The 72089-nt window shown below is 33.0% G+C and overlaps 1 long non-coding RNA gene across 1 annotated transcript; it reads right to left on the bottom strand.

Moving 5' to 3' along the window:
• Positions 1–14331: 14331 nt before the first annotated feature.
• Positions 14332–50822, bottom strand: LOC140692619 (uncharacterized). The gene is made up of 4 exons (XR_012068175.1): positions 50575–50822; positions 49129–49319; positions 40515–40585; positions 14332–14658 (listed from the first exon to the last, which is right to left on the bottom strand). It is a non-coding gene; the product is annotated as an uncharacterized lncRNA (long non-coding RNA).
• Between the last annotated feature and the right edge of the window lie 21267 nt (positions 50823–72089).

Genomic DNA, 72089 nt, shown 5'->3' with positions numbered 1-72089 from the left:
GAGATCAATATTAAAATAGGGTATTACACTCATTAAATTATATATGGACCCAACACCACAGATCCAAATTATATAAAGACATATTAGTAGACATGAAGGAATTAACTGATTATAAAACAATAATAGTAGATGAATTTAACACCTCTTTATTCTGAAGGCCAGTTCAACCAGAAAGAATATCTGTAAGGAAACAGAGGTCTTAATAGTATATTAGATCATTTGAACCTAACTGGTTTATTGGTCATAGCATCAGAAAATCAGAACACATAAACTTTTCAAGTGTGCACAGGATGTTATCTAAGGAATTAACCACAAATTATGTCATGAAAAGTGCCTCAGGAACTTTAAGCAAATATAGATTACAGCAAGTATTTTTTCATACTCATAATTATGAAAAAATGCATCAACTCTAGAAAGAAGAACAGGAAAAGCACAAACATGAGATTAAACCACACCCTTTAAAAAAATAAAACAACGTCAATTATGAAATCAAAGGGGTAATAAAATCATACCTAGAGACAAATTACAATGAAAACACAGCTTCATAAAATGTATGGGATGCAGCAAAGACAAATCTATCAAGTAAGTTTAGAACAATTAAGGCCTTTTACAAGGAACAAGAAAAACCTGACACAAAGGACCAAGCATAACACCCAAAATTACTTGATATAAAAACAAGCAAAACCCAAAGGCATTAGAATAAGAATTCTTTAATGAGTACTTTGAAAATAAATGAAATAAAAATCAAAAAATAAATTAAATGTCCTAAAATCAAGAGTTTTTTTCTTAAAAATATTAACAACCTGGTAAGCATTTAGCCAGGCTTATCAAGAAATACACAGAATGGACCCAAACAAAATAAGAAATGAAAGAGTAGAAATAACATTTGATATTACAGAAATACAAAAAAAGATTATGAAAGCACTGTGAGAAGTTATGTGACAAAAAACTGGACGACCTTAAAGAAATGGATACATTTCTAGAAACGTGTAGCCTACAAACACTTTATAAAGACAAAAAAGAAAACTTGAAAAGCAGAATCAGTATAAGTTAAATAAAATCTTTAATTTTAAAAACACCCCTTGAACAAAATGCCTGGGTGCCTTCACTGAAACCTCTTTCCCACCAACTCTTTCAAAAAATGCAGGAGGAAGGAAAATTCCCAGATTTATTCTATAAGGCCACCATTACCCTGATAACAAAACCAAAGACACTACCAAAAAAAAAAATGAAAATCCAATATCCTTGATGAATATACATTCAAAAATCCTCAAAAGAACATCAACAAATTAATCCAGCAATACATAGAAAGGATTATACACGATGATCAGTTGGATTCCTTCCAGAATCACAAGGATGGTTCAACAAACACAGGTCAATCAGCATGACACATATCTAACAAAAGAAGGACAAAATTCACAGGACCATGTCAATACACACAGAAAAAGCATTTGACAAAATTCAACATACATTCATGATCAGAACACTCATGGATGTGAGTATAATGGGAACATCTCCCAGCATAATAAAGGCCATTTAAAACAATTTATAATTCTCAGGGGGAAAAGCTGAAAGCCTTCTGGGTAAATTAGGGTAAAATATAAGGGCTCCTACTCTCACCATTTCTGTTCCACAGTAAAACAATAAAGGAAGAGGAAAAGAAAAGGAAGTAAAAGAAATGCAAAATGGAAAGAAAGAGGCAAAACTGTCGCCAGTACTGATGACATAACAATCTGCATAGAGAGTCCTAATGGATCCACACTGCCTATTATGAATAATAAATAATTTCAACAAAGGAGCAGGGTACAAGATTAATGTAAAGAAGTCTCTTGCATTTCTACACATTAATCATGAGATACCCTAAAATGGACGTTGAAAGCAATACTATTTAAAATCCATCCCCTCGAATATCTTGGAATAAATGTAACCACATATGGGAAAGGTCTACACACTGAAAATTATAAAACATTGACAAAGAAATTAAAAATTATTCAAAGAAATGGAAATATGTCTTGTGCTCTTGGATTGAAAGAGTTTGTATTGTTAACATAGTCGTACTACACAAAGAAACCTGCAGATTTAAGCAAATTCCTGTTAGATAGCTATAGTGTTTTCCGTAGAAGTAGAAAAAAATAACTGTTTTACATGAAACCATTAAAAAATTGCCAAAATGATCTTGAGAAAAACAACAAATCTGTAGATATTACCCTCCCAGATACCTTACTATACTACAAACCTACAGGAATAAAAACAGCATGGAATTGGCACAGAGATATAATCAATAAAAACAGTCTAGAAATAATTCAACACACCTATGAGTAATGAATCTATGATAAAAGAGGCAAGAGTACACAATGGATAAAATGTCACGTCAATGGATGGTGTTGGGAAAGCTGGACATCTACATGTAAAACAGTGAAATTAGAGCATTCCCTGACATCATATACAAAAATATACTCCAAGTGTATTAAGGACCTAAATATAAGACCTGATACTATAAAACTGCTAGAAGGGAATATAGGTGATACCCTATTGGATATATATCATAGGAATATTTTCTTATATCAGTCTCCATAGGTAAAAGAAATAAAAGCAAACATAAGCAAGTGGGACCTAAACAAACTTGAAAACTTCTGCACAGCTAAGGACACAATCAATGAAATGAAAACGCTGCCTGTGTAATTGGAGAACATATCGGTAAACAATGCAAATGACCAGGGTTTAATAGATGTAGGTAAATAGATGCAACATACATTTAGGTTACACAACTCAATGTGAAAGGCAAAAACCCAATCAAAAACAAGGGCAGAGTAACTGAGCTAATATTTTTCCAATGAAAACATAAAGATGAGCAACAAGCAAGTGATAAAATTGCTCAACATTACTAATTATTAGGTAATTACAAAACAAAACAACAAAGAGGTATCACTTCACACTTCTCAAATGGCTATTATCTAAAAGTCTACAAATAGAAAGTGTTGGAGACCATGTGGAAGTAAGAATTCTCTTGAATTCTCTTGGTAGGAATGTAAATTTGAACAACTTCTATGGAAAACAATAGTCAGATTTCTTTAAACCTAAAAGACAAATACCATATGAAACATTAATAACTCTCCTCAGAAAAATCTGGGGAAAACACCATAAATTGAGAAGAATCAATGTTCAAAACAGCACTGTTTATTATATGCAAGACAGGGAAGCAATCCAAGAGTCCACAGTAGACTATGGAATTAAGAAGATATGATATTTCTATAAATATGCAATGGTATAAAATGCAGCCATGAAATAGTATAACACATTGCTATTTCAACGTCATGAAAGGACCTAGTAAATAATGTGCTTAGTGAAGTAACTTATACAAAGACAAAACTATATAATATAATTTATGTTTGGAATCTAAAGAATAACAGATATCTATGTAAATCTATCTATAGCTATCTATTGATAGATGGCAGATAAATAGATAGATAGAAGGATAATAAATGATAGAGAGATAGATAGATATATAGATAGATGATAGATAGAAAGATAGATAGATAGATAGATAGATAGATAGATAGATAGATAGATAGATAGACAGATAGACAGACTGATTGATTGATTGAATGATTGATAGAGATATGGTAGAAAGAAAGAGAGATTAGATAGACAAGACTGAAGCAGACTGAAATATATGGGAAAACATTTATCTTTACCAAAGTGGAAGGGAAGTGCAATTTTATGGTATGATATTGAGGGATATAATATAGAATACATAAAGGAGAGAAGCAACAAGATAATCTGTATAGATCAGGGAATTATACACAATAACTTAGAATAATTTAATGTTAAAAATATTGTCATAATTTATAATGCAATATTATCCACAAAGAGGTTGGTATCCCTTAACTGTACATCTGAAACTGCACAATATACTACATCAACTGTACTTCAATTAAAAATAAAACATCTCATGTATAATTTAGCCCTTTTTCCGCTGATAGCAGCTCCTTTAATATTGATTTATTTTTACTCTTTAACTTTTAATATTACTGTCTCAAATTAGTTCATTTATTCTTGTGAAGTTGTTACCAGATTGATGTATATATATTTATTGCCCCTGATTTCCTATTTTTCTTTCTTGAATACATATAGTAGAGAAGCTTTTAAAAACATACCCAAAGAAACAGTTGCAAATTTCTCATGGTGTCTACTTAGCATTTTGTTCAATGTTTTGCATATTTTTGCTCTCTTATTTTTCTTAGTAGAGCTCTTTTCTGCACCCCGTATAAGGTGTCTCAGTTTTGTTTTTTCATCTCATTCAGGTTTTTTTTTTGTCTGGTAAAGACTTTATTTTCACTTTATACCTAAGTGATAACTGTGCAAGGTAGGGTATTCTTGGGTGAGAGGTTTATTATTTCAGGAGTTTGAAAATGTCATTTTATTTACCCTTGGCCAATGTTTTCTGCTGAGAAATCTGCTGAAAGCCTAATGAGGTTCCTTTGTAGATTATTATAATATTTTTTGGCTGCGTTTAAAATTTTCCTCTGTCATTGAGTTGTCAATTTGCATCTGACGTATCTTGAATGTCTCTTTGCCTTAAAGTTATTGGTGTTTTGTTTGCTCACGGACTTGTATATCAGTTCCTTACACAGGTTTGGGAAGTTATCAACTATTACTTCTTTAAATAAACCATCAGCTACATTCTAACTTTCTTCTCCCTCCAGGATGTCACACTAAAGTGCATTTCCTGAAGAAGTCTGATGGCTATTGTAGAATTTCCTCACTTTTTAATATCTTGTATCTCTGCCCTCTTCTATCATTTCTAGTTTTGTATTGGTCAGCTTGGTAAATTCTCTTCCACATAGGCAGTCTGCTTCCAGTGCTTTCTGTTGCATTCTTCGTCTCAGTTTTTGAGTTCATCTCGTCCTCCAATTATGTTTGGTTATTTTATAGTTTCAGTCTCTTTGGTAATGTATTGCTTATCAGCATTTAATTTATTCCAAGCTCACTAAACTTATATCTGAGTTTTGTTTTATGTATTGAGATTCTGTATGACACCTATTTGGAGTCTAAATTATATGGCAATATACCATGACTTTAAGTTTGCTGCAGGGTTGACATTGTGTGTGTGTGTGTGTGTGTGCGCGTGTGTGCTCGTGTGTGACTGTGTCTGTTTTGGTGTCTGTGTCTGTGTATCTGTATGTTACCATGCCCTATAATTTTACTGTGATTGGTCATGGTCTTGGTAATTTACTGCTCTGATGACACTAAATAACAGATTGGGAGTTGAAGACCTTGCTTTTGTTTTCTGGTAGTTTGCAATATTGCACAATTTTTGGTTTTACTTACCTGAGCTACCTCTGATAATATTTCAAAATGGCACTTTCCAGTCGTTACTGTCTGGATAAAAGATGTGCTTTCATTGTCACTTCTTAGAATTCTCCGGTAGTTAATGCCACTCTTGTCACTGGTATGGTGAACACTTCCTTTTATCTGATATGCCTTGAGACTCAGTGTACACATTGAGGAAACATGCAAAGACAGGTGGGTAATTGGAATCAGGCAAGTGCCTTTCCCATGACCAGTTTTGCAAGGTAACTTGTCTCCACCAATATGAATTGGGAGTTAGGACAATGTCATGAATGTCTGAGTGTCTGAAGGATGGAATTCCTGTCTCCATTGTGGCTCCCTCCTAGTTACCTGTGACCATGAGTACTGGTGCAGTTTGAGGCTGAAGCTGTGTGAACCACTGAGACCCTGTTTCTACTGGGTTCTCTGAACCTGTAGGCTCAGATACCCTAGTCAGTGGTCCTTGGTTGCAGGCACCAAATCTTCTCTTCCCTCAGTAGAGCCTCCTTTATGTGTTTTAGCCCACCAAACGTCAGCTGTACATATGCGTTCTGGAGTATTGTTTTGTGTTGTAGTTATTTTTGTTGAGATGTGAACGTTTTACTGACTGTAGATTTAAGGGGAGAGACAGAAATAATTTAAACTTATGTCACTTTTTTCAAAGTATATACTTTTTCATTTAAATGCTTAAATTATAATAAGGACATTATAAGAAGAATAAAGAAATTGAACAAATCACCCCCCTTAATGTCATAGTACTACAAAATATTTTATTTTCCTGGGTTCTTTTCTTCAATATTTTTCCCACATACACGCACATTTTACTAAAATATATGCCTATAATTTCTTTAAAATCATTTAAATTATTAAAATATTTCTGTGCTGTAAATATAGCACTGTTGCTCCTCTAATTTATAACTAGTAGCTTGCATATTTCTGTCTTCCCCATCCTTCTTGTCTGTCCCCAAAGGAAACCACTACTTGGAACAGTACACATATATATGTGATTATGTTACTGTTTCTTTATGATTATTACACTTATATCTTTAATTTTCTCATGTAAGTTATAACTTAAAGTGTTTTTGTCTGTATGATTTATTTTCATATATACAACACTCTCTGGGTCCAGTCACATTGTTCCAATTTGAAGAATTTTATTTTTTGATATGGCAATGACTATTTATTATGTTACCTATATCTCACATCTACTTCAGCCAATCATCTCTTGATGGGCAGTTGATTTGTGCATCTATCCTTGGCTATTATAAATGATGATGTAAAGAACATTGGGAGTAAAATATCCTTTAAAGTTAATGTTTTCATGTTTTTACAGATTTATACCAAAAACTGGAATTGCTGCAACATATAATGCTTCTATTTCTAGTTATTTGTGCACTGTTTATACTTTTATATAAGTGGATGCATCAATTTTTATTTCCACCAACAGTGTACCTGGGCTCCATTTTATCCTTTGATGGTTGTCATTTGAAGACTTTTCTAATAGCCATTTTGGTTGCTGTGAGATTATATTTCATTCTGGTTTTGATTTATGATTCCCTTATGAATAGCAAAATTATGTTTCTTTTTATGTGCATGAAAATCATCCACATGTCTGTTTTTGAAAAGTTTACATGAAGACCCTTAAAGTGTTTTTAAGATGGGGCATGTGTTTTAAAATATTGGGTCTAATATGCTACATATATATTATGGCTATTAACACCATCTTGGTCTCATTGTCTGAAGTTTTTCCTTCTATTCTATGTGTTGTCATATTTCTTGTAGAAGGTTTCCTTTGCTCTGAAAACGGTTTTGCACTTCACACTTATACAAGAATTAGAATCCCTGTATCACGTAGAAAATCTAATTTTTCCTTAGTAAACTTAAAACTATTATTAATTTTCCTTTTTTTAATTAGGAGACATATCAAAAATAAATATTGCTATGATTTATCTCAAAGTCAGTTCTCCTCATGTTCTTGGTCAGAAATTGTATAGTTTCAGGTTTTACATTAAGGAAATTAATCCATTTTTTTTGTATTCTATGGAAGGAAATGCTCATACATCTTCTTTTTACATGTACTGTCCTGTTTTCCCAGAACTACTTGTTGAAGGGATTGCCAATTTTCCATTGTATACTCTTGCCTCCTTCATTGTGGACTAATTGACCATATGTGTGTGGGTTTATTTCTGGACTTTTTATATTGTTCCATTGATCTATGTGTGTCTTTTAGTGATAAATTTTGATGTTTTGAATACTGTAGCTTTGTAATATGTTCTAAAGTCAGGGAGGGTAATACCCACAGCTTTGTTCATTTTTCAAAAATAATTTTAGGAAATTTGTGTCTTCTGATTTTGAATATTATTATTTTTCTCCTTGTTTTGTGAAGAAACATATGGATTCTGGGAGAATAGAAATTTTCTAAAGGAAAAAACAAAAGAAAAATACTAAAATTTATATTATAAATCATACAATATTAAACAACCAATGGATTGCTGTATAAATCAAAGGAAATATATATAAAGAAAATGACAACAAAAACAAAGTCCATGGGGTATAGCAAAAGCAGTATTAATAGGGATGAATATAGCAAAATAATCCCACTTATTCAAATAAGAAATATCTCTCTCTTATAACATAATCGTACAAACAGATGATGTAGCAAAATATGAAACAAACTTGTTAGTAGAAGGAAAGACAGCTGAAAGATCATAAGATACACGAATAAAAAGATTAAAAATAGAACCATTCAATCATACTGAATAATGGCTATTGAAAGATAGATAAAATTGATAAAATTTAACCAGACTCATGAGTAAAACCAGAATACAGATAAATAAGCTCATAAATAAATGGAAGTTACAGTTTATATCAAAGAAATACAAAACATTATAAGAAGATACAACAAATTATATGTCAATAAAATGGAAACCCAAGAAGAAATGGACAATTTCTTAAAAAGACATAATCTCCAGGATGGAATGAGAAAGAGAAAATATGAACAGATTATCACTAATGAATTTGAATAAGTTATTAAACAAAATCTTCCAAGAAACAAAATTCCAGGCCTAGACAGCTTCACAGGTGAATTCTGACAAACAATTAGAGAAGAGCTATCACCTATACTTCTCAGAGAATTCCAAAAATTTGCAGAGGAAGGAAGGCTTCCTACCCCAACTTTCTGTATCACACTACTATTAAAACTGGAACAAATACCTCAAAAAATTACAGGTTATATACTACTGATAAGCATAGGTGTAAAAATCATCACTAAAATGTTAGCAATGAAAAAAATACAGTAAAAGGATTATACAGTATGATTAGTCCATTTTATTCAAGGGATGCAAAAGCGATTCATTACCCACAAATTAATTAATATGATACACCACACTAACAAATTGAAGAAAAAAATAATATGCTCACTTCAAAAGAGTCATAAAATGTTTTGAAATATTCAGTATCTATTTATGAGTAAGTTTCTCCTCAAATTGGGCATGAGGAAACATACCTCAACACAGATAAGATCATATATTACAAGAACTCAGCTAACATGACACTCACTGATTAAAAGCTGAAATCATCTCCTTTATGGACAGGAAAAAGACAAGAATGCACACTCTTTCAACTTTTATTCTGAATAGTATTGGAAATTCTAGCCATAGTTATCCAAAATAAATGTAAATAAAATATGGCTAATTTAGAATAGGAATAAAAGTATCTGATTGCAGATGACATACTTTAAACAGAAATCCTTAAGATGGCACCTCAAAACTACTAGGGCTTATCAATGCATTTGATAAAATTTCATATTGTAAAATTAACATACAGAAATCTTGCATTTCTGCACACTAACAACAAGCTAACAGATAGAGAAAGTGAGGGAACTGTCTCACTTAGAGTTGCATTACAAAAAAAATAAACCTGGAAATATATCCAATCAAGGAGGTGAAAGAACTGTACACAGAAAACTATGAAATATTTATAAAAGAAATTGAAGATAATGCAAACAGATGAAAGTATATATTGTGTTCATTGATGAGGTAATAATATTGTTTCAATGACAGTATTAGCAAAGAAAATACACTAATTAAATTCAGTGCCTATCAAAATACCAAGGGCATTTTCATAATTTACAATAAATAATTCTAAAATTTACATGTAAACACAAAATTGTTGAAATCACTAAAACAAATAACAAAAGAAAAAAACAAACCATAAATACAAATTTATTTTATAAACAACAAAGAGGATGTATCACTTTCCCTGATTTAAAACTATAATACAAAGCTACAGTAATAAAAAGAATTTGGTAGTGGCACAGAACAAAGGGAATAATGGCACACAAAGAATGCCTAAAAATGAAATCAGACAGTTATGGTCATTTAGACCATTACAAAAAATGAATATACAGTGGGGAAAAGGTAACCAACAGGCATATGAAACCGGTCAACATCACTAATCATCAGAAGAATGCAAGTCCAAAACACAATGAGAGTTTATGTCAGCCCTGTCAGAAAGAATATAATCAAAAAGATAACAAATATAAGTGTTGGTGAGTATGTAAGAAAAACAAACCTGATGCACTGCTGGAGTGAATGTAAATTTGTGCTGCCACTGTGGAAAACAGTATGCAGTTTTCTTGAAAAATTAAAAATGAAATATAATCCAACATTTCCATATCTGGATACTTATTCCAAGAAAATAAAAACACTAACCAGAAAAGATAAATTCAAACATATATTCCCTGCAGCATTATATACAATAGACAGGATATAGAAGCAAATTAATTGCTCATCAATAGATGATGGATAAAGATAATGTGTGTTTATAATATATATATCTACACAGCTATATTTTTATCTTTGATTTTATTGATTAATCTATATTTACATGTATATATAAATATATATGTATATATATATGCACACACACAGATAAAATTCCAATGGGTTATTACTCAGCTATAAAAAGAATAATTTTTTCATTTGCAACAAATTTGTAGACCAAAAGGGTAATATGTTAAGTGAAATAATTCAGAAATAGAATGACATATGATATATGATTTTACTCATATTTGTAATTTAAAACAAATGAAAATAACACAGCAGCAAAGGAGATATAGATATACAAAGAAACAGGTTGTTCACAAGAATGGGGGAAATGGGGTGAGGAAAAAGAAATATTTCATGAAAATTAAGAGAGAAAATTTTCCAGTTGCAAATTAAATGAGTCAGGGTCAAGAAATGTGCTGTATGGGGAATAGTAAATAACTACGAAATATCTTTAAATAGCAACATATCATATCTAGATATATTCTGGTTATCAGTTTGAAGTGTACTAAAAGTTGCAAAGAGTTTGATGTTTAAGAGATACTAACACAGTTTATAAATTAATGTTCACTTCGTAAAGAAACATACATTTAGAAAGAAATTAGATTTGTAGTTAACAGGGGCAGGGGTTGGGAAAGGAGAATTTGATTAATGCACTCAAATGCTATAAACCTCCAGCCATAAAATAAACGTGTTCAAGGGATGCCCCGTAGTAATATGAAAATTACAATAAATACTGCTTTATGTTATATATGAATGTTGTTAAGGAAGTAGACAATAAGGTTTTATATCACAACCAAAAGGCAAATCGTATTTCTTTAATATTGAATCTAAATGAGATAATGAATTCTCCCTAATGTTGCTATGATATTTGTTTCAAGATACTTGTTAATCAAGCCAATATCCTGGACACCTAAACTTACACAATGTTCTATGCCATTTATATCTCAATAGATGCAGAAGGAAAAATGGAAAGACAATATTCATTTTTCCCATGATATTTCTCATGATTGTTTCTGCAGCAAGTAAATTTGAGTTATGATATACTTATCCTAGGTAAAGATACTAATAAATATGTGATTCTAATAAATAATACATAAAGATACTAATATAATTAGTTTTACCATGCCTTAAACATTGTTCATGTTAACAGCCCACTGCTTCTGTAGGCATCAAAATTTCACTCTGTGTATTCATCTGAGATTAGGAAATGGATGCTCTTCTGCTGAGTGATAAAGTTCACTGTCTCTGACCGATGGTCTCATCTCCATGACAGCATCAGTAAGAAAGGAACATGCTAGGTTGCTAAAAATCTCAGCATGGGAAAATCTCAGAACCCCTACAATTCTTAACTGTTTTGCAATGGGAAGTCAATACTGACAAAGACTTGATTTTGGATAACAATGTGGTGTTTTCTCATGGTTGCATTAGAGAATGTGAGGATAATCATTGAGACCCACAACAAATATTCTCGCTCAAGAGCTGGGCAAAGAACTGTAAATGTTCTGCATTATTAGGACTGAGGACTGCTTTCAAAATGATGACAATGCAAACTCTACTCCATGTAGTCCAAGGAAAGAAAGATTATTGCAATTTCTAGGTGAACAGGAATAAGTCAGTGGTTCAGTCTCTATAAATTAGTCAACGGGTGTTCAAAGCCAAAATAAGTTGTGACAACAATGAGAATTAAAAGAAAAATAACTTAGATGTAAGCTTAAATTAAAAAGGAGACACAATCCTGTTCTGGGCTCTGTGGACTGAAGAATGTACCTGCCTCAGTCCAATTCAAGGGTTCAGAGGCTTGGCCCTAGCTTCAGCTCGGGATTCAATGAACAGTTAACAATTAGTATACTGGAAGAAATATAATCTACCTCTCCCTGATCGGTAGAAAATCTGGTGGCTCAATGAAACTCTTAATACACAGATATTCTGCCAAATGCAGAGGAATATTTCACTGATGACTCAGCTAAGACAAACTTAACAATCCATCTTCACACACACACAGTGGTAGACAGATTTGTAGTATTTACTGGGAAGAATTCAGTGGGCAGTGCACAGAGAATAGTTTTCAAAGCACCAGCCAACTTTTGTACTTTTGCCAATGGTCTAGATTTTACCAGGGAGAAAACTACAGATGGACAAACAAACAATATTCTTCTTTAGGATTTTGAATTTTGAAAGTAAACTGTAGCTTTTGGCTTATAAGTATAGAACCTTGTTAAGATGATTACGGTAAGACCCACTGTCTGATAAGAGAGCTGGAAACTAGCTGCTGAACCAGCCCATCTGAACCTCAGACTGCTAATGTAAGCAAAAACATAGCCACCATCAGATTTGAGCTGACAAACTTAAAAGCGTGATGTTTCTGTTGTAGGAAAAACCACTGCTGTCAATACACAGATCTCCTACTGCAAGTGGTCTCTTTCTTCTCTTGATAAAGGTCATATTGGTGGGATGTTCCAAGAGCTTACCCTGGACCATTTGCCCATTCTCCAGATAATCAAATACTTTCTTCACAACTGGTGACACATTTTCAGGACTCAATTTTACCATTCCAGTCTTATCAGCTGACACTGGCTGCATGATTATGACCAGAAGCCTTAGACACCCTGACCTTGCCTACAATTTTTCCAGCCTTTCAGGGCATTTCACATTCTGAAAATGCTTCACCTTTTATTTTAAATAAATGGGAAATACTCAAAGTCTTCCAGGAATATATTATATTTCCTAATATCTGCAGAAATTTGGTAATCTTGCAGTTGGACAAATTTTAATTCCACCACCCTCACCTCCTACTATTCCACACATATTAGATTGCAATTTCGTTACTGAATATGACCACCACAACCAAGGGTCTAGTACCTCTTAGATACTTCCTGTGTTAAGGTTAGAAGGGGCACAAATTATGTGGGGTGTATAAATCTACATTAAAAGTTTGAAATGGCACTGTCTCTTCTGGACAAAGCTCTGATTCTAAGAAGTAAATTAATTAGAAGGCAGTATAGTTATTGGTATGGGGAAGAGAATCAGCTATTTTGGGTGGGTGTGTGATGAAGAGATAGGAAGAAATCCAGCAAATGAGAATGGAATACTTTATGCCTCTTGAGGCATGAATTAAGAAGAAAATAATACTTTGTCTACTTTACCTACTTCCACTTACTGTTTTGAGTGACTAGTCCTTGGGCTATGAAAAGAGCTAGTTTGTGGGGAAGAGTAAACACCATAACGAAATAGTTTGAAAAGCATGAGAGATTTGTTGTTTCAGGAAAGTAGATTTTCCTTAAAGTCAACATGTATCTTTCATTCACTAAATATTAAATTGCATCCTGTGGCATGTGCTGTGCTTACAGTGCTGGTATCCAAGTTAGACAATGAAAGGGGGATAGACAGAAAACATCTGGAGGAGGTGGTTTCATGCTGAGACTGGGAAAGTCTAAGAAGGTAAAAGGAGGATACCTAAAGTCCATGGATGAGCTGGAACAAAAGTGGTAAGGTTGGAGCTTACATTGTTGACAAGCATTTGCCTGGATATATCTCCAGATACTGTGAAACATAAAGATATTCCAAGGAAGTCAGATACCAGATTTATTAAGGAATGACTAAACTAAGTTGAGTTTCTGGGCTTAGAGATGGATAGGCATTAATTGCCAACCTGAGGACATAAGCTTGTCTTTAGCTGGAACCTAAAAGCAACATAAATTATTGACTTGTTAATATACTGTAGACTCTTTAGTTCAGGAAATGAAACCACCAATTGGAATGTTTTGAGAACAGCACAAAGAATACCATAGATAAAATTGCTTCTTAAATTCTACCACATGCTTAATATGCCATCTGAGACTACATTATGTGAACTTTATGGTTCCAGGAGTGACACAATAGAGACCATGATCCCTGGGCTTGTCCTACATTTACCTTCTGTTCCAACCTATCCTAACTTAACACTATTAATACTTTCAAGGATGAACCAGAAACCATTTAGTACATTTGTCTCTCTCCATGTGTTAGTTTTTTTCCAAATTCTTCCATTTTCTCTTCTTCCTTACAAGAAATTATTTAAATTTACTTACATATTGTTCCATCAAATGATCAAATCAATCAAATATTTTTTTTCTTAAATGGTTACTTAGTCTCACATTTAAATTTTAACTCCATTTAAAACAAATAAGGAAAATACAGGTACAAATCTATGTTTATTGTTCAAATAAGAAATTTGCAGATATTTGTGGACATTTGACAACATCAATTTTAATCTTTGTTATCTTGCATAATCTGGTAGTCCTCTGGTAGATCAGTTTTAATTAGGATGACGTTGATAAACTGAAGATGGTTGATGAGTTGGCTTTGAAAGAGAGGTAGTTGATGTATCAGCTATCCCTGGCACTGGAAACCGTGGGTTGCTCCCTGGTTGAAGTTTAGAAAAACGACCTTCACTGGCAGATTTGTTGTGATATCTATTTGGAAAAGTAGAAGGCTCCAACATCAGTCCATAACAATTGCTCTGTATGGGAGACAAGATGCTGTATTGAGAATTAGAAGTTGTAGTTGTAATGAAGTTCACAACAGTGTCATTTGCTTCATTGAAGCTGCTTTGAAAGTGCCCGTGGACAGTGGTAAACTGACTTAAAATAGCACGTTGATCCACTGCAATTTGCACTCGTGGTCTAACTGATATTGATGATGGAGGAGAAAAATCACCTCTGATCGGGGTATTTGTATCACCAATAATGTGGCTAGTAGGGGGCTTACTTATTAGATTCATATTTAAATTTGCAGGAGATAAAAATGGACTTTCTCCACTAGTGTCAGCCACAAAACCAGAATTAAGATTATCCACATTACCACCTGATTTAAAGTGCTTCTTTTTGAAATCTTCATCCAATGAAGATACCAGAGAGGCATTTTTAATCCCAACTCTTCTTTTTATTCTCACTAAAAGCTGGGGACAGACTCGTTTAAAATTTGGATAATGATAGAATTGCAGCTACAACCAAAGGAGAAAAATTTTAGTAATATTTTAAACCAAAATACAAGACTACAATAAGCCTAACTAATAAAACCTCAGATTTCACGTTTACTGTGCATAGAAAATATCATTAAAATATAAACAATGCTGATGATATTTTGAAGTTCCTTATTTGGAAAATACAAATTTAAATTTTGTAGTCATCAAATTTAAGAAGTTAACATTTGCAGCAACGGTGAATTCCAATTTTTAAAGCAACTTTAATACCTTTATTTAGATTTCTGGTGTGATTCATAGTTGCAAGCAAAGTTTCTCATAATCTTGACTACTTAAGGCACTGTCCTCATTTTTTTGAAAAAATAAAGGATTTTAGTCTTAGTAGTTCTATACAATTTTCAAAATCTAGCTTTACATTTATATTACCATAGATTGATGTACAAAATAAACTTTTATATATAAGTTACCAAGTCGTAACTAATATTTCTGAATATCTTGCTTAAAACAGAGACTAATTTTTCTTCTGCCAGAATGTCAGCTAGACAAGCAGATCTTTGAAAATTCTGCCACTCTTTACTAAACCCATAAAGCTTAAGCTCTCTAACTAAACTTTTCATACTTCCAGTTTCAAATATAGTGAAAGGGGACTTTCTTTCCAAAACTTCCTTCTTAAAGACATCTTCATCAATCACTACAGAGGTTCCATTATCATCCCAACAGATGGATTTAAATTGGTCACTCCCAGTCATTTTCCAGAGTATTCTGGGAAATGTCAGAGAACGAAAATTATTATCTTCATCTGGTTCAGAGACACAATGTGTGTAACATGGTCTTTTTATCATGGATTCTTCAGAGAAAGTCTGGAAAATATTTTCCTCAATCATAGACCTCAAGTCCAAGTCCCCAGAGAATGTTTGATCACACAATAGAGATCTACCGGGGTTTCCTGAACCAGTTTGTTCATCTTTACGAGACACATCTTGAATTTCTGAAGAAACATGTGCCATCTCAAATAAATTTTTCCACAGCTACTTTTCTAATCAGCATGATTTTGAGCACTGCAGCTACAAATGCAGCTTTGGCAGTCTTGCACAGATAAACTGCTAGGCCATCACAATGGTTCTCAACCTGAGTAGCTGTCACATCACAAAGCGACTGATCGCCTACCAACCCAAGAGTAACATTCAGCCACTGTTTACTTCTCATTCATCCAGTTAAAATGAAACATATAGGATGCTTATGTTTATAGTGTTATCTGCAAATCTTATTCCCACAAAATCTTTTTAAATAATTTAATTTTGGGGTCTATGAAATAAAACCAATCTCCATCCTTTTGTACACAAATTTATACCAGATTGGTGAACAGAGTATAAATAATGCACAAAATATCTATAGTAATTTTAAAGTTTTGGAATTTAAAGTGAAATTTGTGTAAAAACTGTAAAGAAATGGTATAATGATTTCATCATCATTTGTAATTAAAGTGAAACTTAGTTTGATTTGGAAATGGAAGTAGTTATTTATCTGTGTACTTTACAATATGTATCTCTATATTCAAAACATGTGAAGAATAAATATGTTTATTTTTTATGTTTATAAATAAATAATAAATATTTATGAAATAAAATTAGATTAAAATAATCATTAAAATTTAAGAAATCCCAAAGGGTGGCATTTTTGTTTTAAATTGTAATTCAGTGCTATAAGTAAAACAAATGTAATTTAATATACTACTTTAAAATTACAAGAGAGACAATCTTATTGTATATTTACAAATGTTTGTTTTTGCCATTCTTTCACTCAGAGGTTTCTCAGTGCATAGAACTAATAAATTTTCTTGTCATCTATATAATACATACCCTTGGGGCTTCTGTTATGTGTTCCAAAATGATGTTGATTAATACTCTTATGCACAATATCCTGGGTTCAATAAATGTGCCTCCATTAAGGGGGAAACAAACAATCAAAAAACAAAGAAATAACAGTGTATGTGGGTTGGGGTGGAAAAGACCAGGTAATGCATTTTAGGAAGCAACATATTTCTCAGTCCTGAAACATTTGTCATTGTAAGTATAATACGGCATTTTAAGGCAAGTGTCTTGTGAACTAATTGTAATAATAGCTATGTTCTGTATCAGTAAACTGTAGTAAATCCAGTTCTACCAATACTTATATACTTATTTAGAAATAAATTCCGTTAAACATAAGCCAAATTCAAAATGGGAGATAAAATTTTTAAATAAATAAATGTACCCTCAAGCTACAATGTAAAATTTTCCTTCAGTATCTGTAAATTCCATTCTAAATAAATAATAGCAACCTGAATTTATTGCACGTTATAAGTATTAGAAATTATAGTTAAGTTGGGTTTAGTCCTCATTCATAAATATTACTTAACATATGTAAATGAATATATGTGATACCGTCCATTAGAAAACAAAGAATTCAAAAATAACAATCTGAAAATATGTAGGAAAATTATTCACAGATTGGATATTACCTTTTTTTATAAAAATATTCTTAACAAATTTGCTCTAGATTGAATGTAACTAAACATAATAAAAGCCATATATGGGAAACCCATGACTAACATCAAGTTCAATATTAACATACAGTAATGTTTTCATCTGGCCCAGTAATAAGAAGAAGTAGCTCATTTTCAGAAGTCCTAAATTACAGTACTAGATGTCCTAGCCAGAACAAGTAGTCAAGAAAAATTATAAAAGGCATCCAACTTGTAAAAATGCAGTAAAATTTTTACAGATGACATAATTATGCATAGATAGAAAACTCCATATACTCCTCCAGTGACTGTTAGAAATAATGAACAAACTTAGTAAACTTGCAGAATACAAAATCAATATACAAATATCCGTTGCATTTATGTATACTAAAAACACATTATCAGAAAGAGAAATTAGGGAAACAATTGTGTGTAAATTAATACCAAAAATATTAAAATACGAATAAATTTGATAAGTGAAATAAAAGATCTAAGCATAGATGTATAAATTACAGGTGCAAGAAATAAAAGCAAACAAAATAAATACAAAGATATTCTGTGCTCATGGATTGTATACATTGTGAGGAAATATTCTAATCTATCTTTTACATGTTCAATCTCCCAGCACTAATTATTGAGGAGAATGTCTTTTCTTCATTTTATACTCTTGCTTCCTTTATCATGGGTTAAAAGATCATAGGTGTGAGGGATTATATTTGGTTGCTCTATTCTCTTCAATTCATTGGTGTCTGTTTTTGAGCCAGTATCATGTTGTTTTAAATACTAAAGCTTTGTAGGACTATTTAACATCAGAGAACTTTACACCATTATATTTAATACACTTTTTGAAGATTATTTTGGCAACTCATGATCTTTGTGGTTACATATAAATTTTGAAATTATTTGTTCTATTAAATGGAAAAATATCATGGGTATTTTGACATGAATCACACTAAATGTAGATTGCTTTGGGTAGTAGGGTTGTTGCAACCACATTGTTTCACATTATTAACACAAGAGATTTTTTTCATTTCTTTGGACCAGTTTTAATTTCATTCATCAATATTTTCTGTTTTTTAATGTATAGGTTTTCTCCTTATTTGTTAACTTATTTGTAGGTTTTCTTTACATATATATAATTAAATACATTGTATTTGTAAATACATTTCCTGCACAAATACAACAGGCAGAAGGCAGTGGCAAGTCATATTCAAAGTCCTGAATGAAAATAGCTGTAATCTAAGATACTTTATCAAGCAAGGCTACCTTTTAGTGTAGAAGGCGAGATAAATAGCTTCCACACAAGCAAATACTAAAAGAATTAAGCAAGAGAAAAAGAAATAATGAAAGATCTACTCTAAATAAAAAACAAGCAGGAAGCTATAGAAAAGAGAAAGGTATAATTAGAAAGGAAATAGCTACAATGACTTACAACAGAATAAATATGATGTTGTAAAACAGGACGTCAAAATTTTATGCGTCACTGACTGAAACATGAAAATACAGAGTGTTTTCTTCTTGTTTCTCTTCTCTGCAGGATGGGTTTGAGTTATATTCTTATCAGTTAAAATAAACAGAAATATCATAGGTCAATATAAATATAAAACAATGTAATAATAAGTCAAAAGCTTACAATGAATTCACAAAGCAAAAAAGAAACCAAGATTATAAAAGAATACTTATCAAGCCACAAAAAGAAAAAGAAATGAACAAAAAGGAAATACCAATCAACTGGAAAATGAAGTTAAAAATGGAAATAAACACTAGTCTATTAATAATTATCGCAAATGTTAATGGATTTAGTACTTCAATCAAAAGATATATATTGTCAGATGGGATAATATAACAAGACCCTACATTATGACAAATACAAGAGAACCACTTTTGCGAGAGAAACACACATCAAATTTATGTCAGAAGATGGAAAAATATATTCCATTCAAATGTACATATGAAGAATGCAGGACTAGCAGTACTGACTTCACACAATAGAGACTTTACAAGAAAGGCCATAGAGAAAGATAAACAAGGACATGATATAATGATTAAAGGAACAATGCAAAATGGGGGTATTATACTCATTAATGTATATGCACTCAATATAGTAGCCCCTAAATATATAAAGCAAATACAAATAGATAAAAAGACAGAAATCCCTGGGAACACAATCAGAGTTGGAGACTATAACTCCCCATTACATCACTGGACTGGTCTTTCACACAGAAAATTAATAAGGGAACAAAGATACTAAAAGACATTATAAAATAATTGGAGATGGTTGATATTTTTAAAACAGTAATTCTCCCCAAAACAGAATATGCACTCTTTTCTGTGCACATGGAACATCTTCTAGGAAAGATTATGAACTCAGGCTCTGAAAAAGCCTCAACAAATTTAAGAAGATAAAAAATATTTCAAGCATCTTTTCTGAGTATAATACCATGAAACAGAAAAACAGGGAGAAAAAATGACACCATCCAGAATAAAAAACATGGTACTAAAACAAGGGGGAGAGTTGATGAAGTAAAAGAAGAAATTACAAAATATCTTGAGAAATATGACAAAACACAGCAGAAATTCTATGGAAAACTTAAAGCAGGCTTAAGATGGAAGTTCATAGTGAAAAGGCCTTCGTCAAAGAAGAAGAACAATTTCAAATAAATAATCTAACATTCTATGTAAACTAATCAAGAAAAGAAGAGCAAACAAAACCAAAAGTCAACAGAATGATGTAAAAAATAAAGACCATGGAAGGAAGATTTGGAATAGAGATTAAAAAATAGAAAAAAATTAATCTAATTATTTTTTTAAATAGTAAACAAAATTGACAAATCTCTGTACAGGCTCACCAACAAGAAAAGAGAGAGAACACAAATAATATAAGAAATGAAAATGGAGAAAATACAAAGAGTACAACAAATTTGCAAAATATCATAAGGGATTACCATGAGCAACTGTATGTAAACAAACTGGGCAACCAGGAAGAAATGGAGAAGTTTTTGGAAAAATTCAGCCCACCAATATTGCATCAAGAAGAAATTAACCATTTGAACAGACAGATCACCAGAAATCGAATAGAAATATCAATAAAATAAAATTCTCTGCAAACAAAATCCAGACCCAATTACCTTCACTGGGGAATTTGATCAAACATACAAAGAAAAATCCATACCAGTCCTCCTCAAACTCTTCCAAAAGATTGATATGGAGAGAGTACTCCCAAACTGACACCATAGGCCAATATCAAACTGATACCAAAAGCAGAAAAAGACACTACCCCAAAAAGAAAACTATAGGCCAATATCATTGATAAACATAGATGTAAATGTCCTTAAGAAATTATTAATAAACAGAATCCAACAGCATGTAAAAAAAGATCATGCACCATTTACACTTTAGGTTCATCCCAGGAACACAAGGATGGTTTACCATTTGCAAATCAATCAAACAATTGTGATACACCATATCAACAAAAGAGAAGACAAAAATGATATGATCATCTCAGTAGATGCAGAAAAAGCATTTGATAAAATTTAACACCTATTTGTGATAAAAGTTCTTATCACAGTGGGCATAGAAGGACCATATCTCAACATAATGAAAGCTATTTATGACAAATATTTAGCCAGCAAATACTCAATGGTGAAAAACTGGAACCCTTTCCACAAAAACCTGAGACAATACAAGGATGCACATTCTCACAATTTCAATATAGTCTTGGAATTCCTAGCCACAACGATCAAGCAAGAAAAATAAATAAAATGATTCAGACTGTAAAAGAAGAGTTAAAACTGTCATGATATGCAGATATGACACTATATATAGAAAACTGTAAAAGCTTCACAAAAAATACTTAGGGTAAAAAAGGAATTGGGCAAGGTAGCCAGTGTAATGTACAAAAACCAATTAGATTTCATTACACTACCATTGAATCAACAGGAAAAAAAAGTATAGAAACAACCCCTTTTATAACTGCACCCAAAACTATAAAATGCTTAAAAAAAACTCTGACCAAGTAGGTGAATGACTTATACATGGAGAACAGGAAATCATTGTTTCAGGAAATCAAAAAGGATTTTAAGAATTGAAAAGATAACCAATGGTCTTGTAATGGAAGAAATAATATTGTTAAAATGGCCATACTGCCCAAGGCAATCCCCAGGCTTAATGTGATTTCCTATCAAATTATTCAAAACATTTCTTTTTAGGACTGAAACAAATGATCATAAGAATTATATAGATACACTAAAGATCTATAATTTTCCAAACAATATTGAAGACAAAGAAAGAGGCTGGAGGAATAACCCTCCTGGTCTCCATACACTATTGCAGACCTACAATAATGAAAACGACATGATATTGGTACAGAAACAGACATATGGCCAATGCAACAGAATTGAGAGACTAGGAATAAATCTACAGGCCTATGTTCAATTAATCTTTGACAGAGTAGCCAAGAATATGACTGAGAAAAGACCATCTCTTCACCAACTGGTGTTGGGAAAACAGGATAGCAGCAAGCAGGGCAATGGAGTTAGAACACTCCTTCGCTCCATACACAAGAATAAACTCAAAATGGCTTGAATACTTAAATGTAAGGCAAGACAGAGTAAATCTCCAAGAAGAAAACATAGGCAAAACACTCTGAGATAAATCTCAGCAATGATCTCCTAGTACAGTCTACCCAAGTAATGGATGTAAGAGCAAAATTATTAAAATTGGACCTAATTAAACTTATAAGCTTTTGCACAGCAAAGGGAACCATAAACAAAGCAAAATGACTAACTACAGGATTAAGGAAAATATTTAGAAATGATGCAACTGACAAAGGCTAAATTTCCAAAATATAGAGTTCATACAACCTAATAATAATACAAAACAAAAGAAACCCAATCTGAAAATGCACAGAAGCCCTAAACAATACATTATCCATTAGAGACATACAAATGCCACATAGAAATATGAAAAAAAAATTGCTAACTCTCATTATCAGAGAAGGGCAATTCAAAACTATAATGAATTATCACCTCACATTAGTCACAATGGCCGTCAATAAAAAGTCCAAAAACAATAAATGCTGGGGAAGCTATGATGAAATGGAACCCTCTTACACTGTTGGTAGGAATGTAGTTTGTTGAAGTCATTGTGGAAACCAGGATGGGTATTCCTCAAAAGAATAAAAGTATATTTAACTTATCCAGCAATCCAACTCCTGGGTATATATAAAAGAGGACCCTAATTCAAAATGTCACCTGCACACAAATGTTCTTAGCAGTGCTATATACAAAAGCCATGACATGGAAGCACCCTAAATGTCCATCAACAGATGACAGTATACAGAATTTATGCCTTATTTACAAAATGGAATAATATTCTGCCATAAAAATTGATAAAACAATGACATTTGCAGCAAAATATATCTCCCAAAATGTGTCATTCTAATTGAAGTAAGCCAGAAAGAGAAAGAAAAATTATACATGGCATGACACATGGAGAAACCTAAAAAAAAAATTTGGATGAGAACACTATGATTTCATCTACAACTATGAAACACACTTGCAGATCTACATAATAATCTTATGGTAACTGCCGAAATGGTCAAGGATAGGATATATTTGGGAGCTGTAGATTTATAAATGTTATCCACTATATATAAAAATAAATATTTTCAAAATGTCTATTGTATGACACAGGGCAGTATGTTAAATATCGTGAAGTTAAATTTAATAGGCATGCAAACATATGCATGAAGTGGGTCACTGTGTTATGCACCACAGATTGACACGTTGTAAATGGAAGTAGTTCAATGATAAATAAATGAATATATAAGTAAATAAGAAAATAAATAAGTAAATAAATAGACAAATTAAATAAATAAATAAATAAATAATATTTAATAATGAATGTAATACAAAGATTCACGCTACTTAACTTTACACATCAAGAACCTAGGAGAAAACAGAAAGAATGAAGAAGAAAATTGAATGAATGAGAGTAAGGCAAATAACAAGAGAAATAATTGAAAAGATAACAAAAAATATACCTAAGTGTGATTCTTTTAAACATAAACTGGACAAAAGTTTAGGTTGGCTAAGAAAATAAAGACAAATAAAATTTGAAATAGAAGAGAAGATATTAACACTGATGTTGTAGAGATGCATAGCATCATAAAAAATGACCACTAGATAACAATTTGAATGACCTAGAACAAAAGACAAATTCCCAGAAATATGTCTTCCAATACTGAATCAAGAAGTAATTAGAAAGTTAAATATAGCAAAACTGTGTATGAGCAAATCAGTAATCCAAACCTCTGAAACCAGAAAATATTTACAAAAAGTCTTTACTGGTATATTCTGTCATATATTTGAAGACAATTTTTCACCAATTCTTCCCCAAATCTTCCAAGAATTTGATGGGGTGAAAGTTTCCAAACTAGATTTATGATGCCAGCTATATTTGCATAAAATGCTAGAAAGGACATTATATGCAATATATATAATATAACCCTCATGAACATATAAGCCAAAATTCTCAAGAAAACACAAGCAAAATGGATTCAATAAAACTTTTAATGTATCATACACATACATGAGTAAAGGGATTTATCCCTGGGTTTAAGGAAACTTCAAAATATTCAAATCAATAAAGATGACATGCCACACTAATAGAATGAGAAATAAAACTCACATAATCATCTCAATAGGTGCAGAAAGAGTATTGTATATAATGCAACATCTTTTTAAGTTACTCCCAACAAATTAAATTAAACCTGTCAGAGGCACGATATAATATACACACAAACACTGTGTGGAGATAAGCGAAGCAGTTCTCTGTTTATTGATTCTTAGGAAAAGGGTTTATATACATCATGCACAATGCCTCACATATCATCTAAGTTATAACAATGTTAATAATCGTAAGCTATTTATGTCCCCATGCTCCTGCAGTAAGCATAGGATGTTAAATGATCAAGGATTGTTTTAAAGTTCATCACAGAACTTCATTAAGTTGGCCATCTCTTATCCAGCCGGCTCTGCCTGTCTTACGTTGTCCTCCTATGAGTATCTTATCCAGCATAGGCTATCCAGCCAACCATACAGGATACATTGAATAGGCCATTTCTTTTCCAGCCTGGATATGTAACACTCCTCACAGCTTGTTTATTAGTTCAGCCCATGGGCTTATTCTCTAGAGCCTTCAGACAGGGGCCTACGAACCAAACATCCCTTGACAGAAAACTGGATGAAGAAAATTTGATGTTTATATGTTATGGAATCAATACTTTGCATTCCTATCAACAGTTTCCATGGTGTTCCCTTTTCTCCACAATCTCACCAATATCTATTTCTTTTCCTTTTGTTGAGAGCCTTCTGACAAGTGTGAGGTGTTGTCTCATTTTTGGTTTATGACTTTCCTAATAATTTATAACTCTGAACATATTTTCATGTGTCATTTAGCAAACTGTATGTTTTCTACAGAAAATTGATTCAGATCTATCTATTCAGTACCTATGGACTTTTTTTAATTGAATTGTTTGGTCTTTATTTTGTTGTGGTGTATGAGTTTGCCATATATTTTGGATATTAACACTTGATAGGAAAATATCACTTGCATATATTTTCTCCCATTGTCTTGGTTGACTGTTCATTTTATTGATCATTTCTTCTGCAGTGTAAATCTGTTTAGACTGATACAATCATCTTTTGTTAATTTTGCTTCTGCTTCCCCTGCCAGAGGAGACATATGAAAAATCAAATTAAGTCAAGTGTACTTCTTTTGTTTTACCCTAGGATTCGTTGTTTTCAGGTTTTATGTTTTATATGCCCAGGAGTGGGATTACTGTGTCATAAGATAGGTCTATTTTTATTATTAAAAGGAACTTCCGTACTGTTTCCAAAGTGGTTGCACTAATTTTCATTCCCACCAACAGCGTTGGAGAGTCCCTTATTCTCTACAACCTCCACAGTCTTTATTATTTGTAGACATTTTGATGACAACCCTTCTTACTAGTGTGAGGTAAAACATTATTTTATTTTTGTCTTGCCTTTGTATAATGATTAGCAATATGAGCATGTTTTTATGTTCCTGTTGGTCATCTGTGTGTCTTCTTTGGAGAATTGTCTTCTGCTCATTTTCTGGCTGGGTTGTTTGTAGATTTTTGAAATGGAGTTTTATAAACGATGTGTGTATTTTAGAAATTAGCCTCTTGTTGATTGCATTTTTTCCAAATGTTTTCTCCCATTTGGAATTTCATGTTTTCATTCTGTTTATTTTGCTGTGTATAAGCTTTTAATTTTAATTCAGACTAATTTGATTATTTTGCTTTTATTGTTTTCAGCTTGGGAGAGTGAGATAAGAAAATCTCAGTACAATTTATCTATTGTTTTCCTTATGTTAGTTTACAGGAGATTTATTGTGTCATGTGTTAGATTCAGATAATTAAATCATTTTGAGTTTATTTTTGTACTGTATGAGGGAGTGTTCAAATTTCATTGATTTACATGTAGCTGTCTAATTGCCTCAACATCACTTGCTGAAAACTGTCTTTTAAGCATTGTATATTTTTGTTTCCTTTGTCATTGTTTAGTTGACCATGGGTGTGATGTTTTATTTCTACCTCTGTGTTCCGTTCCAGTGATATAGATGTTTGTTTTCCAGTATTGTGCTGTTTTGATTACTGTATTTTTGTAATATTGTCTGAGATCTGGGAGGGTTATGGGTTATGCTTCCAACTTTGTTCTTTTCCCACATTGTTCCTTTTGCAGTTCTGGTTCTCTTGCAGTTCCTTACAAATCTTAGGACTGTTTTTATTTCTATGGAAAATATCATGTATATCGATCTGAATCACTTTATATCTGTAGACATTTTTGTAGTATGTATATTATAGCAATATTATTTCCTCTAAGCTAGGACCTTGAGATTTCTTTCCATTTCTTGCATCATCTTCAATTTTCTTTATCAGTGTCCTAATGATTTTTTATCTTGATTTTTAATAGGTTTTTCATTTTTCATCTGATTTCATATGGTTTTTTAAATTATGGAATATTTCATTGTTAAAGACATGTGACAGTATTTTATATTAATCATGAATCATGCAACATTGGTAAATGTCTTTATTAGTTTTAGTTGTTCTGATGTGGAGAATCTTTAGAGTTCTCTATATAGATTATTATGTCATCTAAAATAATGACTGTTGTACTACATTCAATCCAATTTGAATACATTTTTTTTCTATTCCAATTGTTGCTGCTAGGGCATCCCATACTGTGTTTAATAGAAATCTTGAGAGTGGGCATCCTTGTCTTATTTCTTATTTTGGCTTTCAGTTTTTCACTTTTACATATTATATTTTCTGTGGGTCTGTAATTAATGACTTTAGTTATGTTGAGATTTATTTCCTGAATCCTACTTTTGTAAGAGGTTTCTGTTGTTGTTGTTGCTGTTGTTGTTGTTGTTGTTGCTGTTGTTGTTGTTGCTGTTGTTGTTGTTTTAATGAATAAATGTTGAATTTTTTGAAATGCTTTTTATGGATTTATTGGGGTGACCACATCATTTTCACTTTTTCTTTTGTTAATTTGGTGTATCAAACTGATTTGTGTATGTTGAACCTCTCTTGTGACCCTGCAATAAATCCAAGTTGATCATAGTGCATGATTCATTTTAGCTATTGTTGCGTGCAGTTTGATAATGATATTTGGTAGAACTTTTGCAACTAAATCAATCAAATATATTGGCTTGAAATTCTCTTTGCCTGTACTTTGTTGGCTTTGCTATCACATTGATGAAGTCTTCATTGAATTAATTTGGGAGTTTCCCACATCTTCACTATGTTTGAATAGTTTGAACAGTATAAGTCCTGTTTTGTATGTTTGTACAGTACTCCACGACAGCTGTTTATATCTACACTAATGTTTAACGATTTTTTTAAATGAAGATTCTAACTTTCTTCTAGTAATTAGTTTGTTCAAATTATTTGTTTCTCCTTATCTCTGTCTCTTTCTAGACATTTGCCTATTTCTTCTAAGTTGTCCAGGTTATTGGCATGTATGTGTTGACAAAATGATCCTTTTTTTTGTATATCTGAGGTAACAATTATTATTTCTCTTTTTATTTCTTATTTTATTTCTTTGGAGCATCTCTCTTTTCTTCTTGGTGCACCTGGCTAGAGGTTTTTTGATTTTGCTTACCTTAAAAAGAAAACATAAAACAAAATCTGGTGTTTTACTACTCTTTTGCATAGTGTTTTTGCTCTCTAATTTATATTTACACCTGTAATATTTAGGATCATGTTTTCTTCTATTATTAACTTTTTTTATTCGTTTATATTCATTTTACAAAGTTGACTCAAATTCCAGCGAAGAGCACAATCTTTCAGTTACAATGAACATAACACATTTGTTTTCCCATTTTTTCCTCAGTGAGCTGCCGTAAGATGTTTTATATATTTCCCTGTGCTATATAGTACAATCCTGTTTATCAATTCTACAATTTTGAATTCCCAGTCTATCTCTCCCTGCCCTGTGCCCCCTTGGCAACCAAAACATTGTATTCTATATTTATGAGTCTATTTCTGTTTTGAATTTCTGTTTTTTTTTGTTTTGTTTTGTTTTTAGTTTCCACTGATGAGCCATCTCATATGGTATTTCTCTTTCTATATATGGGTTACTTCACTTAGACTGATTTTCTCCAGGAGCATCCATGTTGCTGATAATGGCATTATGCTGTCAGTTTATAAGCCTGAATAGCATTCCATTGTATAAATATACCACCTTGTCTTTATTCAATAAACTGTTGATGGACATTTTGGACTTTTCCACATCTTGGCTATTGTAAATAATGCTGGCTATGAACATTGGGGTGCAGGTGTCATCCTACAATAGGGTTTTTTCTGGATTTATGCCCAGGAGCGGGATTCCTGTGTCATATGATAAGTCTATTCCTTGGCTTTTGAAGAATCTCCATCCTGTTTTCCACAGTGGCTTCACCATACTGCATTGCCACCAGCAGTGAAGGACTGTTCCCTTTTATCCACAGCTCCTCCAGCATTTGTCATTTGTGGATTTTTGAATGATGGCCATTCTGAGTAGTGTGAGGTGATACCTCACTGTAGTTTTGATTTGCATTTCTCTGATAATCAGAGATATTGAGCATTTTCTGATGTGTCTTTTGGTCATTTGTATGTCTTCCTTGGAGAATCGCTTGTTTAGGTTTTCTGCCCATTTTTGTATTAGGTTGTTTATTTTTTCTTATTCAGTTGGATGAACTGCTTATATACTTTGGAGATCAAGCCTTTATAGGTTTCATATGCAAATTATTTTCCCATTCCGTAGGTGCTCTTTTTGTTTCACTTCCGATTTCTAACTGTGCCGAAACTTGTAAGTTTCATTACGTCTCACATGTTTATTCTTGTTTTTATTTCACCTGCAAGAAAATTTTGGAGACGTAAGTTAGATAACGTTTTGCCTATATTTTCCTCTAGGAGGTTTCTTGTATCTTGTCTTATGTTTAAGTCTTTGACCCATTCTGAGTTTATTTTTGTGTATGGTGTTCTAGCTTCATTGGGAGTGTTCTAGCTTCATTGATATTCCTGCTGCTGTCCAGTTTTCCCAACACCATTTCCTGAAGGGACTGTCTCAATTCCATTGTATTTTCTTGCCTCCTTTGTCAAAGATTAATTGACTAAAAGTTTGTGGGTTCATTTCTAGGCTCTCTATAATGTTCCACTGGCCTATATGTCTGTTTTCCTACCAATACAGTGCTGTCATTTTTACTGTAGCTCTTTAGCATTATCTGAATCGTTAGCGTAAAGAAATGTCACTGATTTTTGAACCTTAATCTTGTAAACTGCTACCTTGCTGAATTCTCCGTTCAGCTGTAGTAGTTTTTGGTTGGATCTTGCAGGGTTTTCTCTATATAGTAACATATTATTTGCATATAGTGAGAATTTTACCTCTTCCTTTCCAATTTGCATCCCTTTTACTTCTCTCTCTTGTTTGACTGCTGTGGCTAGGAATTCCATGATTATATTGAGTTGGAGTGGTGATAGTGTGCATCCTTGTCTTGTCTCAGATTTTGGTGGGAAGGTTTAATTTTCTCACCATTCAGTACTATGCTGGCTGTAGGTTTATCTTTAGCTTTCATGATGCTGAGATATGTTGGTGAGATTTTTTATCAAACTTGAGTGTTGAATTTTATCAAATAATTTTCCTGCATCTATTGAGAAGATCATGTGGTTTTGTTCCTTTCTCTTGTTGATGTGCTGTATTACACTGATTGATTTGCATATGTTGAACCACCCCTGTGTCCCTGGCATAATCCCCAATTGGTCATGATGTATAACCTTTCATCTGTGTTGTTGGATTCTATTTGCTACAATTTTTGTGAGGAGTTTTGCATCTGTGTTCATCAGTGATATTGATCTAGAATCCTCTTTTTTGGTAGTGTCTTTGCCTGGTTGTGGTATCAGGGTGATTGTGGCTTCATAGAATGACTTTGGGAGTATTCCTTACTTCTCAATCTTCTGGAAGAGTTTGAGAAGGACTGGTATGAGTTCTTTGTATGTTTGGTAGAATTCTGCAGTGAATCCGTCCTGTCCTGGAGTTTTATTTGTAGGGAGCTTTCATATTGCTATTTTGATTTCATTTCTAGTGCTCTCCTTGTTCAAGGGGTCAGTTTCTTCTTGATTCAGTGTTGGTGGACAGTATGTTCCCAGAAACTTTTCCATCTCGTCTAGGTTATCCATATACTTTTAATAATACTTTCGTATGATATTCTGTATTTTTTATTTGTTGTTATTTCTCTATTCTCCTTCCTTATTTTGCTAATTTGTGGTCTCTCTCTTTCCTTCTTTTCGAGTTTGGACAGAGATTTGTTGAATTTACTTACTTTTTCGAAAAACCAGCTTTTGGATTTGTCGATATTTTTCTATGGTGTTTTTAATGTCTATTTTATTTATTTCCTCCCCAATATTTATTATTTCCTTCTTTCTGCTGCCTTTTGTTGTTTTTTGTTCTTCTTTTTCCAGTGCATTCTGCTGGTGGTTTAAATTTTTTTTGAAATTGTTCTTCTTTTTGTGGAAGGCCTGTATTGCTGTAAACACCCCTCTGAGCACTGCTTTTGATGTGACCCATAAATTATGTGTGGTATTGCTTTCATTTTCTTCTGTCTCAAAGTATTTTTCATTTCAGCTATGATTTCTTCATTGACCCATTGGTTTTTTATTAACATATTTTTTAATCTCCGTGTTTTCCTTTTGTTCCCCTTTGTTTCTCTGTTGTTGATTTCTAGCTTCATGGGTTTGTGGTCTGTAAAGATGCTTGAGATAATTTCTATCTTCTTAAAATTGCTGAGGTTTCTTTTGTGCCCAAGTATATCATGAATCCTGGAAAATGCCCCATGTGCACTTGAAAAGGCTGTATATTCTATTTTTTGTGGTTGCAATGCTCTGAAAATATCCACCAAGTGTAATATTTCTACTGTATTATTTACCTTCTCTGATGCCTTATTCATTTTCTGTCTCAGTGATCTTTCCAGTGATGTTAATGCAGTGTTGAATTCTCCAACTATGATTAGATTCCCATCACTATCCCCCTTTATATCTGTAAGTAATAATTTTATGTACTTTGGTGATCCTTTTTTTCATGCATATGTATTAACGAGTGGGCTATTCTCATTTTTTAATCACTCCTTCAATCATAATAAAATGTCCTTTTTTATCTTTCTTTATGGCCTTTGTTTTAAAGAATATTTTGTCTGAAATCAGTACTGTAACACCTGCTTTTTTGGATTTCCTATTTGAATGTAATTCCCTGTTCCATCCTTTCACTCTCAATGTATATGTGTCCTTCTATCTGAAGTGGTTCTCTTGTATGCAGCATATTGAAGGTTCGTGCTTCATTATACAGCATGCCACTCTTTGACTTTCTACTGGAGCATTTATTCCATTAACATTTACAGTAATCAATGATAGGTTTCTGTTTATTGCCATTTTTACCTTATCTTTGCTGTTGATTTGTTATTTCCTCTTTGTTCATATCACCTTCCTTTTATGGTTTGGTAATTTTCCTTTGTATTTTCATGAATTTTATTTTGTTTTAGTGACTCCCTGATATGTTTTAGTCTTGTTGTCACCCTTCATTATAAGTCTTTTAGACCATTATTATAACTGCTTTTATTAAACTGATAGTAACATGATCTCAATCCCATTTAACCAAAAACAAAAGAATTTTTAAAGACTAAAAAAAAAAAGTTCTATTTTCCTGCTTCCCTCTCCGACTCTCAATGATTTGGATATCTTATTTTAAAATTTTGTGCATATTTTATTTGTAATTCATGAGTTATCACGTTTCCAGCTGTGAATTTCACATTTCTGAAGCATCCTGCTTCTTTTCTATTTAGAGTAGACTTTTCAATATTTCTTCTAGCATGGGTCTAGTGTTGCTAAACTCTTGAAGCATTTTCTTGTCTGTGAAATTCTTTATGTCTCCTTCTACCAAAAAGGATAGACTTGTTTATTAAAGTATCTTAGGGTATATCTTTTTTCACTCAGGCCTTTGAATATATCTTTCCACTCCCTTCAGGCCTGTAGTACTTGTGTAGTGAAATTAGCTGGGAGAGTTATGGGGATTCCCTTGTATCTCACTCTTTGCTATTTTCCTGCTGCCTTTAGGATCATTTCTTTATCCTTGGCTCTGGCCATCTTAATTATATGTCTTGGTGTGGGTATATTTGTGTTCTTCCTGTTTTGGACACTCTGAGCTTACTGTACCTGAGTATCTGATTCCTTCTTTATGTTTGGGAAGTTCTCAGTCATGAATTCTTCAAACGGCTTTGCAATCACCTTTGATCTTTCCTCCCCTTCTTGGACTTCTATCATACCAAGATTGGCATGCTTTATAATATCCCATAGATCTCATGCATTTTTCATTTGTTTCTCATTGTTTCTCTTGTAGCTATTCTGATTGTGTGCTTTCTATTGTCCTGTCTTCTAAGTCACTAATTCTTTCCTCTACATTGTCTAGTCAGCTTTGTGATGCTTTTATATCATTCCTCATCTCAGTCAATGGGTTTACTAATTCTACTCAGCTCTTCTTTATACCTTTCATTTCATTTTAAACATATTTTATATCTCTAAACACTATCTTTAATTTCCTTCAATAATAAGATCACTATTTTTTTGAAATTTTGATCTTGTAGGATATTGATGTCTATTTCACTGATCATTAATTCAGGGGATATCTCTTGTTCTTTTAATTGTGAATGGTTTCTCAGCTTCTTCATCTTGCACCTACCTCTCTGGCACTGTGATTTATGGAGTATCAGTTATCTACTGCGGTCCTAAAAGAGTTTATCTACCTAATACCTATGTAGTAATACAAGTTAGAAAATGGAAAAAAGAGAGAGAGAGATGAAGAATTTTAAAGAAGGGAGAACAAAAGCTTTGAAGACATTGTATAATGAATAATAGAAAAACAAGTTGAAGCAGAAATCTGATAAATAATAATAATAAAAATATTTTTAAAAATTTCAAAGGGATTTAAATGGGGGTATATATAATTGCATAAGAAGTAAAAATTAGGAGGGTAATGGAAAATGGAATAGGTAAAACAGATTAAAACATGGGGGTGGTCAGTGTCCTCCTGGAGACTGTGAAATTTTTCTGTATTCATCCTGTTTTGGAATCTCAGCCTGCTGTTTCCTGAGACCCTCCATTGGAGCCCTCATCTGTGGTGCTCCCAGGGCATGTCGGCAAGCAGATAGCTCCTAAACCCAACACTGGGTCAGGTTCAGCTCTCTTTACTATGGGCTGGCTTATCACTGCCCTGCCTGATGCTGCAGTCAGATGTTGCAGACTGACAAGGCAGGATTGGGCATCACAACCTTTCCCAACACCATGGTCAGGGGCTGCATTCCAGCCCAAAATGTAGGGGGCCACATGCACCCTCAGGGTGCCGGTCACTCTGCTGCACTGTGACACTGTACTTTCTGCCTCGGGTTTGCACAACAGAAGTGGGCTCAGGGTAGACTGAGTATCTGCCCTGTCCCTGTTCTGGGCCAAAATCCAGCTCCTTGTTTGTCTTGGTGGACAAGATCTCTGAGAAACCAGGACAGTAGTATCCTATCTGCTTCAGGCTGTAGGCAAGTCTCCATCTGGCTCTTGAGGCATCTAGGTTCTTAGGTGTAGATGCAGGTTTTGCCCCCACTGTCACCTGGGTGCAAAACACCAGAGGTTATGGTGGCTGTGTCTTAGCCCCAACTCTCTTCACCTAGAACTTTTTGCAGATTTCCAGAGATGGGGATAGTACCCTTCCCCCCAAAAGGGCACATCTGCCCTGTCGTTTTATGGAAGGCCCAGGTTGTTCTGCCCTTTGCACCCACAGCAATGGCACAAAGCCTTTTCCATTCCACTGGGATGCCTCAGTGCAGCCATCCCCATCTTCCTCCCAGCTCGGGCAGCAAGGCCCTGCCCCCTGCATCTGGGGTGCATTTTTGGCTGTGTTTCAGAGTGATCCTCTGTGCCTGTTAACTTAGAATTGTCAGTCAAATTATACTTTGTAAAGGTCAAACCTTGGAGGCTCCCCTTCCGTCCTGCCAAACTCTAAGTTGTAGAGGGGAGATACAGTGAATGAGCACCAGTCCTTCTTTGCTGCTCCCTCCCCATGGGATCTGTCCCACTATGTTTTGCCTTTTCTTCTTTCTTTCTTCATTTCTCCTACCAGATTTTTCGCACCTTTATCTATTGAAGAGGACAATGTTCTGGCAGAGTTTTGCAGGTCCTCTGGTTAGCTGAGTGGGTCTGTGGATGTGAGTCTTGGTGCATTTGTGTGAAAGGGTGAGCTACGGGCATCCTTCTGCTCTAACATCTTTGCCTCCCCCCCAAAAATGTCTCACTTTATGGTGGAAGATAAACATAGTCTGGAAATAAATGGAAATGATATTCCCTGGAAATGACAAGAAAGTGCAGATTGCAATGCTCAACTCATAGGAAATACATTTTAAAATAAGGGCCAAAATGAAAGAAACATGAGATTATATAAAGAAAAAGAGATCAATAAAAAAATAGGGTATTACACTCATTAAAGTATATATGGACCCAACACCATAGATCCTATGTATAAAAAGAAATTTTAGTAGACAACAAAGAATTAATTCATTATAAAACAATAATAGCAGATGAGTTTAAGATCTTATTATAATGATGGCCAGATCATCCAGAAAGAATATCTGTAAGAAAACAGAGGTCTTAATAGCATATTAGATCATTTGAACCTAACTGAAATGTTAGACACTGCATCAGAAAAGCAGAACACATAAACTTTTCAAGTGTGCACAGGATGTTGTCTAAGGAATTAACCACACATTATGTCATGAAATGAGCCTCAGGAACTTTAAGCAAATATAGATTACAGCAAGTATTTTTACATACACAAAAGTATGAAACTATGAATCAACTGTAGAAAGAAGAATAGGAAAAGCACAAACATGAGGTCAAACCACATCCTTTAAAAAAATAAAATAAAACATGTTCAATGATGAAATCAAAGAGGTAATAAAATCATACCTGGAGACAAATTACAATGACAACACAGCTTCATAAAATGTATGGGTTGCAGCAAAGACAAATCTAAGAGGGAAGTTGAGAAGAAGCCAGGGCTTCTACAAGGAACAAGAAAAACCTCATAGAAAGGACAAAGCATACCACCAAAAATAACAAGAAATAAAAGAAACAAAACCCAAAGGCAATAGAAAGAGAAATCTTTAATGATTAAGTTGAAAATAAATAAAGTAAAAGTTGAAAAATAAATTACAATTCATATCATCAACAACTTTAATTTTTCTTAAAAATTTAACAAACATGTAAGCATTTAGCCAGGCTTATCAAGAAATACAGAGACTGGACCAAAACAAAATAAGAAATGAAAGAGTAGACATAACATCTGATATTTCAGAAATACAAAAAAAAAAAGGTTATGAAAGCACTATGAGCTTTTACATGACAACAAACTGGACTACCTAAAAGAAATGCACAATTTTCTAGAAATGTACAGCCTGCCAACAGTGAAGTAAGGGAAAACTGAGAACTTGAAAAGAGCAATCAGTATAAGTTAAATAAAATCTGTAATTTTAAAAACACCCCTTGAACAAAATGCCTGGATGCATTCCCTAAAACCACTTTCCCCCCAACTATTTTAAAAAATGAAGATAGAAGGAAAATTCCCAAAGTTATTCTATGAGGCCACCATTACACTGATAACAAAACCAGTCAAAGAAAATACCAAAAAAAAATGAAAATGAAAATCCAATATCCTAGATGAATATATATTCAAAAATCCTCAAAAAACATCAACAAATTAATCCAGCAATACATAGAAAAGATTATACATTATGATCAGTTGGATTCCTTCCAGAGACACAAGGATGGTTCAACATACACAATTCAATCAGTATGACAATTATCTAATAAAGGAAGGACAATATTCACAAGACCATGTCAATACACAAAGAAAAAGCACATGAAAATTCAACATACATTAACCTTCAGAACTCTCATGAAAGTGAGTAAAATGGGAACATCTCTCAACATACTAAAGGCCATTTATAACAATTTATAATACTCAGGGGAAAGGCTGAAAGCCTTCTGGGTAAATTCGGGAACAAGACAAGGGCTCCTACTGTCACCACTTGTGTTCCACACTAATACAAGAAAGGAAGAGGAAAAGAAAAAAAGTAAAAGAAACGCAAAATGGAAAAAGAGGCCAAATTTTCACCAGTACTGATGGCATAAAAATCTACATAGAGTGTCCTAAGGGCTCCACACTGACTATTATGAACAATAAATAATTTCATTAAGGGAGCAGGGTACAAGATTAACGTAAAAAAGTCTCTTGCATTTCTACACATTAATGAAGAGATACCATAAAATGGACATTGAAAGCAATAATGTTTAAAACCCCATTCCCCAGAATATTTTGGATTAAATGTAGCAACATATGTGAAATATCTACACACTGAAAATTACACAACATTGACAAAGAAATTAAAAATGTTTCAAAGAAATGGAAAGATGTCTTGTGCTCTTGGATTGAAATGTTTCAAAGAAATGGAAAGATGTCTTGTGCTCTTGGATTGAAAGATGTCTTGTTAACATGGCCGTACTACACAAAGAAACCTACAGATCAAGTGCAATTCTTGTTACGAAGCTGTAGTATTTTCTACAGGACCAGAAATTAAATAACTCTAAGTTTTACATGAAACCATTAAAAATTGCCAAAATGATCTTGAGGAAAACAACATATCTGGAGGTATAACCCTCCCGGACACCTTACTATACTACAAACCTACAGTAATAAAAACAGTATGGCATTGGGAAAGAGATATAATCAATTAGAAACAGATAGAGAGCCTAGAAATAATTCCACACACCTATGAGCAATGAATCTATGATAAAAGAGGCAAGAGTACACAATGGAGAAAAGACAGTCTCATCAATGGATGGTGTTGGGATAGCTGGACATCTACATGTAAAACAGTGAAATGAGAGCATTCCCTGACATCATATACAAAAATAAACTCCAAGTATATTAAGGACCTAAATATAAGACCTGATAATATAAAACGTCTAGAAGGGAATGTAGGTGAAACCCTATTGGATATATATCATAGGAATATTTTCTTATGTCAATCTCCTAAGGCAAAAGAAATAAAAGCAAAAATAAGCAAGTGGGACCTAAACAAACTTGAAAATTTCTGCACAGCTAAGGACAATATCAATGAAATGAAAACACTGCCTGTGTAATAGGAGAACATATTTGCAAACAATGCAAGTGACCAGGGGTTAATAGATGTATGTTAATAGATGTAAGATGTATTTAGATTACACAACACAAGGTGAAAAACAAAAACCCAATCAATAACAAGAGCAGAGTACCTGAGTTAATATTTTTCCAAAGAAAACTTACAGATGAGTAACAGGCAAGTGATAAAATTGCTCAACATAACTAATTATTAGGTAATTGCAAATCAAAACTGAAATGAGTTATCACTTCACATAGGTCAAATGGCTATTATCAAAAAGTCTACAAATAGTAAGTGTTGGAGATGATGTTGTGGTAACAAATCTCTTGTATACTCTTGGCAGGAATGTAAATTGCTACAACTTCTATGGAAAACAGTATTCAGATTTCTTTAAAACCTAAAAAGTTAACTACCATATGACCCAGTAATGTCTCTCATAGAGAAAATCTGGGGAAACACCCTAAATTGAGAGGAACCAATGTTCCCAATAGCAGTGTTTATAATATACAAGACAGGGAAGCAATCCAAGAGTCCACAGTAGACTATGGACTTAAGAAGATAGGATGTTTCTATAAATATGCCATAGAATATTACTCAGTGATGAAAAAGTATAACACTATGTTATTTCAGCATCATGAATGAACCTAGTAAATATTGTGCTTAGTGAAGTAACTTAGAAAAAGACAAAAGAATATAACATAATTTAGATGTGGAATATAAAGAATAACAATTATCAGTTTACATCAATCTATAGTTATCTTTTGATAGATGACAGATAAATAGATAGACAGATACATACATACATGGTAGATAGATAGATAGATAGATAGATACATGGATAAATAGACAGAGACATGATGGAGAGGTAAAGAGATTAGATAGACAAGACTTAAGCAGGCTCAAAGATATGGGAAAATATTTATGTTTACCAAAGCGGAAGGAAAAGAGAATTTAATGGTAGGACATTGACAGATACAAACTAGTATAAATAAAGGAGAGAAGCAACAAGAATAATCTGCATAGGTCAGGGAATTATACACAATGGCTTAAAATAATTGTATGTTACAATCATTTTAATAATTCATAATTCAATAAAATCTACAAACTGGTAAAAATAACTATGCTTTACTTCTGAAACTACACAATATACTACATCTACTGTACTTCAATTAAAAATAAAACATCTCATGTGTAATTTAGTCCTTTATCAGCTGATAGAAGCTTCCTTAAATATTATTTTATTTTTAATCTTTACCTTTTATGATTACTGTTTCAATTTATTTCTTTTACTGCTATGAACATGTAACCAGTTTGAAGTATCTATATTTATTGCAACTGATTTCCTATTTTTCTCTCTTTAATCCATATATTATAGTAGCATTTAAAAACATACCCAAAGAAACAGTTGCAAATTTCTCGTGGTCTCTCCTTAGCATTTTGGTCAATGTTTTGCATATTTTTGCCATTTTATATTTCTTGGAAAGCTTCTTTTTTACACCTATTATAAGTTATCTCGGTTGTTTATTTTACCTCATTCAGGTATTGTTTGTCTGTTAAAGTCTTTATTTTCACTGTATCTCTAAGTGATAATTGTGTAAGTATTAATGGGTGAGACATTTTGTATTTTAGTATTTGAAAATGTAATTTTATTTACCCTTGGCCTATGTTTTCTTCTCAGAAATCTGCTGATAGCCTAATGGGGGTTCATTTGTAGATTATCATAACTTTTTTGGATGCTTTTAAAATTTTACTCTGTCATTGACTTGCCAATTTGCATATGACGTATCTTGAAGGAGGTCCCTTTTTCTTATAGTTATTGGTGTTGGCTCACGGACATGTATATCAGCTTCTTACACAGGTTCGGAAAGTTATCAACTATTACTTCTTTAAATAAACCATTAGCTGCCTTCTAAATTTCTTCTCCCTCCAGGATTCCAGTCTAATGTGTACTTCCTGAAGAAGTCTGATGGCTATTGTAGAATTCCCTCACTTTTTAATATCTTGAATCTCTGCCATCTCCTATCATTTCTAGTTTTGTATTGGTGAGTTTGCTAATCTCTCTTCCACAAAGACAGTCTACTTCCAATGCTTTCTGTTGCTTTCTTCATCTCATTTATTAAATTCTCCTGGTCCTCCAATACTATTTGGTTATTTTATAGATTCAGTCTCTTTGATAATGTATTCCTTATCATCATTTCATTTATTCCTGAGCTCACTAAACTGCTTTCTTAGTTTTGTTTTTTGTATTGAGATTCTGTATGACACCTATTTGGATTCTCTATTAGTAATGTGGCAATATACCATGACTTTAAGTTTGTTTGCTGCAGGGTTGACATTGTGTGTGTGTGTGTGTGCAGTTGCATGTGCGTGTTTGACTGTGTCTGTGTTGGTGACTTTGTGTGTCTATCTGTGTGTGTGCATGCCCTATAATGTTACTGTGATTTGTCATGGTCTTGATAAGTTATTTCTCTGATGACACTAAATAACAGATTTTGAGTTGGAGTCCTTGTTTTTGTTTTCTGGTTGTTTGCAATATTGCACAGATTTTGTTTTACTTACCTGAGCTACCTGTGATAATATTTCAAACTGGCACTTTCCAGTCACTATTTTCTGGATAAAGATATGTTTTCATTGTCACTTCTTAGACTTCTCTGGTAGTTAATGCCACTCTTGTCACTGGGACTGTGAACCCTTCCTTTTATTTGATATCCCTTGAAACTCAGTGTACTCAGTGAGGAAACATGTAAAGACAGGTGGGTATTTGGAATCAGGCAAGTGCCTTTGCCATGTCCAGTATTGCAAGGTAACATGTCTCCACCACTGTGAATGGGGAGTAGGGACAGTGTCATGAATGTCTGAGCGTCTGAAGGATGGAAATTCTGTCTCCATTGTGGGTCCCTCCTAATTACATGTGACCATGAGCACTGGTGAAGTTGGAGGTCGAATCTGTGCGAACCACTGTGACTCTGTTTCTACTGGGTTCTCTGAACTTGTGGACTAAGATATCTTAGTCAGTGGGCCTTGGTTGCAGACACCAAATCTGCTCTTCCCTTAGTTCAGCCTCATTTGTGTATTTTAGTCCATCAAACTTTACCTGTTCACATGCCTTCTGGATTATTGCTTTGTGTTGTAGTTATTTTTCTTCAGATGTGAATGCTTTACTGACTGTAGATGTAAGGGGAGAGACAAAAATAATTTAAACTTATGTCACTTTTAAAAGTATATACTTTTTCAAATGAAAGCTTAAATTCTACTAAGGACATTATAAGAACAGTAAAGAAAGTGAACAAATCACATCCCTTAATATCATAGAACTACAAAATATTTTGTTTTTCCTGGGGTTTTTCTTCAATGTTTTTTACACCCACATACACATTTTACTATAATATATCCATATAACATCTTTAAAATCAATTAAATTATTAAAATATTTCTCTGTGCTGTAAATATAGCCCTTTTGGTTTTCTAATTTATTACCAGTATCTTGCACATTTCTGTCTTCTCCATCGTTCTTCCCTGTCCCCACAGGAAACCACTACTTGGTACACTACACATATATACGTGATTCTGTTTCTGTTTTTTTATGATTATTTCTCTTATATCTTTATTTTCCTCATTTAAGTGACAACATAGTGTGTTTTTCTCTGTATGACTTATTTTACTATGTGCAATAATCTCTGGGTCCACTCACATATTTCCAAATTGTAGAGTTTTATTTTTTAATATGACAATGACTTAGTATTTATTATGTTATCTATATCTCACATCTACTTGAGCCAATCATCTGTTGATAGGCAGTTGAGTTGTGCTTCTATCCTTGGCTACTATAAATGATGATGTTAAGAACTCTGTGGGTAATTTATCCTTTAAAGTTAATGTTTTCATTTTTATCAGATTTATAACAAAAACTGGAATTGTGGCTACATATAATGTTTCTATTTCTAGTTTCCTTAGCACTGTCCACACTTTTATAATAGTGGATGCATCAATTTATATTTCCACCAACAGTGCACCTGGGTTCCCTCTTATTGATATTCTTATTAATATTTGTCATTTGTAGAGTTTTTATTAAAAGCCGTTTTGGTTGTTGTGAGATTATGTTTCATTCTGGTTTTGATTTTTAATTTCCTAATGAATAGCAACAATATGTTTCTTTTTATGTGCATGAAAATCATCCACATGTCTGTTTTTGAAAAGTTTCCATGAAGATCCTTCAACTGTTTTTAAGTTGGGGTCTTTGTTTATTAAATATTTTGTCTAATATGCTATATATATATTATGAATATTAACATCTTGTTGGTCTCATTGTCTGAAATTTTTCCTTCTATTCTGTCTGATATCATGTCTTGTTGAAGGTTTCCTTTGCTCTGGAAAAGGTTTTGCACATCACACATATACAAGAATTAGAATCCCTGTGTCACATAATACATCTATTTTTTCCTCAGTAAACTAAAAACTGTAATTGTTAGTTTTCCTTTATGCTTGAAATTTGAAGACAAATCAAAAATAAACATTGCTATGATTTATCTCAGAGTCACTTCTGCTCCTGTTCTTGGTCAGAAATTGTATAAATTTGTGTTTACATTTGGGAAATTAATCCATTTTTACCTCATTTTTTATACTTTGGAAGGAAGTGCTCTTACATCTTCATTTTACATGTACTGTCTACTTTTCTCAGAACTACTTGTTGAAGAGACTGCCTTTTTTCCATTGTATACTCTTGCCTCCTTCATTGTAGACTAATTGACCTTAGGTGTGCGGGTTTATTTTTGGACTCTTTATTTTGTTCTACTGATCTATGTGTTTCTTTAAGTACCATATTTTGATGTATTGATTGCTGTAGCTTTGTAGTATGTTATAAAGTCAGGGAGGGTAATGCCCACAGTTTTGTTCATTTTTCGAAATACTTTTAGAAAATTTGGGTCTTTCAGATTTATGTATAAATTTTAGTATTATTCTCCTTGTTTTTTGAAGAAACTTATGGATTCTGTGAGAATGAAAATTTGCTAAAAGAAAAAACCTGAGAAAAATACTAAAGTGTGGAGGATAAATCATGCAATATTAACAACAAATGGATTGCTGAATAATTGAAAGAAAAAATATATATAAAACATGACAACCAAAACAAAATCCATGGGGTATAGCACAAGCAGTATTAATAGGGATGCTTATAGCAAAATAATCCCACTTATACAAATAGGAAATATCTCTCTCTTATAAAATATAGTTACCAGCAAATGTTGTAGAAAATAATAAACAAACTTTTTGCTAGAAGGAAAGACAGCTGAAAGGACAGAACATAATTAAATAAAATAAAGATTAAAATAGAAACATATAATCAAACTAAATAATGCCTTTTGAAAGATAAATAAAGTTGATAAACTTTAACCAGACACAAGAGCAAAAAAGATAGTTACAGATTAATAAGCTCAGAGATGAATGAGAAGTTACATCTTATTTCAAAGAAATACAAAGCATCATAAGATGATACAACAAATTATATGCCAATAAAATGGAAAGCCTAGAAGAAATGGACAATTTCTTAGAAAGAACTAATCTCCAGAATGGAATGAGAAAGAAAATATGAACAGATTATCACTAATGAAATTGAATATGTAATTAAACCAAATCTTCCAAGAAACAAAATTACAGGCCTACACAGATTCTCAGGTGATTTCTGCCAAACATTTTGAGAAGAGGTTTCACCTATACTTCACAGAGTATTCCAAAAATTTCGAGAGGAAGGAAGGCTTTCTACCCCACATTTCTGTATCACACCACTAGTAAAACTGGAACAAATACCTCAAAAAATTAGAGATTAAATACTACTGATAAGCATAGATGCAAAATCATCACTAAATTGTTAGCAAATCAAACAATATTTTCAGAGGATTATACAATATGAATAAGTCCATTTTTTTCTAGGGATGCAAAATTGATTAAATACCCACAAATTAATCAGTATGATACACCACACTAACAACCTGAAGAATAAAAATTATATGGTCACATCAATAGAGTCATAAAATGTTTTGACAAATTTGGTATCTTTTTAAGAATATATTTCTCCTCAAAGTGGGTATAAAGAAACATACCTCAACATAGTTAAGGTCATATATGACAAGAACTCAGCTAACATGACACTCACTGATTAAAAGCTGAAAGCATCCCCAATAAGAGAAGGAAGAAGACAAGAATGCTCATTCTTACCACTTTTATTCAGTATAGTACTGGAAATTCTAGCCATAGCTATCCAAAATAAAAGTAAATAAAATATAACTAATTAAGAAAAGGAGTAAAAGTATCTGTTTGCAGATGAAATACTTTAAACAGAAATCCTAAAAATGGTGCCACAAAATTTCTAGGAGTTATCAACGCATTTGGTAAAATTTCCGAATGTAAAATTAACATACAGAAAACTTGCATTTCTACACACTAACAACAAGCTAATAGATAGAGAAAGTGAGAGAAATATCACTTTTACAGCTGGATTACAAAAAACAAAAAAAAATCAAGAAATGTTTCCAACCAAGGAGTTAAAAGACCTGTTCTCAGATAACTGTATAATATTTACAAAAGAAATTGAAGATAATGCAAACAGATGAAAGGATATACTGTGTTGGTAGATGAGAAAATAAATTCTTTAAATGACAGTACTAGCCAAGAAAATAAACAAATTAAATTCAGTGCCTATCAAAATACCAAGGGCATTTTCAGAATTTACAATAAATAAATCTAAAATTTACATGTAAACACAAAATAGTTGAAATCAATTAAAAAAAAGAAAGAAAAGAAAACAAACTAAAAACACAAACGCTTTGACAAAGAACTAAGAGGGTGTATCACTGTCCCTCATTTTAAACTACAATTAAAAGCTACAGAATTAAAAGAATATGGTAGTGGCACAGAACAAACAGAATAATGGAACACAAAGAATGCTTCAAAATGAAATCAGACACTTATGGTCATTTATCCCATTACAAAAATTGAATATACAGTGGGGGAAAGGCAACCAACAGGCATATGAAACCGATCAACATCACTAACCATCAGAAAAATGCAAGTCCAGAACACAATGAGATTTTATGTCACTCCTGTCAGAATGACTATTATCAAAAAGATAACAAACATAAGTGTTCATGAGGATGTAAGAAAAACAACCATGATGCACTGCTGGAGTGAATGTAAATATGTGCTGCCACTGTGGAAAACAACATGGAGATATATCTGAAAATTAAAAATGAAATATATACCAACATTTCCATATCTGGATAATTATTTCAAGAAAATGATAACACTAATTAGAAAAGATAAATTCAAACCTATATTTACTGCAACATTATTCACAATAGACAGGATATAGAAGCATATTTATTGCTCATCAATAGATGATTGATAAAGAACATGTGTGTTTATAGTATATATATCTACCCAACTTAAATGCAGATTTATCAATATTTATATATACATACACACAATATATATTTATATGCACTATATATATGCACACACACACATAAAAATACAATGAGTTATTACTCCGCTCTAAAAAGAATAATTTCTTGTCATTTGCAACAAATTCGTAGATCAAGAGGGTAATATGCTAAGTGAAATAAGTCAGAAACAGAATGACAAATGCTGAATGATTTTACTCATATGTGGAATTTAAAACAAATGAACATAACAACACAGAAAAGGAGTTATAGTTATAGAAAGCAACAGGTTGTTCACAAGAAGGAGGGAAATGGGGTAAGGAAAAGAAAAAGTTGAGGGAAATTAAGAGAGAAAATTTTCCAATTGCAAATTAAATGAGTCAGGGACAAGAAATATACTGTATGGGTATTAGTAATTAACAATAAAACTTCTTTACATAGCAACAAGTCATAACTAGGTATATTCTGGTGAGCAGCTTGAAATGTATTAAAAACTGCAAACAGTATGTTGTGTAAGAGAAACCAACACAGTGTTTAGATTAAAGTACACTTCAAAAACAAGGAAACATTTTTATAGAAAAAAATTAGACTTGCAGTCAACAGAGGCAGAGGTTGGGAAAGGAGAATTTGATTAATGCACTCAAAATCTACAAACCTCCAGCCATAAAATAAACGTGTTGTAAGGATGTCCCATAGTAAAATGAAAATTACAACTAATAGTGCTTTATGTGCTAAATGAATGTTGTTAAGAGAGTAGACCATAATGTTTCTCATCACAACCAAAAGACAAGTTGTATTTCTTTCAAATTGTATCTAAAAGAGATAATGAATTCTCCCTAAAGTTGCTATGATATTTATTTCATGATACTTGTAAATCAAATCACTATCCTGTGCACCTAAACTTACACAATGTTTTATGCCAACTATATCTCAAAAAAAAGTGGAAGAAAAAATGGAAAACCAATGGTCATTTTTTCCCATGTCATTTCTCATGATTGTTTTTGCAGCAAGAAATCTTGAGTCATGATAAACTTATCCTAGGTAAAAATACTAATAAATAAGTGATTCTAATAAATTATACATAAAGATACTAATAAAATTAGTGTTTTGTCATGCCTTAAACTTTCTTCATGTTAAAAGCCCACTGCTTCTGTAGGCAACAAAATATCACTCTGTATATTCATCTAAGATTAGAGAATGGAAACAAATGGTAACCCTGGCTGCTTTTGCTGTGAGTGATAAAGTTCACTGTCTCTGACCGAAAGTCTCATCTCCACGACAGCATCTGTAATAAAGGAACCTGCTGGGTTGCTAAAAATCTCAGCATGGTAAAATCTCAGAACTCCTACAATTCTTAACTGTTTTGCAATGGGAATGCAATACTGACTAAGACTTGATTTTGGATAACAATGTGGTGTTTTCTCATGGTTGCAACAGGGGATGTGAGTATAATCCCTGTGATCCACAACAAACATTTTCGCTCAAGTGCTGGGCAAAGAACTGTAAAGGTTCTGCATTATTAGGACTGAGGACTGCTTTCAAAATGATGACTACGCTCACTCTATTCCAGGTAGTCCAAGGAAAGAAAGGTTATTGCAATTTCTAGTTGAACGGGAATAAGTCAGTGGCTCAGTTGCTATAAATAAGACAACGGCTGTTCAAAGCCATAATAAATTGTGTCAACAATGAGAATAAGACAAAAAAAATTAGACATAAGCTTAAATTAAAAAGGAGACACAGTCCTGTGCTGGGCTCTGGGGACAGGAAAATGTATGTACCTCAGTCCAATTCAAGGGTTCATTATAATGGCCCTAATATCAGCTTGGGATTCAATGAACAGGTAACAATTAGTATACTGGGAGAAATAAAAACTACCTATCCCTGATTGGAAGGAAATCTGGTGGCTCAATGAAACTCTTAACTCACAGAGATTCTGCTAGATGCAGAGGAATAATTCACTGATGACTCAAATAAGACAAACAGTTGCTGCTTAACAATCCATTTTCACACACACACACACACAATGGTAGACATATTTGTTGTACTTAGTGGGAAGAATTCAGTGGGCAGGTCTCAGATAATAGTTTTCAAACACCAGACTACTTTTCTATTTTTGCCAATAGTCTAGCTTTTGCAAGGTAGAATACTACAGATGGACAAATAAACAATATTCTTATTTAGGATTTCTAATTTTGAAAGTAAACTGTAGCTTTTCACTTTTCATTATAGAACCTTGCTAATATGATCGTGGTAAGAACCACTGTCTGATAAGAGAGCTGGAAACTAGCTGCTGAACCAGCCCATCTGAACCCCAGACTGCTAATGTAAGCAAAAACATAGCCACCATCAGAGTTGAGCTCACAAACTTAAAAGCTTGAAATTTCTGTTGTAGGAAAAAACCACTGCTGTCCAAAGTTCTCCTGCTGCAAGTGGGCTATTTTCTTCTCTTGGTAAATTTCATATTGGTGGGATGTTGCTACAGCTTACCCTGGCCCATTTGCCTTTTCTCCAGATTATCAAAGGCTTTCTTCACAACTGGTGACGCATTTTCAGGACTGAATCTTGCCATTTCAGTCTTATCAGCTGACACTGACTGCATGATTATGAGCAGAAGCCTTAGGCTCCCTGAACTTGCCTACAATTTTTCCAGCATTTCAGGGCATTTCACATTCTGAAAATGCTTCACCTGTAATTTTAAAATAATGGGAAAAAGTCAGAGTCTTCCATGAATATTTTATATTTCTAATATCTGCAGAAATTTGGTGTTCTTGCAGTTAGATAAATCTTTAATTCCACTACCCTCACTTCCTCCTACTCCACACATTTTAGATTGCAATTGGGTTACTGAATATGACCACTCCAACCAACGGGCTAGTACCTCTAAGATGCTTCCTGTGTGAAAGTTAGAAGGGGCACAATTTATGTGGGGTGTATAAACATACATTAAATATTTGCAATGGCACTGTCTCTTCTGTGTAAATTTCTGATTCTAAGAAGTAAATTAATTAGAAGTCAGTATAGTTATTGGTAAGGGGAAGAGAATCAGCTATTTTGGGGTGGGTGGGTGATGAAGAGACAGGAAAAATTCCAGCAAATGGGAATGGAATGCTTTAGGCCTCTGGAGGCATGAATTAAAAAGAAAATAATACTTTTTCTCCTGTACCTACTTCCACTTACTCTCTTGAGTTACTAGTCCTTGGACTATGAAAAGAACTAGTTTGTGGTGAAGAGTAAAGACCATAACGAAATATTTTGAAAACCATGAGAGTTTTGTTGTTTCAGGAAAGTAGATTTTGCTTAAAGTCAACATGTATTTTTCGTTCACTAAATAGTAAAATTCATCCTTTGGCATGTGCTGTGCTTACTTTGCTGGTATACAAGTTAGACAAGGAAAGTGGGATAGACAGAAAACATCTGGAGGAGGTGGTTTCTGTGCTGAGACTGGAAAAGTGTAAGTAGGTAAAAGGAGGACACACAACTTCCAAGGATGAGCTGGAGCAAAAGTGGTGAGGCTGGAGCTAAAATAGTTGACAAGCATTTGCCTGGATGTATCTCCAGATACAGTGAAACATTAAGATATGCCAAGGTAGTCAGATGCCAATTTATAAAGAACTGACTAAACTAAGTTGAGTTTGTGGGCTTAGAGTTGGAAAAGCATTAAGTGCCACCCTGAGGATGTAAGCTGGCCTTTGGCTGGAACAGAAAAGCAATATAAATTATTGACTAGAAAATATAGTGTAGAATCTTGAGGGCAGGGAATGAAAGCACCCATTCGATTGCTTTGAGAACAGCGCAAAGAAGACCATTGATAAAATTACTTCTTAAATTCTACCACGTGCTGAATGTGCCATCTGAGACTACATCATGTGACCTTTATGATTCCAGGGATGACATAATAGAGACCATGATCCCTGGGCCGATACCTGCATTTATCTACTGTTCCAACCTATCCTAACTTAACACTTTTAATACTTTCCAGTATGAACCAGAAACCATTTAGTACTTTTCCCACTCTCCATGTTTTAGTCTTATTCCAAATTCTTCCATTTTCTCTTCTTCCTTACAAGAAATTATTTAAATTTACTCCCATATTGTTTCATCAAATGATCATATCAAATATCTCTTTTTTTTTAAATGGTAACTTACTCCCCATTTAACTCTTAATTCTATTAAAAAATAAAAGGAAAATACAGCTACACATCTATGTTTATCGTTCAAACAAGAAATTGGCAGATATTTGTCGACATTTTTCAACATCATTTTAATCTTTGTTACCTGTATAATATGGTAATCCTGTGGTAGATCAGTTGTAATTAGGATGACGTTCATAAACTGAAGATGGCTGATGAGTTGGCCTTGAAAGAGAGGTAGCTGATGTATCAGCTATCACTGGCACTAGAATCCGTGGGTTGCTCCCAGGTTGAAGTTTATAAAAACGACCTTCATTGGCAGATATGTTGTGATATCTATTTGGAAAAGTATAAGGCTCCACCATCAGTCCAAAATAATTGATCTGTATGGGAGACAATATGCTGTACAGAGAAGTAGAATATTTAGTTGTAATGAAGTTCACAACACGGCCATTTGCTTCAGTTTAGCTGCATTGATAGTGCCAGTGGACAGTGGTCAACTCATTTAAAATAGCACGTTGATCCACTGCAATTTGTTCTGTTGGTCTAACTGACCTTGATGATGGAGGAGAAAAATCACCTCTGATAAGGGTAGTTGTATCACCAATTATCTGGGTGGTAGAGGGCCTTCTTATTAGAGGCATGTTAAAATTTGCAGTAGGTTAAAAAGCACTTTCTCCACTAGCGTTAGCCACAAAACCAGAATTATGATTATCCACATTACCCCCTGCTTTAAAGTGCTTCTTTTTGAAATCTTCAGCCAATGAAGATACCAGAGAATCATTTTTAATCCCAACTCTTCTATTTACTCTAAGTAAAATCTGGGGACAGCCTCATTTAAAATTTGGATTATGATAGAACTGCAGCTACAACCAAAGGTGAAAATTTTTAGTAATATTTTAAATCAAAATACAAGTCAAAAATTAGCCTAACCTGTAAATCCTCAGATTTCACGTTTACAATGCAAAGATAATATCATCAAAATATGAACATTGCTGACGATATTTTTAAGTTTCTTGTTTGGAAACTACACATTTAAATAGAATAGTCATCAAATTTAAGAAGGTAGTATTTGCAGTAATGGTTTATGCCACGTTTTAAAAGCAGCATTAATACCTTTATTTTGATTTCTGTTAAGATTCAGAGTTTCAAGCAAAGTTTCTCATAATTTTGACTTCTTAAGGTACTGTCCTCATTTTTTAGAAAAAATAAAGTATTTTAGCCTTAGTAGTTTAATACAATTTTCAAAATCTATCTTAACATTTATATTACCATAGGATGATGTACAGAATAAAATTTTATATATAAGTTACCAAGTGGTATCTAAAATTTCTGTATACCTTTCTTAAAACAGAGACTTCTTTTTCTTTTGCCAGAAAGTCAACTAGACAAGCAGATCTTTGAAAATTCTGCTGCACTTTACCAAACCCATAAAGGTTAAGCTGTCTAACTAAACTTTTCATACTTCCAATTTGAAATATTCTGAAAGGGGGCTTTCTTTCCAAAACTTCCTTCTTAAAGACATCTTCATCAATCACTATGGAAGGTCCATTATCACCCCACCAGATGGATTTAAGTTTGTCACTCGCACCTTTTTTCCAGAGTTTTCTTGGAAATGACAGAGAACGAAAATCATTATCTTCATCTGGTTCAGAGACACAATGTATGTAACATGGTCTTTTAATCAAGGATCTTTCAGACAAATACTGAACAGCATTTTCTTCAATCATAGTCTTCAAGTCCAAGTCCACAAGGAATGTTTGATTACACAATAGAGATCTACCGGGGTTTCCTGAACCAATTGGTCCATCTTTATGAGACACAACTTGAATTTCTGAAGAAAAATATGCCATCTAAAGTAACTTTATCTACAGCTACCTTTTTATTCTGCATGATTTTGAGCACTGCATCTTCAAATGCTGCTTTGGTAGGTCTGCACAGATAAACTGCTAGGCCATCACAATGGTTCTCAACCTGAGTAGCTGTGACATCACAAAACGACTGGTCTCCTAGCAACTCAAGTGTAATGTTCAGTCAGTGTTTACTTCTCATTTATCCAGTTAAAATGAAACATGTAGGATGTTTATTTTTATAGTGTGATCTGCAAATATTATCCACACAAAATCTTTTTAATAATTTAATTTTGGGGTCTATGAAATAAAACCAATATCCATCCTTTTGTACATAAATTTACACCAGATTGGGGAACAGAGTATAAATAATGCAGAAAATATATAAAATAATTTTAAATTTTGGAATTTACAGTGAAAACTGTTTAAAACCTCTACATAAAATTTATAACACTTTCATGATCAGTTGTAATTAAGGTGAAAAATAATTTGATTTGGAAATGGAAGTATGTATTTATCTGTGTACTTTACAATAAATAACTCTATATTCAAAATATTAGCAGAATAAATATCTGTTTATTTGGTATGTTTGTAAATAAATGGTAAATATTTATGAAATAAAATTAGGTTAAAATAAGCAATCAAATTTAAGAAATCCCAAAGGGGGGAATTTTTGTTTTAAATTTCATTTCATTGCTATAAGTAAAAAAAATGTAATTTAATATTCTACTTTAAAATTACAAAAGAGAACATATTATTGTATATTTACAAATGTTTATGTTTGCCATTCTTTCACTCAGAGGTTTTTCAGTCGCTAGAAGAAATAAATTTTTTGTCATGTTTATTATCCATACTCTTGTGGGTTCTGTTATGTGTTCCAAAATGATGTTGATAAATACATTTATGCACAAGATCCTTGGTTCAATAAGCAGTGCCTCCATTAAGGGGCAAAGAAATAAACAATCAAAAACAAAGAAACAACAGTATATGTGGTTTGGGGTGAAAAAGACCAGGCAATTCATTTTAGGTAGCAGTACATTTCTCAGTTCTGGAACAGTTGGCATTGTTAGTATAATACGGCATTTTAAGGCAAGTGTTTTGTTCACTAATTGTAAATAATAGCTATGTTCTGTATCAGTAAACTGAAGTAAATGCTGTTCTACAAAACTTTATATTTTTATTTAGTAATAAATTCCGTTAAACTGAAGCCAAATTCAAAATGAGTGATAAAATTTTTAAATAAATAAATGTACACTCAAGCTACAAAGAAAATTTTTCCTTCAGTATCTATAAATTCCATTCTAAATAAATATTAGCAACCTGAATTCATGGCATATTACAAGTATTATAAACTATAGTTAAGTTGTGTTTAGTCCTGATACATAAATATTATTTAACATACACAAATCAATATATGTGATATCATCCCTTAAAAAACAAAGAACTCAAAAATAACAATCTCAAAAAATGTAGGAAAATTATTGACAGATCTGATCATAACTATTTTATAAAAATATTCTTTACAAATTTGCTCTACAAAGAATGTAACTAAACATAATAAAAGCCATATATGAAAAAACCATGACTAACATCAATTTCAATATTAGCATACAGGAATGTTTTACTCTGGTCCAGTAATAAGAAAAACTAGCTCACTTACACAAGTCCTAAATTACATTACTAGAAGTCCTAGCCAGAACAATCAGTCAAGAAAAATATAAAAGTCATCCTACTTGTAAAAAAGCAGTGAATTTTTACAGATGACATAATTATGCATAGATAGAAAACTCCATAGACACCTCCAGTGACTGTTAGAAATAACCAACAAACTCAGTAAACTTGCAGAATACAAAATCAATATACAAATATTCATTGCATTTTTGTATAGTAACAACACATTATCAGAAAGAGAAATTAGGAAAACAATTGTGTGTTAACTTATATCAAATAGAATAATATAGGAATACATTTGGTATGTGAAATAAAAGATCTTAACATAGATCTATAAATTTCAGGTGCAAGAAATAAAAGAAAACAAAATAAATAGAATGATATTCTTTGCTCATGGATTGTATACAATGTGAGGAAATATTCTAATCAATCTTTTACATGTTCAATCTCTCCAGCACTAATTATTGAGGAGAATGTCTTCATTTTGTACTCTTGCTTACTTTACCATGGGTTAACTGATCATAGGTGTGAGGAATTATATCTGGTTGATCTATTCTCTTCTTTTGATTGGTGTCTGTTTTTGAGCCAGTAACATGTTGTTTTAATTACTAAAGCTTTGTAGGAGTGTTTAACATCAGAGAACTTTACACCATTAAATTTAATACTCTTATTCAAAATTATTTTGTCAACTTATGGTCTTTGTGATTATATATAAATTTTGAAATTATTTGATCTATTTAATGAAAAATTCTCATGGGTATTTTGATATGAATCACACTAAATGTAGATTCCTTTGGGTAGTATGGTTGTTTCAACCACATTGTTTCACATCGTTAACATAAGAGATCTTTTCATTTCTTTGGATAAATTTTAATTTCTTCATCAATGTTTTCTGTTTTTTATGTATAGGTTTTCACCTTATATATTAACTTCATTTCTAGGTGCTCTTTACATAAATATATATAATTATATATATAAAATTTGTAAACTAGTTTCCTACACAAATACAGCAGGCAGAAGGCAGTGACAAGACATATTCAAAGTCATCAATAAAATAAAACTGGGTTCTAAGATACTTTATGAAGCAAGGCTATCTTTGAGAATTGAAGGAGAGATAAATAACTTGCACACAAGCAAATACTAAAAGAATTTAGCAAGAGAAAAAGAAATAATGAAAGATCTACTCTAAATAAAATAGAAGCAGGACACTATAAAGAAGAGAAAGGCATAATTAGAAAGGCAATAGATTCAATGACTTACAACAGAATAAATATTATGTTGTAAAACAGGACATTAAAATTTTTAAGTGTCACAGAGTGAAACAGGACAATACAGGGAGTTTTCTTCTTGTTTCTGTTCTCTGTAGGATGGATTTGAGTTTGTGTTCTTTTCAGCTAAAATAAACAGATATAGTACTGGTCAATATAAATACAAAACAATGTAACCATAAATCAAATACTAACAATGAAGTCACAAAGAAAACAAAAACCAAAATAGTAAAAGAAAACTTATCAAGCCACAAGGAGAAAAAAAATTAACAAAAAGGAAATACCAAATCACCTGGGAAATGAAGTTCATAATGGAAATAAACACCAGTCTATCAATAATTATCACAAATGTTAATGGACTTAGTGCTTCAATAAAAAGATATATATTGTCAGATGGGATAATATAACAAGACCCTACATTATGAAGCATACAAGAGACCCACATTAGTAAGAGGAACACACATCAATTGAAAATCAGAAGATGGAAAATTATATTCCATGCAAATGCACTTGACAGGAAAGCAGGACTAGCAGTACTGACTTCACACAAAATAGAATTTACAAGAAAGGCCATAGAGAAAGATAAACAAGGACATGACATAATGATTAAAGAAGTAATACAACGTGAGGATATTATACTCATTATGATATATGCACTCAATATAGGAGCACCTAAAAGAAAAGCAAATACTAATAGATAAATAGAGAGAAATCCCTGGGAACACAATCACAGTAGGAGACTACAGCTTCCCATTACCACCACTGGACTGGTCTTTCACACAGAAAATTAATAAGGGAACAAAGATACTAAAAGTCATTATAAAATAATTAGAGATGGTTGACATTTTCAAAACAGTACTTCTCCCCAAAAGAGAATATACATTCTTTTCCTGTGCACATGGAACATTTTCTAGGAAAGATTATGAACTCAGGCACTGAAGAAGCCTCAACAAATTTAAGAAGATAATAATAATTTCAAGCAGCTTTTCTGAGTATAATAGCATGAAACTAGAAATCAATCACGGAAAACCAGGGAGGAAAATAACAGCATCCAGATTAAAAACATGGTACTAAAACAAGGGGGGTAGGTGACGAAATAAAAGAATAAATTAAAAAATATCTTGAGAAATATGACAAAACACTACACAAAGTCTATGGAATACAGTAACAGCACTCTTAAGAGGGAAGTTCAGAGTGACAAGACCCTCCTAAAAGTAGAAGAACATTTTGTAATAAATAATCTAATTTTCTATGTAAACTAATCAAGAAAAGAAGAGCAAACAAAACCAAAAGTCAGCAGAAAGAAGGAAAAAATAAAGATGAAGGGAGGAAGAATAAAATAAAGTTAAAAAATAGAAAAAAAATCAATCAAACTCTTTTTTGAAGTAGTAAACAAAATAGACAAATCTCTGGACAGGCTCACCAGCAAGAAAAGAGAGAGAACAAAAATAATATAAGAAATGAAAATGGAGAAACTACAAAGTGTACAACAAATTTACAATACATCATAAGGGAATACCATAAGCAACTGTATGGAAACAAACTGGATAACCAGGAAGAAATGGAGAAGTTTTTGGAAACATTCATCCCAGCAATATTGCATCAAGAAGAGATTAACCATTTGAATAGACAGATCACCAAAACTGGAATAGAATTATCAATTAAATAAAAAATCTCTGCAAACGAAATTCAGACCCAAATAGCTTCACTGAGGAAATTGACCAAACATAGAAGGAAAAATCCATACAATTCCAACTCAAATTCTTCCAAAAGATTGATATGGAGGAGTACTCCCAATCTCACACCATAAGGTCAAAATCAAACCGATAAGAAAACCAAAGACACTACCCCAAGAAGAATACTATAGGCCAATATCATTGATAAACATAGATGTAAATGTCCTTAAGAAATTATTAACAAACAGAATCCAACAGTATTTAAAAAAAAATCATTCACCATGAACAAGTTGGGTTCATCCCAGGAACACAAGGATGGTTTAACATATGCAAATCAATTAATAAATTATGAAACACCATATCAAAAAAAGAGAAGACAAAAACGATATGATCATCTCAGTAGATGCAGAAAAAGCATTTGATAAAATTTAACACCTATTTGTAATAAAAGTTCTTATCACAGTGGGCATAGAGGGACCATATTTCAACATAATGAAAACTATTTACCACAAACTTATAGCCAGCAAAATACTCAATGGTGAAAAACTGGAAAACTTCCCACAAAAACCTGAGACAAGACAAGGATGCCCATTCTCACACTTTCAATTCAATATAGTCTTGGAATTCTTACCCACAACGATCAGGCAAGAAAAAGAAATAAAAATTCAGACTGGGAAAGAAGAGGTAAAATTGTCACGATAATCAGACATGACACTATATATAGAAAATTGTAAAAGCTTCACAAAATATAACTTAGGCAATAAAAGGAAATGGGAAAGGTAGACAGAGTAATGTACAAACCATTTAGATTTCTTTACACTACCATTGAATCAACAGGAAAACAAAGCATAGAAACATCCCCTTTTATAACTTCACCCAAAACTATAAAATGTTTAATCAAAACTCTGACCAAGGAAGCAAATGACTTATACATAGAAAACAAGAAAACATTGATTAAGGTAATCAAGAAAGATTTGAAGAATTGAAAAGATACCCAATGGTCTAATAATTGAAGAAATACTATTGTATAAATGGCCATACTGCCCAAGGCAATCCACAGACTTAATCGGAGTTCCTATCAAATTATGCAAAACATTTCTTTTTAGGAATGAAACAAATGATTATATGACTTATATATAATCAAAAAAAAATCCATAATTTCCAAAACAATATTGAAGACAAAGAAATAGGCTGGAGGAATAACCCGCCTGGACTCCATACACTTTTGCAGAGCTACAATAATCAAAACGACATGATATTGGTACAGAAACAGGCATATGGACAAATGCAACAGAATAGAGAGCCTAGGAGTAAATCTACAGGCCTATGTTCAATTAATATTTGACAGAGTAGCCAAGAATATGACAGAGAAAATTCCATCTCTTCACCAACTGGTGTTGGGAAAACTGGATAGCAGCATCAGAGCAATGGAGTTGGAACACTCCTTCACTCCATACACAAGTATAAACTCAAAATGACTTGAAGACTTAAACATAAGCCAAGACACAGTAAATCTCCTAGAAGAAAACATACGCAAAACACTCTGAGATGAATCTCAGCAATTATCTTATAGAACAGCCTACCCAGGTAATGGATGTAAGAGCAAATTTAATAAATGGGACCTAATTAAACTTATAAGCTTTTGCACAGTAAAGTGAACCATAAACAAGTCAAAATGACAACCTACAGGATTAAAGAAAATATTTAGAAGTGATGCAACTGAAAAAGGCTAAATTTCTAAAATATAAAGGGTTCATACAACCTAATAATAATAAAAAAAAACCAAGAAACCCAATATGAAAATTTTCAAAAGCCCTAAGCAAGCAAATCTCCATTAGAGACATACAAATACCACATAGAAATATGAAAAAACAATTGCTCACTATCTTTATCAGAGAAGGGAAATTCAAAACTTTAATGAAGTATCAACTCACAATAGTCACAATGGCCATCATTCAAAACTCCACAAACAATAAATGCTGGGGAAGCTGTAGAGAAAGTGACCACTCCTACACTGTTGGTAGGAATAGAGTTTGTTGCAGTCTTTGTGGAAAACAGGACGGTGATTCCTCAAAAGAATAAAACTAGACTTAACATATGATCCAGCAATCCCACATCTGGGTATATATCAAAGAGAACCCTAATTCAAAAAGACACCTGCACCCCAATATTCTTAGCAGTGCTATAGACAAGAGCCACGACATGGAAGCACACTAATTGTCCATCAAGAGATGACAATATGCAGAATTTATGCCATATTTACACAATGGAATTCTATTCTGCCATAAAAAATGATAAAACAATGACAAATGCAGCAAAATGGATGTCCCAAATAGTGTCATTCTAATTGAAGTGAGCCAGAAAGAGAAAGAAAAATAATACATGACATCACATATGTAGAACATTAAAAAAATTTTGGATGAGAACACTATGATTCCATTTACAAAAGTGAAACAAACTTGCAGACCTACTTAATAATCTCATGGTTACTGAAGAAAGGGGCTAAGAGACGATGTATTTGGGAGCTGTAGAGTTATATATGTTATCAACTATATATAACAATAGATTTTTTCAAAATGCCTTTTGTATGACACAGGGCTGTATGTAAATATCATGAAGTTTATTTTAATAGGCACAAAAACATATGCATGAATTTGGACATTCTGCTATAAACCATAGATTGACACATTGTAAATGGTAGTACTTCATTGATAAATAAATGAATAAATAAGTAAATAAGTAAATGATTATGTAAGTAAATGAATAAATAATAACTATATAAATAATATTTAATAATAAAAGAAATACAAATATTCACACTACTTATCTTTACACATCAAGAATCTAGGAGAAAACAGAAAGAATAATGAGAAAATTGAATGAATCAGAGTAAGGGAAATAACAAGAGAAATAATTGAAAAGATATAAAATATACATAAGTCTGTTTCTTTTAAACATAAATTGGACAAACATTTAGGTTGGCTAAGAAAATAAAGATTGAAATTAAATTAGAAATAAAAGAGAAGATATTGTAGATGTGTAGAGATACAGAGCATCATAAGAAATTACCACTAGCCAACAATTTGAATGACCTAGAACAAAAGACAAATTCCCAGAATCATATGTCTTCCAATACTGAATCAAGAAAAAATTAGAAATTTAAATAGAGCAAAAGTGTGTATGAGTAAATCAGAAATCCAAACCTCCCAAACAAGAAAATATATACTAGATGACTTTACTGGTGAATTCTGTCATAAATTTGAAGACAATTTTTCACCAAGTCTTCCCCAAATCTTCCAAGAATTTGAAGGGGTTGAAAGTTTCCAAACTTATTTTATGGTGCCAGCTTTATTTGCAATACAATGCTAGAAAAGACATTATATGCAAAATATAGAATATTATCCCTGATGAAAATATGTGCCAAAATTCTCAACAAAACACAAGCAAAATGAATTCAACAACACATTTAATGTATCATACACATACATGAGTAAAGGGATTTATCCCTGGGTTTAAGGAGACTTCAAAATATTCAAATCAATAAAGGTGACATGCCACACTAATAGAATGAAAAGCAAAACTCACATAATCATCTCAATAGGTGCAGAAAGAGCATTGTATATAATGCAACATCCTTTTAAGACACTCCCAACAAATTAAATTAACCCTGTCAGTGGCACGATAACATATATACAAAAACACTGTGTGGAGAGAAGCGAAGCAGTTCTCTGTTCATTGATTATTAGAAGAAGGGTTTATATAGGACATGCACAATACCTCATATATCATCTAAGTTATAACAGTGTTAATAATCTTAAGCTATTTATGTCCTGATGCTCCTGCAGAAAGCACAGGATGTTAAATGATCAAGGATTGTTTTCAAGTTCATCACGGAACTTCATTAAGCAGGCCATCTCTTATCCAGCCGGCGGCTGTGCCTGCCGTAGTTTGTCCTCCTCTGAGGAACTTACCCATCATTGGGTATCCAGCCATCTATACTGGATACATTGAGTAGGCCATTTCTTATCCAGCCTGAATATGTGACATTCCTCACAGCTTGTTTATCAGTTCAGCCGATGGGCTTAATCTCTACAGCCTTCAGACAGGGGCCTACAAACCCAACATCCCTTGAAAAAAACTAGATGAAGAAAATTTGATGTTTATATGCAATGGAATTAATACTTTGCATTCTTTGCATACACAGTGTCCTCGGTTATTCTTTTTCTCCACAATCTTTCCAACATCTATTTCTTTACTTTTTGATGAGAGCCTTCTGAGAAGTGTGAGGTCTTGTCTCATTTTTGGTTTATGACTTTCCTAAAAATTTATAACTCTGAACATATTTTCATGTGTCATTTTGCCAACTGTATGTTTTCTTCAGAAAATTGATTCAGATCTATCTATTCAGTTCCTATGGACATTTTTTTAAATTGGATTGTTTGGTCTTTTTTGTTGTTGTGGTGTATGTGTTTGCCATATATTTTGAATATTAACAGTTGATTGGAAAATATCACTTGAAAATATATTCTCCCATTGTTTTGGTTGAATTTTCGTTTTATTGATCATTTCCTCTTCAGTGTAAATCTGTTTAGAATGATCTAATCATATTTTGTTACTTTTGCTTCTGCTTCCCTTGCCAGAGGAGACATATAAAGTATCAAATTAAGTCAAGTGTACTTCTTATGTTTTACCCTAGGATTCTTTGTTTTCAGGTTTTATGTTTTATATGCCCAGGACTGGGATTTCTGGGTCATATGATAGGTCTAATTTTATTATTTAAAGGAGCTTCCATACTGTTACCAAAGTTATTGCACCAATTTTCATACCCACCAAGAGCGTTGGAGAGTCCCTTTTTCTCTACAACCTCCACAGTCTTTATTATTTGAGACATTTTGATGACAGCCCTTCTCACTAGTGTGAGGTAAAACATTATTTTATTTTTGTCTTGCCTTTGTATAATGATTAGCAATGTGAATATTTTTTTTTATGTTCCTATTTGTCATCTGTGTGTCTTCTTTAGAGAATTGTCTTCTGCTCATTTTCTGTCTGAGTTGTTTGTAGATTTTTGAAATGTAGTTGAATGAACGATGTGTGTATTTTAGAAATTAGCCTCTTGTTGATTGCGTAGTTTCCTAATGTGTTCTTAGATTTAAGTTCATCTTTTCATTCTGTTTATTTTGCTGTGTAGAAGCTTTTAAGTTTATTTTTTTTGCTTTTATTTATTTTGCTTTTATTGTTTTCAGCTTGGAAGAATGACGTAAGAAAATTTTACTACAATTTCTCTCTTGTTTTGCATATGTTAGTTTCCAGGAGTTTTACTGTGTCATGTATTAGATTCAGATAATTAAAACATCTTGAGTTTATTTGTGTACAGTGTGAGGGAGTGTTCTAATTTCATTGATTTACATGTAGCTGTCTAGTTTTATCAATATCACTTGCTGAAGATGGTCTTTTAGGCATTGTATATTTTTGTTTCCTTTGTCATAGTTTAGTTGACCATAGATGTGATGATTCATTTCTGCCTATGTGTTCTGTTCCAGTGATATAGTTGCTTGTATGTTTTCCAGTATTGTGCTGTTTTGATTACTGTATATTTGCAATATATTCTGCGATCTGGGAGGGTTTAGGGTTATACCTCCAAATTTTTCTTTTTCCTCATTGTTACTTTTGCAGTTCTTGTTCTTTTTCAGTGCCATACAAATCTTAGGAGTATTTTTAGTTATGAGGAAAATATCATGTAGTTCGAGCTGAATCACTTTATATCTGTAGACATCTTTTGTAGTATGCATATTTTAACAATATTAATTAATCTCAACTAGACCTTGAGATTTCATTCCATTTCTTTGCATCATCTTCAAATTTATTTATCAGTATCCTATTGATTTTTTTATCTTGGTTTTTCTTAGGTTTTTCATTTTTTGACCTGATTTCATATGAATTTTTTAAAATTATGGAATATTTCACTGTTAGGGTAAAGAAATGTGACAGTTTTTATATATTAATCATGAATCATGCTACTTGGCGAATTGTCTTTATTAGCTTTAGTAGTTTTGTTCTGGAAAATCTTTAGGGTTCTCTATATAGATGATCAGGTCATCTAAGTTAATATAATAACAGTTTTACTTCATTCTATTCAACTTGAATAACTTTATTTCTTGTCCGAATTCTGTTGCTAGGACTTCCCATACTGTGTTTAATAGAAATGGTGAGAGTGGGCATCATTGACTTGTCCCAGTTTTTAGTGGGAAGATTTTGACTTTCTCACCGTTGAGTACTATGCTGTCTGTAGATTTGTTATCTATAGCTTTCATGATGCAGAAATATGTTGCCTCTATGTCCACTTTGGTTAAAATTTTTATCATACTTGTGTGTTGAATTATAGCAAATGTTTTATCTGCATCTATTGAGATGATCATGCGGTTTTGTTCCTTTCTCTTTTTGATGTGCTGTATTACATTGATTGATTTGCATATGGTGAACCACACCTGTGTCCCTGGCATGATCCCCACTTGGTCAAGATGTATAATCTTTTTTCTGTGTTTTTGGATTCTATTTGCTACTATTTTGGTGAGGATTTTGGCATCTGTGTTCATCAGTGATATTGGCTTTTAATTCTCTTGTTTGGTAGTGTCTTTGCCTGGTTGTGGTATCAGGGTGAATGTGGCTTCATAGAATGACTTTGGGAGTATTCCTTCCTTTTCAATCTTCTGGTAGAGTTTGAGTGAAACTGATATGGGTCCTTCTTTGTATGTTTGGTAGAATTCCTTAGTGAAGCCATCCTGTCCTGGGCTGTTATCCATAGGGAGGTTTTATATTGCTATTTTGATTTCATTTCTAGTGCTCTGCTTGTTCAAGGGGTTAATTTCTTCTAGATTCAGTCTTGGTGGACAGTATGTTTCCAGAAACTTGTCCATCTCGTCTAGGTCATACAGTTTGATTCCATATAGTCTTCAGAATATTCTCATATGATATTCTGTATTTCTATTTTATTTGTTGTAATTTCTCCATTCTCCTATCTTATTTTGCAAATTTGTGCTCTCTCTCTTTTCTTCATTTTGAGTTTTGCCAGAGGTTTGTCGATTTTACTTACTTTTTTAAAAAACCACCTTTTGGATTGGTTTAATTTTTTCCTATGCTCTTTTTAATCTCTATTTTATTTCCTCCCCAGTATTTATGATTTCCTTCTTTTTGCTGTCTTTGGCGATTTTTTGTTCTTATTTTTCTAGTTCATTCAGCTGGTGAGTTAAATTATTTTTTTGTGATTGTCCTTCTTTTTTGAGGAAGGCCTGTATCGCTATAAACTCCCCTATCAGCACTGCTTTTGCTGTGTCCCATAAATTTTGTGCCGTTTTGCTTTCATTTTCTTTTGTCTCAAGGTACTTTTTCATTTCAGCTTTGATTTCTTTATTTTCCCATTGGTTTTTTAATAATATATTTTTTAATCTCCATGTTTTCCTTTTGTTATCATTTGTTTCTCTGTTGTTGATTTATAGCTTCATGGCATTGTGTTCAGTAAACATGCTTGAGGTAATTTCTGTCTTCTTAAAATTGCTGAGGTTTCTTTTGTGCCCAAGTATATCATGAATCCTGGAAAATGTCCCATGTGCACTTGAAAAGAATGTATATACTATTTTGTGGGGGGTGCAATGCTCTGAAAATATCCACCAAGTGTAATATTTCTATTGTATTATTTAACTTCTCTGTTGCCTAATTTATTTTTTATCTCAGTGATCTGTCCTGTGATGTTAATTCAGTGTTGAAATCTCCAAATATGTTTAGATTCCCATTAGTATCCCCATTTATATCTGTTAGTAATTATTTTATGTATTTAGGAGCTCCTCTATTTGGTGCATATATATTAACGTGTGTGCTATCCTCATCTTGTATAACTCCTTCAATCAGAATAAAATGTCCTTCTTTACCTTCCTTTATGGCCTTAGTTTTAAAGACTACTTTATCTGAAATGACTACTGTAACACCTGCTTTTTTGGCTTTTCCATTTGAATGGAATACTCTTTTCCATCCTTTCACTCTCAATCTCTATGTGTCCTTCTCTCTCAATTGGGTCTCTTGTATGTAGCATTTTGAAAGTTCTTGCTTTATTATCCAGCATATCACTCTATGACATTCGACTGGAGCATTTAGTCCATTAACATTTAAAATAATCGATTATAGGTTTGTGTTTATTGCTATTTTGACATTATTTTTGCAGTTGATTTGGTATTTCCTCTTTGTTCCTTTTATCTTCCTTTTATGGTTTGGTCATTTTCCTTTGTATTATCATGTATTTTATTTAGTTTTATTGACACCCTGATAAGTTTTTTTCTTGTTGTTACCCTTTTTTATAAGTCTTTTAGACCATTATTATAAGTGATTTTATTAAACTTATAGTAACATGATCTCAAACCCATCCTACAGAGAACAAAATATTTTAAAAAGAAAGAACAAAAAAAAATTCTGTCTTTTCCTGCCTCCCTCTCCCATTCTCAATGATTTGTATCACTTGTTTTAAAATTTTGTGTGTATTTTATTTGTAATTCATGAGTTAGCACTTTTCCTGCTGTGAGTTTCACATATTTGTTGTATCCTGCTGCTTTTCTATTTAGAGTAGACTTTTAAATATTTCTTCTAGCATGGGTCTAGTGTTGCTAAACTCTTGTAGCATTTTCTTGTCTGTGAATTTCTTTATGTATCCTTCTACCATGAAGGATAAACATGCTGATTAAAGTATCCTAGGATACAACTTTTTTTCATTCAGGACATTGAATATATCTTTCCACTCCCTTCAGGCCTTTAGTATTGATGTAGTGAAATCAGCTGGGAGCCTTATGGGGATTCCCTTATAACTCACTCTTTGCTATTCTCTTGCTGCCTTTAGGATCATTTCTTTATTCTTGACTCTGGACATCTTAATTTTATGTCTTGGTGTTGGTATTTGCATTCTTCCTGTTTGGGACACTCTGAGGTTAGTGTACTTGGATATCTGATTCCTTGTATCTGTTTGGGAAGTTTTCAGTCATTATTTCTTCAAACACTTTTGCAATCCCCTTTGATCATTCCTCCCCTTCTGGGATTTCTATCATGCCATGATTGGCATGCTTTTTATTATCCCTTAGGTCTCATGCTTTATTCAATTGTTTCTCTTGTAGACAATCTGATTGGATGCTTTCTATTGTCCTGTCTTCTAAGTCAATAATTCATTCCTCTGCAATGTCTAGTCAGCTTTGTGACCACTTTAGATCATTTCTCATCTCAGTAAATAGGTTTACCTATTCTACTCAGCTTTTCTTTATATCTTCCATTTCATTTTTTACATATTTTATATCTCTAAACTCTATCTTTTATTTCCTTCAATAATTTGATCACTCTTGTTTGAAATCTTGATCTAGTAGGCTATAGATATCTATTTCACTGATCGTTCTTTCAGGGGATTTCTCTTGTTTTTTAATTGAGAATGTTTGCTTCTTCATCTTGCTCCTACCTCTCTGGCACTGTGGTTTATGGAGTATCAATTATCTACTGTGCTCTTAAAGGTGTTTATCTACACAATGCCTATGTAGAAATACAACTAAGAAAAGAGAAAAAAGAGAGAGAGAGACATAAAGAATTTTAAAGAAGGGAGAAATAAAAGTTTGAAGACATTGTATAATGACTAATAGAAAAGCAAGTTGGTGCAGAGTTTTGAAAAATAATAATATTAAAAATATTTTTAAAAATTTCAAAGGGATTAATATGGGGGTATATATAATTGACTTAGTAGTAAAAATTAAGAGGGTAATAGAAAATGGAACAGGTAAAAACAGATTAAGACAAGGGGATGGTCAGTGTCCTCCTGGAGACTGTGTACATTTAATGTGAACTCTTTCTGTATTCATCCTGTTTTTGAAGCTGAGCTTGCTTTTTCCAGAGGCCCTCCATTGGAGCCCTCATCTGTGCTGCTCCCAGAGCCTATCAGCAAGTAGATTGCTCCTACACTGAAAACTGGTTCTGGAGCAGCTATCTTTACTGTGAGCTGGCTTCTCACTGCCCTGTCTGAGGCTGCAGTCAAATGTTTCTGACTGAGCAGGCAGGAGTGGGTGTCATGCCCTCTCCCAGCACCATGGCCAGAGGCTGCATTCAACCCCAAAATTTGGTGGGCTGCCAGCCACCTCAGGGTGCCAGTCTCTCCACTGCTCTGTGCCACTGAATGCTCCGCCTCAGGCTTGCACACCGGAATTGGGCTCAGGGTAGACTTAGGAACAGACCTGTCCCTGTTTGGGCCAAAACACATCTCCATGTTTGTCTAGGCAGAGCAAGTATTCTGAGGAAAAATGACAGAAGTATCCTATCTGCCTCGGACTGTAGACAAGCCCCATTTGGCTTTTGAGGCTGCTAAGTCCTTAGGAGAGGATACAGGTTTTGCCCCCACTGCCACCTGGGTGCAAAGCACCAGAGGGTATGGTGGCTGTGGCTGAGCCCCAGCTCTCTTCTCCAAGAAAATTTGTGGAATTTCAGAGATGGGGAATGCACCTTTCCCCTGCCAGGGAACATCTGCCCTGTTGTTTTATGGAGGGCCCAGGTTTTTCTGCCCTGTCCACCCACAGCAATGGCACACAGCCCCATCCATTCCCCTGGTCTGCCTCAGTGCACCCATCCCCATCTTCCAACCAGGTCTTGCAGCATGGCCCTGCCCTCAGCTGCCTGGATGCATCACAGGCTGGCTGTCACAGGGATCCTCTGCCTGTTTAACTTAGTACTGTCAGTCAACTTATAGACTTCAGAGATCCAATCCTTGGAGGCTCCCCGTCCGTTCTGCCAACATTTCAGTGGGAGTGGGGAGACCTAGTGAAAGAGCGCCAGTCCTTTTTAGCTGATCCCTCCCTGTGAGACCTGTCACAATCTGCTTTACCTTTTCTTCTTTCTTTCCTCCTTTTCTCCTGCCAGATTTTTTGCATCTTTATCTTTTGAAGAGGACAATGCTCTATCAGAGTTCTGCAGGTTCTCTGGTTAGCTGAGTGGGTCTGTGGATGAGTCTTGGTGCATTTGTGGAAAAGGGTGCGATGCCAGCATCCTTCTCCTCCAACATCTTGGCCTCCACCCAAAAAAATCTTACTCTATGGTGGAAGACATACACAGCCAGGAAATAGATGGAAATTATATTTCATTGAAATGACAAGAATGTGCAGATTGCAAAGCTCAAATCATACAAAATACATTTTAAAATAAGGTTTACAATGAAAGATAAATATGAGATTACATAAAGAAAAAGAGATCAAAATAAAAATAGAGTATTACACTCATTAAATTATATATGTACCCAACAATGTAGATCATAAGTATAAAAAGAAATATTAGTAGACATGAAGTAATTAATTCATTATAAAACAATAATAGATGAGTTTAACACCTCACTTTTCTGATGGCCATATCATCCAGAAAGAGTATCTGTAAGGAAACAGAGGTCTTAATATCAAATTAGATCATTTGAATCTAAATGAGTTATTGGAAACTGCATCAGAAAAGGAGAACACATAAGATTCTCATGGGTGCACAGGATGATTTCTAAAGAATTAGCCACATATTATGTCATAAAAAGAGCCTCAGGAACATTAAGCTAATATAGTTTACAGCAAGTAATTTTCCATACACAAAATTATGAAACTATGCATCAAATCTGTAGAGAAGAACAGGAAAACCACAAACATGAGATTAAACTACATCCTTTAAAAAAATAAAATAAAACAAGGTCAATGATGAAATCAAAGAGGTAATGAAAACATACGTAGAATCAAATTACAATGAAAAGAGCTTCATAAAATTTATGGGATGCAGCAAAGGCAAATCTAAGGGGGAAGTTTAGAGCAATTCAGGCCTTCTACAAGGAAAAAGGAAACCTCACACAAAGGACCAAGCTTGCCACCCAAAATAAAGTGAAATAAGAGCAAACAAAACCTAAAGGCAGTAGAATGAGAAATCTTTAATGATTAGGTTGAAAATAAATACAATAAAATTAAAAAATAATTTAAAAATCATAAAAAAACCAGCTTTTATTTTCTTAAAAATTTTAACAAATTGATAAAATTTAGCCAAGCTTATCAAGAAATACAGGGAGTGGGCCCCCAAAAAATAATAAATGAAACAGTAGAAATAACATCTGATATTACAGAAATACAAACAAAGATTATGAAAGCACTCTGAGCAGTTACATGACAACCAACTGGACGATCTTAAAGAAATGGATAAATTTCTCAGCCTGCCAACACTGAATAAAGAGAAAACTGAAAACTTGAAAAGAACAATCTGTGCAAGTTAAATAAAATGTATAATTTTAAAAACACCCCTTGAACAAAATGCCTGGATGCCTTCACTAAAACCACTTTCCTCCCAAGTATTTCAAAAAATGAAGGAGGAAAGAAAATTCCCAAAGTTATTCTATTAGGCCACCAATACTATGATAACATAACCAGTCAAAGATACTAACAAAAAAAAAAAAAGAAAATGTAAAGCCAATATTCTTGATGAATATACATTCAAAAATCCTCGAACAACATCAACAAACTAATCCAGCAGTAGATAGGAAGGATAATAAACGATGATCAGTTTGATTCCATCCAGATTCACAAGGATAGTTCAACATACACGAGTCAATCAGCATGACACTTATATAAAAAAGGAAGGACAAAATTCACAGGACCATGTGAATACACAGAAAAATCATTAGACAAAATTCAACATACATCATGATCCGAAATCTCATTAAAGGGAGTGCATTGGGAACATCTCTCAACATACTAAAGGCCACTTATAACAATTTATAATGCTCAGAGGAAAGGCTGAAAGCCTTCTGAGTAAATTCGGGAACAACACAAGGATTTCTATTCTCAGCACTTCTGTTCCATAGTAAAAGAAGAAAGAAAAAGGAAAGAAAAAGAAGTAAAAGAAATGCAAAATGGAAAGAAAGAGGCAAAATTGTCACCAGTACTGATGACATAACAATCTACATAGAGTCCTAAGGGCTCCACACAGACTATTATGAACAATAAAAATTTCCTCAAGGGAGCAGGGTACAAGATTAATGTAAAGAAGTCTCTTGCATTCCTACATATTAATCATGAGATACCTTAACATGGATGTTGAAAGCAATACTATTTAAAATCACATCACCCCGAATATCTTGGAATAAATGAAAACACATATATGAAAGATCTACACACTGAAAATTAAAAAACATTGACAAAGAAATTAAAAATTATTCAAAGAAATGGAAAGATGTCCTGTGCTCTTTGATTGAAAGAGTTAATATTGTTAACATGGCCGAACAAAGAAACCTATAGATTTAGTGCAATTCCTGTTACGAAGCCGTAGTATTTCCCACAGTACCAGAAAATAAATAACTCTAAGTTTTACATGAAACCATTAAAATTTGCCAAAATGATCTTGAGAAAAAAACAACAAATCTGGAGGTATAATCCTCCCGGATACCTTACTACACTACAACCCTACAGTTATAAAAACAGCATAGGATTGACACAGAAATGTAATCAATAAAAACAGATAGAGAGCCTAGAAATAATTCCACACACCTATGAGTAATGAATCTATGATAAAGGAGGCAAGAGTACACAATGGAGAAAAGACAGTCTCGTCAATGGATGGTGTTGGGAAAGCTGGATATCTACATGTAAAAGTGTGAAATTAGAGCATTCCCTGACATCATATACAAAAATAAACTCCAAGTGTATTAAGGACCTAAATGTAAAACCTGATACTAAAAAACTGCTAGAAGCGGATATAGGAGATACACTATTGTATATATATCATAGGAATATTTTCTTATATCAGTCTCCTAAGGCAAAAGAAATAAAAGCAAAAATAAGCAAATGGGACCTAAAGAAACTTGAAAACTTCTGCACAGCTAAGGACACTATGAATGAAATGAAAACACTGCCTGTGTAATTGGAGAATATATTTGCAAACAATGCAAGTGACCAGGGGTTAATAGATGTAGGTTAATAGATGTAACATGGATTTAGGTTACCCAACTCAATGTTAAAAACAAAAACCCAATCAAAAAATAGAACAGAGTTCCTGAGTTAATATTTTTCCAAAATAACAAAAAGATGAGTAACAGGCAAGTGATAAAAATGCTCAACATTACTAATTATTAGGTAATTGCAAATCAAAACCACAATGAGATATCATTTCACACTGCTCAAATGGATAATATCAAAAAGTCTACAAATAGAAAGTGTTGAAGATGATGTGGCGGAAACAAATCTGTTGTATCCTTTGGTAGGAATGTAAAATGTACAACTTCTATGGAAAACAGAATTCAGATATTTTAAAAGTAAAAAGAGAACTACCATATGACTCAGTAATATCTCTCCTAGGAAAAATCTGGGGAAAAACACTAAATTGAGAAAAACCAATGTTCACAACCGCACTGTTTATAATATGCAAGACAGGGAAGCAATCCAAGAGTCCACATTAGACTATGGATTTAAGAAGGTATGATGTTACAATAAATATGCAATGGAATATTACTCAGCCATGAAAAAGTACAACACATTTCTCTTTCAGCATCATGAATGGACCTAGTAAATATTGTGCTTAGTGAAGTAACTTAAACAAAGACAATAGTATATAATATAATTTATTTGTGGAATCTAAAGAATAATAAGTATCTGAGTACATCTATCTATAGCTATTTTTTGATAGATTACAGATAAATAGATAGAAGTATAGATACATAGATACATGATAGATATATAGATAGATAGATAGATAGATAGATAGATAGATAGATAGATAGATAGATAGAGATATGGTAGAGAGATGGAGAGATTAGATAGACAAGACTGAAGCAGACTGAATCATATGGGAAAATATTTATGTTTACCAAAGGGGAAGGGAAAGACAATTTAATGGTAGGATATTGACAGATAAAAATTAGTATATATAAAGGAGAGAAGCAACAAGGATAATCTGTATAGATCAGGGAATTATGCACAATAACATATAATAATTGTATGTTACAATTATTATAATAATTTATAATGCAATATAACCTACAAAGTGGTTGGAATCACTATGCTATACATCTGAAACTACACAAAAGAGTACATCTACTCTATTTCAATTAAAAATAAAATATCTCATGTATAATTTAGTCCTTTTTCTGCTGATAGCATCTTCCTTTAATATTGTATTATTTTTACAAGTTACCTTTTATGAATACTGACTCAAATTATTTCTATTACTGTTGAGAACATCTTACCAGATTGATGTATCTTTATTTATTGCAACTAATTTCCTATTTTACACTATTTTATCCATATAGAATAGCAGCCTTTAAAAACATACCCAAAGAATCAGTTGCAACTTTCTCGTGGTCTCTGCTTAGTATTTTGTTCAATGTTTTGCATAGTTCTGCCATTTTATTTTTCTTAGAATAGCAGTTTTCCTCATATCTTTTAAGGTGTCTTGGTTTTTTTTTTTATCTCATTCAGGATTTGTTTTTCTGGTAAAGGCTTTATTTTAATTTTATACTGAAGTGACAACTGTGCGAGGTAGAATATTCTTAGGTGAGGAATTTCTAAATACAGTAGTTTGAAAATGTCATTTTATTTAACCTTGGCACATATTTTCCACTCAGAAATCTGCTGAGAGCCTAATTGGGGTTCTTTGTACATTATCAAAACTTTCTTTGGCTGCCTTTAAAATTTTACTCTGTCATTGACTTGCCAACTTGCATATGATGTATCTTGAAACAGGTCTCTTTGTCTTAAAGTTATTGGTGTTTTGTTGGCTCACAGAGTTGTATATCAGTTCCTCAAATAGGTTCGGGAAATTATCAACTATTTCTTCTTTAAATAAACCATCAGCTGCCGTCTAACTTTCATCTCCCTCCAGGATTTCACTCTTATGTTCACTTCCTGAGGAAGTCTGAAGGCTACTGTAAAATTTCCTCACTTTTTAATATCTTGAATCTCTGCCATCTCCTATCATTTCTAGCTTTGTATTGGTGAGTTTGCTAATCTCTCTTCCACAAAGACAGTCTTCTTCCAATGCTTTCTGTTGCATTCTTCATCTTATTTTCAAAGTTCATCTGGTCCTCATAATGTTGGGTTATTTTATAATTTCAGTCTCTTAGGTAATGTATTCCTTATCAACATTTATTTTAATACTGAGCTCATTAAACTGCTTTCTGAGTTTTGTTTTTTGTATTGAGTTTCTGTATCACAACTGTCTGGATTCTCTATTAGTTATATGGCAATATTCCATGACTTATGTTTCTTTGCTGCAGGGTTGACATTGTGTGTGTGTGTGGGTGCGAGTGTGGGTTTGTGAGTGTGTTCTTGTGTGTCTGCATCTGTGTTGATGTCTGTGTGTGAGTATCTCTGTGTGTGCGTGCCCTACACTGTTACTGTGATTGGTCATGATCATGGTGAATTATTGCCCTGATGACACTAAATAACAGATTGGGAGTTGGAGTCCTTGCTTTTGTTCTCTGGTATTTTGCAATATTGCACAATTTTTGGTTTAACTTACCTGAGCTACCTCTGATAATAATTCAAAATGGCACTTTCCAGTTGCTACTGTCTGGATAAAAGATTGCTTACATTGTCACTTTTTAGACATCTCTGGTAGTTAATGCCACTG

Source organism: Vicugna pacos, unplaced genomic scaffold (genome assembly GCF_048564905.1).
Source record: "Vicugna pacos unplaced genomic scaffold, VicPac4 scaffold_14, whole genome shotgun sequence".
NCBI lineage: Eukaryota > Metazoa > Chordata > Mammalia > Artiodactyla > Camelidae > Vicugna > Vicugna pacos.
The sequence above is the reverse complement of the archived record's forward strand: the minus strand, read 5'-3'. Positions and strand labels throughout refer to the sequence as shown.